Here is a 56,150-nt window from a genome sequence, read left to right on the forward strand (position 1 = left end):
TAAATCATTTTCCTCAGAATGCTATGATTTTGCCTGTAGGATCTAACCCCCTGCGTTCATTCATTTATATAGAGACATAAATGTTCACCCTTTCATTCATATGTCATAATGAGTCATAATCCTTTCCCCCTTTCACTCACACATCATCCAGTGACATTCATCATCTCAGACACACAACATTCACACAACTGGACAATTTTTGTGTCTCCAATGCACCTCCTGCATGTATTTGGATTGTGGGAGGAACCCGAGGAACCCCATGCAGCCACAGGGAGAACATTGAGACTCCACACAGGAAGGCCTCCTGTGGGAATCCAACCAGGGACCTTCTTGCTGGGAGGTGATATCCAATGGCCTTTAAAATACTTTACTATCCCAATGAATGGAGCATGCAGATATAGTATATATACTGTTACTCATTGTTGCATTACAGTAATATAGCGCTAAATATCCATCTGTAGTATCAGTCAGCTGCTGGGACTGCCTTTCTTAACTAGGGTGTGATATTGAATCATGTGCGTGTGTGAGAGTGTTACATCACACACACACACACACACACACACACACATACACACACAAACACCACGGCAACATCCTGCATGCTGTTGAATACAAACTGTACATTTATATATTTAGATGTTTTGTTTTCACACTTGATACCAAGCTCCACGGGCTCCACGAGCTTCAGAGACAAACATCTGAAGTGTAGGGCAAACACGTAAAATACTTCATTTTCCAAACCGGGGGCGGAATTAGAACGCCGTCCTAATTTTTCTCACTAAGTACACTAAATGCTGCTTCATAATTTGTCTAATTTGCCTTTCGCAAGGCATCGGGTTGTACTCGCATCAGTACTGCAGAAAAAATACCAAGCAATCTGTGTAATATAGTGCAACACAAAAACAAATGAAATATGAACTTTAAAAAATAAATGCATTGAAATTATTCAAAATTCAGTGTTTATCTGTTCCTGTTACACAGTAATACACGGCTTATAACACAGGATCTGCTAAAATGTAACGCGGTTTTGTAAGGCGCCAATTATTTGTGGGTGAGATGCATTTGTTTTCTCGCCGAATCAACGATGGAACCCCTTTGGGGTTTTAGATTTTGGTAGTTTTTGTTCTCAGCGGTGAATAAAGGTGATGCGTTACGGACTGTAACACTTATCAATGGGGGATTTTTAACACTTAGATAATGGAGAGAGAGTTTTTTTTTCTTTTGCTTAGAGAAAGGTGAGGAAGAGCAGTTGTCCCCCAGGCCATCTGTGTGTGTGTGTGTGTGTGTGTGTGTGTGTGTGTGCGTGTGTGTGTGTGTGTGTGTGTGTGTGTGTAAGGGAGAGGGAGACCTCTCAGTAGGGGGGTCAAAAGTGGAAGGTCGCGACCCTGCTGACCCTGTGGGAGTGGACATCATCAATCAACTGGGGGCTGGACAGGGTAGCAGGAGGGGGACAATCAAACACACACACACGCACACTCACACACACACACACACACACACACACACCTAAATACAGCAACACATGCAGTTTTTAGAGAAAGCCATTTTGCAAACAATTAAAGCAATAAAATAAAGCAAGTCAAATTACATGCACTCTTCACACAAATTAGTGCATGCACATTGTGTGTGTGTGTGTGTTTGCATGTGTGTGTTTCTTGCTTGGTGACGCACACGTGTCCTCGTCCCTGTAACAGATGCTATCGCACAATTGAACATACAGTCGGACAGATGGAAAGAAAGGGAATAAATCCGAGGCACTTTGTTCTCGGCGGCACAGCGCATTTCATCCTGTTTCCAGTTTCCTCTAATCTCTTTGCGATTGTAAATAAGTGTGCACGCACACACACACACACACACACACACACACACACACACACACACACAGACACACACTATCAGGGTTATCAGCCAGTGCTTGCAGAGCGACAGGGCATGCTTTTTCTCTCCCAACATTCCCCCTCCTCCCCCTCCAGCCCTGTCCTGTTGATCAATGAGGAAGTTCTTGGGCCTCGACTATTAATCAGAGCCTATCGGCTATCTGTCCGCCGAGCCAACCAATCACTGCCCTCCGACAGCTGGGCCATGAAAAATGCGGCCTGGTGGGACAGGGAGGTTGGGAACGGGGTCCTGGAGGAGAGGAGGGCGGCGAATGAGCACTCCATCTGATCTGACTCGGGTCACGGCTGCACTTTATGCACTTTACGGTGGATTCTTCGCGTCGCACACACACACACACACACACACACAGATTAACACGCAGCTGAGTGCACAGGTGCATGAAGAAAAAAAATGGTGTTTGCCTCCACCCGGCAGCAGAAAGGAAGGAGTCAGTGCATGTTTATGGAATCCTGCCCCCCCCTGTGTCCACCCGCTGGGGCCTGTTGATCTGCTGTCCAATAATGAGGCCTGCGCTGACGCTTCAGAGCTTCATCAACACGCCGTCATCCCTCTTCTGCATAATCACCACACTCACGCTCATCCATTCACATCTTATTGCCATGATTAGATTATATCTAATGCTATTACACCCGCCTCCCCCCCCCCTTACACTCCACCTCTGCCTCCCCTCGCTCCCCGATCATGGATTTCTTGCAGATCTTATTAGTGTGTGATGCGGGCCAGGTCGCCCACTTTGGATTTATGAACCCCCCAGACTTCTCTCCTTTAATCTCCCCGTCCTCCTCCGCTCCCTTCCCGCATCTGTCCATCCATCATTCCCAGGGTTGGCTGGGCGGAAGAGTATTAATCCCTCCATCCCATCTCTCACCGCTCTGGACAGATGAGGAGGAGGAGGCGGAGGCGGCGGAGGAGGTAGTGGGGGTGAGGATGGGAGATGGGAGGAGTAGAGGGTCGACGACTTCAGATTAGTTTTCATAATATTTCTGTAACATCACCTGGGAGCGAGGAGGGGGATGCATGCAGATTTACTCCATCAAAGGTCAGCGCCGTTTCAACAGGTAGCAAGGCGAGGAGAGGCCGGCGTGCAACCACCAACACCACCGGGATGTGACGGGACAAGTGTGCTGCAAGGTGAGGGGATGAATGTGTGAGCGTGTGTGTGTGTGTGTGTGGGGGGAGGCTACGTTTACGCGCCTACGTTCTGCAAGGAATTCAGCGCGCGGCGTGGAATCAAATGAATCCTACTCAGAAACACAGAGGAATGAAGAGAATGTGAAATAAACCTCTGGCCAGCCGGTCCCGGGTGAAACCGACTACCCCCCCCCCCCCAGCCCCATCCAAGCCTTTGCACTGACAGGTAGATTAAGGGGCGTGATAGATGCCCCTCTCCGTATCTCCCTCTCTCCATCTCCTTCCCCTCCCTCCGCCCTTTCCCTCCCCTCCATCCATCATGGCGGCTGGTGTAATTGCGGCTGCGTGGGGCTGGCAGAGGGAGCCTCCATCCATCTCCTTAACAACAAACAGTCAGGAGGACGGATGGCGCTGTGCTCCTCACTTAATCTCCATCTATACTGGGGAGGGCGGAGGTGTAGGGGGGGGTTAGAGGGGATGGAGGAGAAGAAAATAACAGGAGAAATTCAGTGTTGTCTGGCTGTAAACAAAAAAGGGGGGATGGCGGTAGTTGGAACTGGAGGGAAAGATGGCGGAGGCGAGGGCCGGGCGTTTTTCGGCGCGAAGAGATAGAAAGCGGTAAGAGTTACTTGGGGGGGTTCGAGGAAGGAGGGGGTTTGAGAAAACGGGGCGCAGGAGCAGGTCCATGAGGGTGGATTTTCTGGGCGAGCGTGCCAGTGGAGGGAGGGAGGGAAAATTTATGTCCATGCAACCAGATGACCCAGAAACTGGAGAGGCTCAGACTCATAAAAATCCACTCTGTACCCCCCTCCACCCTCACAACTGCCCCCCCAGTTTTACCCCTCTGTTGTTTTCCCCCTGCCTCCCCGTCTCCCTTTACTTCCCCTTAAACCCGCCGTCGTGCCAAGCGGGGCGGTGGAGGGTCAGCGCGCTATGATGTTCTGGACGGTTGAGTGAGGTTCCTCAGAGGTCACAGCAGCCATATTTTCTTTATGGCGGAGTCACCGGAGTCAACAAGCCCCTGGGGCGAGAGGCCCTCCGGGGGCTGAGGCCAGCAGGCCGCCGGGGGCCGAAGCCAACGGGCCGCGGCTGAGCTTTCGTTCGCCCCGTCAAAAGAGCTGGTAACGTCCTGAGCGCAGCTCCGACGCGCCGCCTCCGTTTTTTTCCCGGGAAAAAACACACATGTGCAATGTAGAAGGATAAACGACACATGCATGGGCAAGCACCCGCGCGAAAACACACACACAGAACCTCACTCTCCTCTTGTTGCTTCCTGTTTTCTAGCCACGGGATCGACCTGCAGCTCTGGAGAGGATGATCTTGACACTGACTCACTTGCATGCAACTGAAAAAAAACAAAAAAAACAACCTTAGACACATGGTGCTGTGCACGACGGTGGTCCATTGTCACGATCACGTTTGCATGCTTGTGCAACTCCAGAAAGTCACCGGGTCTCGACGGGCGGCGAGGAGCCAGCACTAGAGCCAAGACAGGAAGTCACAAGTGGTTGCAGCAAGTGCAGGGCTGGAGGGGGGTTCGAACACACATACACATGCACACATGCACACACACAACCGAAAAAACAAAAAAAACAGCGCTCCCAACTACTTTGAACTAAGCTGAGAGTTATCACTCAAACAGGGGGTGCATTTGGCGCTATCGATCACCCGCCAACATGGCTGCTGCAGGTCACTGGGGGGAGGGGTCCACCAACTAAAAAAATTGTATAAGTAGTAATTTTGCCTCAAAAATGTGCTTCAAAATTTAAAGAGTACTGATCAATTTACCGTGTTATTATTTTCCATCTTTATCTCATCAATGTTATATTTGGTTATTTGATATACATGGCACACTTCCACATAAATCACAGGAAAATGACAAATTATATAACTAACTACATGAAAATATAGTATTTGAAGTAAAAGAACTGCAAGAAATACAAGCACAAATGCCAAAATCAGTGTACTTGGTACTACTTTTTCAACTTTTCAGCACAAACTTCACAACAAATGTGGCCTTAACACTTGACTCCATTAACATATAAAGGTGTTTCTGCACCCCCGCCTCTAAAGCCCGGTGTGCGTGTGTGGACGTCACGTGACCGCGCACCGTTTCCGGTTTGGATTCTCGTGAGAAAAAAAATCGGGATTAATACCAAATAATCCAAGGGATGATACAGAACAGGGGGGGGGGGGGGGCGCTGTGATCACCCCCGCGGGAAACTCTCCACCCGCAGCCTCCCCCCGCGGGGTTGAAAGACCCCCGGCCGTAGAAGCTGTGCTTCAGCGGCCCCTCGGTCGCAGCCCACGCCGCCCAGGGCGCCTCGCGGGCCGGCCCGCTGCGCCCCGCCACGCCGCCGCTCATTGAAGTGCGGCCGCCTGTTGGCCCCGCTCAGCGGGGCCCGGTGGGGGCGGCGGGCGGCCCCTCGGGGATTATTATGGTACTGAGGTGTCATTTACAACACAAGACCGAGGAGAAAAAGACCCCCAGCACACACACACACACACACACACACACACACACACACCTTTCTTCTCTTCCTTCGTTAAAATGCAACAGAATGGTTTTGTTTTTCTGTTTTCTTTTTTCTTTTTAATTAACAAAAGGAGGGTCAAAGTGAGGGAGGTGAGGGGTGGAGGGGTATTTGGTTGGGGGGGGGGTGTTGTATTTTAGGGAGCATCAAAAGGTGTGACCCCCTAATGAAGAAAAGCAAAGAAGGGACAATGAAAAGGTTAATTTCACGTCATCACGCACGCTCCTGACTTATTTATGACCCGCAACTTCGTCGCGCTGAAAATGAAAAGCCTCCCAATTAGCCTTCAGAATAAAAGCTTTCCGTTACACACTTAATTTGATTATTTACATAGATATGTACATATATATATAAAATATAAAATTGCAATAGATAAAAATGTATATACTGTATGTGTCTGCGGATATATGTGAATGTGTGTAAATGTATGTATTTACATTCATAAATGTAAATGCATGTACATACATTCATACATTTATACACATATGTGCATGTCTATGTGTGCTAAATTATATATTACATTTATAATTAACTACATATATATATTTAGTATATACACATACATACAAACATAAACAAATTAATACAAACATGTATGCATATATAACTACACATGTACAGGGATATAAACACACAAACACAAATACCCATATACACACATACATAAAAAATACATACATACCAATATACATGCACACACACACACATAAATACATACATACATACATATCCACACAAACACACATATATACATACAAACATGTATGTATATATAACAAAACATGAATGCATTTGTGTATGTAGCCTCTACATACAAACACACCCCCATACATACACAAGCACACATTATATATATACATTATGTATGTAACATCATTGTATGCACATATATAAATTTCCCAAGTTGGGAAAATCAAAGGAATATTCTATTCTAGTTTATTCTACAAACTATTACACAAACATATAACCATACACATAACCACACATATATGCATTTGCGTATATCGCCTATATATACTTTAACACACACACACACAAATACCCACATACATATATACACACATATATACATACACACACATATGCACACACACATAAATACCTACGTACATACATATGTATATGTATATATAAATATAAAATTTAGTCTGAGAGTTTAAAACCCAAATGTTTTGTTTTATTTTATAGGCTAACTAGGATCCATTTTTACACACACACACACACACACACACACTCACACACACGCACACACACATACATATATATATATATACAGTATATGTATATATGTATATATATGTATATACATATATATATACACACACACACACACACATATATATATACACACATGTACACACACCTGCACATAAATATGACCCATTTAAGCGTCTTAAGCGTCTTTGTGTACCTTGAAAAGCGCTATACAAATCGTATGTATTATTATCATTATTATATGTACATACATACACACACATACATATAATGGATATAATTCAATTTCAAGAGACTCTTATTTTGAAGGCTTATTGGGAGGCTTTTATTTTGTTATATACCTATCATTAGTCTGAACCCAAAGCTTTTATTTTGAAGGCTAATTACGAGGCATTTAGTTTTTATATATGAAATATATATAAATGCAAAACACAAACACACACACACACGCATTCATATTTAGATATTTTTTGAAATTCAAGTGATGGGCGATCGGAGGCGGGAACGTAGGGGTGATGGAGGAGCGATAGCAGCACGGAGAAGCGAGATAAAGGGAACGAAGGAAGAAGAAGAGGAGGAGGAAGAGGAGGATTCTTCTTCGGTGGCGTTTGTGTGATAAGGAGGAGGAGGAGTAACGGAGGAAGGGGAGGAGGAGGAGGGATGGAGGGAGGGGGCAAGAGACCCCGTCGCGTTTTGACCCTCCGAAACCTCCCCACACACCGCCACCATCACCGCTCCTCCTTCTCCTCCTCCTCTTCCTCCTCTCGGGGCTGAAAACACCATCGCTCATTCCCACCGGTGACATTTTCCAGCCCGTCGCCGCACGGACAGCGAGCAAGAGGAGCCAAAAAGGACGGTGCAGACGCCCTCGACCCTCCTCCTCTTCCTCATCCTCCTCTTCTTCTTCTTCTTCTTCTTCTTCCTCCTCCTCTTCCTCCCACGGCAACCAGCATCCCGAGTCGGCCGGAGAGGCGCACCAGGCGGGCGGGAGGCGAGGCGCTGCAGGCGGACGCCGCTTCTCTACATTCCCCCCCTCCTCCTCCTGGATTGGGGAAAAAAAAAAAACCCAAAACCGGACGGGACCTGGAGGGGAGGAAGAGGAGGGGGGAGGAAGAGGAGGCTCGGACGGGACCGGAGACGACTGACGCTTCGGTGGGAGATTTTAATCCTTAAAAAAAAAAAAACACAAAAACAAACCGTGCCGACAGTGTTATTAGCATGTAATAGCAGCCGGGTTGTGTAATAGCGCTTATTACCGCTCTGCTTTTTTTTTTTTTTTTTTTGCTAAAACAAATAGAAACATCACGCGTGGAGAGCAACGTGGCGTGAAGGCGACGTCTCCAATCTCTAATTTCTAATCCCGTTATGCTGTGATAGACGGGGAGGGGGGGGGGGAGCTCCCACGGCCACGGAGCAACCCGTCGCTCGCGTTATTTTAATTCAATTTTTTGTTTTTCTTTTTTTTTCCACGCCGCATGTCCAACGTTTTGCACGCAGAAATGTGGAGAATAAATCCACACATCCCGTGTATTTATTTTTATTTTTTATTATTTTCCTCCCCAGGACCGGGGGAGGGGGGGCAGGGGAGCGGAGCTCGCTGGACTAGCCGAGCAGCGCATCATCATCTCCGGGGGAGCACCGGCTGTCGGGTCGCATGGAGAAGAGGGTAGGTGGTTGTTGTTATTGTTATTGTTGTTGTTGTTGATATTGTTGTGCAGCTGATGTTGTTATCGTTGTTATAAGCGGCTAAAACCCCGAATATGAACTTAAATCTGCAAACATAACCACCGAATTCTCCACGGAAAACCCCACTAGGCCCGGGAGGAAACACACAAATGGACTCTGATACACACACACACACACACCTAAACACACACAGTACTCTTGTGCACCCCCCCCCTGCAAAAAAAAACAAAAAAAAAAAAAAAAACCTACCCTCCGTTATTACACCGTTATTACACCCATTTCTCCCTGGGCGCTGCAAAGTTAAGTTATCGGATAAATATATCGATCGCGCACGCGCTGCTGCGGATACGCCGAGCTGCATATTGAAAACGTAAATATTTTGAAAAATCAGAAAAAAAAAATAAAAATAGATATTCCTATTTAGAAGTGTGACGTCAGGCTATTACAATGGTCAGGGTTTGGATAGACGCGTAGGTCATTAGGAGGAGGAAGAGGAGGAGGAGGAGGAGGACAGGCGGCTCTTCAACTCGGTAAGTAGGTCAGTTTTTTTGCTACAGTGATTCGGAGGCATGGCGGCAGAGGAGGAGGAGGTGGAGGAGAAGCAGCCGGAGACCTCAGAGTGCAAAGGAGCAATTAGAGATGTTAAAAGTGTGTGTGTGTGTGTGTGTGTGTGTGTGTGGAGGGTGGGAATCAGTGCTGTTTGGGGAAAAAATAATACACCGCAACGCCTACACACACTTTCTTTTCCCACACACATTTGGACACCAAACTTACACACACACATTTCAAACTAGTCAGTAGTAAGTAATTGGGAATAAGCTCCCGATAATGTCGAGGCCCTTGGATTCGGAATTTTAAATTACACTTTTTAATGAAAATAACAACGATAATAATGATAAATAATAATAATAATAATATGTTATGGTGTGTTGGAAATTCTCTTTTCAGCTGTGTGACCTTTGACCCTGAAAAGGCGCTGTTGTGAATAAGTAATTAAAGACAAACCAGCTGCTCGCATTCGGTCACCGGTTACTAAAAGGTTCGTTACTCGTTACCAGCAGTGTAATAAAGTTAAGGGGGGAAGTTAACGGCATATTTAAGGGGAAATGCTTCTGGCCGTTGCGATCGAACCCTTGGACCCTCCCCGATTTGAGTGTTTTGAGTCCGGCGGCCGGCCGCCCGAAGGCCCGCTCCGGCCTGACCGGCACTGGAGTGTGTGGGTCCTGATGGAAACCTGTTAAGAGGGCCTGTTTACCAGCCCTGCGACTTTAGCAAAAGAAATAAAAGGAGGCTGTGGGGGTCCGCGGGTGGGTGGGGGGGTCTGGGTGAATATTCCCGGAATTTCTCATCTCGACTCGTATGCTTTGATCCGCTGGACGCGCGGAAATCCGATAGGAGCGCAAAAAGGGAGACGCGCAATCCGATAGCGGCGATTGTGTTAATAGCCGGGGGCCTCCGTCAGGCTGGAAGGTGTCCCCGGCACCGGGGTGGGGGTGGGGGTCGTGGGGGGATCCAGCAGGTGCTTTCTCTGATCCCGGTCAGCCATATGGGACTCTGGAATAAAACAATTTGATAAGCCGTTTTTAGGACAGCGGGGTCCGGGGACCTCCAGAGGGCCAGGGTGGTGTATGAAGAGGAATAATGTGATTTCTCCATTATTAATTCCCTGAGGTCAGCGGAGAAAAGACACTAATTGCGTTTAGGGTCGGGGAGTGTGCATGTGTGTGTTTATGTATGTGTGTGTGTGTGCCTGTGCGGGGGTTCAATGGCTTTGTCCATGTACTGAAGATTCGAATCATTCGGGGGGCGTTTTCCACGGTGATGGTGGCGGCGGTGCTGCAGTAAATCATCACCCCGTGTTGGGAGACGAAAAACCTGCGCTAAGCAGACCATAACTTTTACAACCCGGGTAAAGCAAAGGTGTGCGGGCCCTCAGTGGGCGAGGAGTTACGTGTGTGTTCACGGTTGATGATGGTGTGTGTGAGTGTGTGTCGGGGTGCCAGGGAGGCGGGGAGGGGGGGGGGTAGGGTCACTGCACGGCTCCCGTCTAGTCTGAGCTTCAGGAGGGAGGAGACGAAATTAGCTGCTACAGGCATCCTGTGCATCTCCAAGGACCTCACACACACACACACACACACACCTTCTTCTCCGCCACCATTTGCAAACACACTTTTCAGGAACTACGAAAGAACTGGGGAAAAAAAACAGCTAAATCACCAGAAAAGTGTGCATCAAGGTGTGAGCACACAACACAATCAGTCCTTGAATCTGTCCACACACACACACACACACACACACACACACACACACACATACACACTCTGGGGACATACAAGCGCTGCATTGTAATAGAAAGATTTATGCCTTTCAGCATATTGATTTTTTGCTTACATTGTTTGCTTTGCTAGCAGTGATTAATAACTAGGGTTTTTTCCCAGCGTGGATTCGGTTTCATGGAAACTGCGGACACACCCGCATTCGTCTGGATTTCCATTTTATCCAAATCACTTATTTCATATCTGTACACAACCTGTGGACGATGCCCTGATGTTTTGCTGTCTCCCCTCAGTATGAAGAGCTGGTGCACTACTCAGGGTCGGAGGCCATGTCGATGGGGGTGTACGGCGACGACGTCCGGCCGCTACCGCCCTCGCAGTACGGAGCCGCCATCCCCGACTCCCTCAAACACCACAAAGACCAGATCTACGGGTGAGCGTATCTGCATACGTGTGTGTGTGTGTAACCCTAGATGCACCGCACACACACTTACACATACACACTCTCAACGGATTAGCGTGTATTTGCTTTCCAGCCTGTGACGAAGTCTACATGCGAATTAACCGCTGTAGATTTCATGAATACTATCAATTTTTTTTATGAATGGATGGTGTGTAAACAATGTGTTAATGCTCAGTGTGTGTGTGTTTGCAGTCACCCGCTGTTCCCACTGCTGGCCTTAGTTTTCGAAAAGTGCGAACTCGCCACCTGCTCGCCGCGTGACTCCGCCTCCCTGTCGGCCACATCCCACCTGCCCGGCATGACGGGCCATGGCGATGTGTGCTCCTCGGAGTCCTTCAATGACGACATTGCTGCGTTTGCCAAACAGGTGAGTGACGCCGCCATCGGCCCTCCGTCTCTCCTCCGACCCCATCGGTGATGCTTTCCCTCTGTGCGGCAGATCCGTTCGGAGAAGCCAATATTTTCCTCCAACCCTGAGCTGGACAACCTGGTATGTTGCCAAGCCGCCTCACATCACGCCACGCCAATGCACGCTTTAGCAGAATAATAAAAACATGCCTTCTCCTCCTCACACAAGATGATCCAGGCCATACAGGTTCTTCGCTTTCACCTCTTGGAGTTGGAGAAGGTAAATGGAGTCGTCTCGATTATTTTCCCAAATTTCTTTTGCGTGTTTGAACCAAGCTCCGGCTTCATCTAGCATATCAAGCTAATCTACGTTTGCACGTAAGCTCAGGTATTTCACGTGTGTCTCCTCAGGTGCACGACCTGTGCGACAACTTCTGCCACCGATACATCACCTGCCTGAAGGGCAAGATGCCCACTGACCTGGTCCTGGACGAGCGGGAGGGCGGGTCCAAGTCCGACATGGAGGACTTCACTGGCTCCTGCACCAGCCTCTCGGAGCAGGTGAGGCGGGCGGAGAAGTTCCATCGCTCACCCGCCTTCAAATAACGACCCGGAGCTCCACGACTCATTATCTTCCCTCCTCCATCTCCGTCTCCGTCTCGTTTTTCTGCAGAACGCGTCGTGGCTACGGGAGCCAGACGAATGTGCCACCACTCCCTTGGGAACGCCGGGCACCTGCGGCCTGCCTTCGCACAGCACAGCGGACAACTGCAGCGACACAGGTGCACACACACACACACACACGCACACACACACACTATATCTGTGCATTTCTGAGTGGAAACTTCTTCACACTGCAGGAATGAACGTAGGTGTGTTTAGTGAACATTTACAGTCATATCCAGACCCATTTCTGATACATAAAACCAATTAGTGTAATTAGGTGTTTCATTAATGTGTTATTGCAAGCAGAGTGGAGATATTGATGAAATAGCTTATCAGAGTAGAAGTTCCTGTTATGAAAAAAAAAAATGTAATCGGATTACCGGTCGTGATAAGTCATACGTGCTCAGTTTGATGTGGTCGTCACCCCCCTCCTGCAGGTGACGGTCTGGATGCCGGCGTGGCCTCGCCCAGCACTGGAGAGGAGGATGAGTCAGACAGAGAGAGAAGGAACAACAAGAAGAGGGGGATCTTTCCCAAAGTGGCCACAAACATTATGAGAGCATGGCTCTTCCAGCACCTGTCGGTGAGAAACGCCGCCGCTGCCGCTGCTACAGAATCGCCGGCTTGGGCTGCAACAAAAATTAACAAAAGAGGGGATTTAGTGTGAGGTGAAACACGGCAGGGAAAGAGAGAGTGTGTGTGTGTGTGTGTGTGTGTATGTGTGTGATGGAGGTCAATTAAATTAAATGAAAATCCAGGGGATTAAGTGATTATGCGAATATGCTGGCTGTTGAACGGCAGTGGAAGTGATAGAAATGGAGTGAGTAATTGTTAGCGAGGTGGTTAGATCGGTAATGAGCGACTAAATGAGGCGGGCCAAATGTTGCTCCACTCCAATTGTTACAGCGTGTGTGTGTGTGTGTGTGTATGAGGTGAAGACCAGAGCGCAGATGTGCGTCAGATGCGAGGTCATCAGTATTCACCCCTGGATTTCGGCTCCGCTCTGGATTTCAGAGCTCCGGGTCGAACCTCAGTTGAGGCTGATGTTTCATGGAGGCTGTGGAAACACTGCGAGTGTGTGTGTGTGTGTGTGTGTGTGTGTGTGTGTGTGTGTGTGTGTGTGTGTGTGTGCGTTTTGAAGCCTTTGAAAAGCCTTGAGAACCTGAAGGGCTGTCTGTGTAGCTTGTGGAGTTTAAAAAGCTACTATTCTCCCTCCTCGGGCATGTTAGCACGTTAGCATGTTAGCTCACTAACAGAACCTGCGGATTAGTGGCGGCATCAGATCTGGTTAAGAAAAGACAGACTTTATGCAGAAACTCTTAAACAGAGGAGATGGCACTGTTTGTCCCCCTCCAGCACCCATACCCGTCTGAGGAGCAGAAGAAACAGCTGTCACAGGACACGGGCCTCACCATCCTGCAAGTCAACAACTGGTCAGTCAGCAAACGGCACTTTGAACCTTCTCGGGAACCTTATGAACATCATAGGAACATCTTGGGAACATCTGGGGAACATCTTGGGACCACCTTAGGAACGTATGAGATGCAGGTCAGGAACATCTAAGGAACACCTTGGGAACCATAGGCACAACCACAAAGTCAACAGGAATACTCAGAGAACACCATAGGAACACACCAGAAATACCCTGGGAACACGTTAGGAACATCTTCGGAACATCACAGGAAGTCATCATCCTACAAAGTCCGAGGAACACCATAGGAATACTTCAGGAACACCCTGCAAGGTAATCAGGAACACCCGAGGAGCATCCTAGGAACACCTTAGAAACCTAAGGACCATCTGAGGAATACTCAAAGAACTACTAAGGAACACATTAGGAACATCCTTGAGCTGGTGAGCTGGTGCTGTGAGTTTCCACAGGCAGAGAAGATCCAGCAGCTCCAAGCTCATAGAAAACAGAAGAGCAGATCAATAATCAGAGTATTTACTGCACCCAAAGTCACCATTAACTTTGAGGGCTCATGCACACACACACACACAGACACACACCTAGCATGTAGTCACGTGGTTGATTTGTTAACATCATGAATTACATGTTTGAATTATATTTTTATCTTCGCTACACACACACAAACACATGCTCACAGACACGCAAACGTACGCGTGCGGTGACCTGATCGATGGGGATCAATCAATTATGGCGTCCGATCGATCCCTCGGCCCTGAAAGGGTTAAAGTGCTTGTAAAAGGGAAAAGGTTAACAGGCTGCAGTCAGTCTGAGCATTAACGTTCCCTCCCCTCTCTTTCACTTCCTCCTCCCTCGTCTCTCCCACCCTCCACCCATCCCTCTCTTTCTCTCCACTCCCTCTTTCCCTTTCTCCCTATCGTTCTCTCTCTCCATCACGCCCCCCCTTCCTCCCTCTTTCCCGTTCACCCCCCTTCCTCCCTCCATTTTTCTCCCAACCCCATTTCTTTCCCTCTTTCCCTCCTCATCCCCCATTCCCTTTCTTCCTAACTCTCCATCCCACTTTCCCTCCCCCTTCCTCCATTCTCTCCCACCCCCAGGTTCATAAACGCCCGTAGAAGAATCGTGCAGCCAATGATCGATCAGTCCAATCGCTCAGGTGAGTACTGTCCTCCCCCTTTCCTCCCCTCTTGGTCGCCACCGCTGATCTAACCGTGTCCCTGTTGCTGTTGTTCAGGTCAGGGTGGCCCCTACAGTCCGGAGGGCGCGGCCCTTGGGGGCTACGGGCTGGACAGCCAGACCCACCTGGGCCTCCGCACCGCAGGTAAAAACCGCTGCGCGCCGCCGCACTCCTCTGGTTCTACTGCAGAAGCTTCAGCCGTCCCCATCCTCCTCTTCCCCCTCCTCCTCCAGGTCTCCAGGGGATGTCCTCCCTGCAGGGCGACTACCCCGGCGCCCTGCTGTCCCAGCCGGGCTACCCTCCCCACCCGGGCCCCTCCCTCCACCCATACCCGGGCCCGCACCCCCACGCCGCCATGCTGCTCCACCCACCGCCACACGCCATCCCGGCAGAACCGCTGCTCGCGCAGGGACTGGACATACATGCACACTAGCTGAGGGAGGATGCGTGTTCATGTGTGTGTGTGTGTGTGTGTGTGTGTTGGTTTGAGCGCGTGCATGTCTGGCCGAGTGTGATGATTCATACGTTACACTATTTAAAGAGAAAAAAAACAAAACGCATTTGCTCTGAAGGTTTACATTCCCCCGTAAAGAAGAAGGACCTTAATGTAGCTGTTACACACACACACACATACACACACACACAAACATACATACACACACATACACATGCACAGAGCCAGATCCCACAGGTTTAAGCCATACCTCTCTCTTGAGTAGAAGTGCTTCCTCCTCTCCAAAATGTCTCCGCTGTGTCCTGTGGGTGAGACACATGCTTTAAGAACTACGTTTCCCATCATGCCTGCTGCACTACAATGCTGCACCGCCAAAAAACAAACAAAAACAACTGGACAAGTATTTAACCACGGCGTTACCGGCTGTACTCGCCGACCTCTGACCCCCCCCACCCCCTCATGTTCCTGTCTTCCTGCACACGTGACTGACACACACACACACACACACACACACTTTATTTAAAGGTGATTTTTTTTTTTCTTATTCTATTTTTATATTTATGTGTGCCACCACATGCTAAAAATGTTAGCGCTCTTCCTCGGCATGAAGCTAAAACACTATGAATGACTTCCGGTCTGCCTCGCTCCTTCGCACCACTGACCTCCTTGATACCGACGGGTGTCCGCTACCTTGGGGATTTTACACACACACACACACATACACACACGCAAAGTTCTGTAAGCATTTTCCAGTCGATGTTTGTCCGCGGCGGCATCGCGAGGGGAGCCACAGCCAAAGGACTCTTCTCCACTCCCCCTTCGCTCCGCTGCGCTCAGACCTTCCTGAATGATGGATGGAAATAATACAGTTATGGTCAAATAATTAAAAATGTTTTTGTTTTTTTGTAACACGTGTCGACGGGTCATCTGTGTATTTGTGTGTGTGTCCGTCTGAATCTCTTGTCGCAGGAGGCCATTGTTTTCCCCCTCACTTACACTTTTGTGTGTGTCTGGTTAAAACGATTACCATGGTAACAAGCTGAGAGACAGACGGTGACATATAGCGAAAGAAAAAAATGGGAGATTTGCGAGTTCCTCTGTCATGGTTCTTCATTCTGACACGTTCTCCATTACCCTGGCGGTCATGGAGAACGCGGAGAACGCGACTCCTTCATGGGAGTTCAAACTCATGGTGAACTCCGGTCCAAGCCAAATACGCCCATCGGGGTTTGAAAATGAATAAATAAAAATTTTCTCTAATCACAAGTCGCATCTGCCTCCCGGCCCCGTTGCTGTGGAGGCCATTTTATTCTCAACTAGCGCTTTTAGTTCTAGCAGAGGGTGAGAAAAACCACCTGTTCTGCAGAAAAGGAAAAGGATGAGTGTGGGAGATTAGCATCTTGAGAAGGGGTGGGAGGGGGAGTCATTGGGGGGCAGCGGCAGGTCTGTGTGTGTGTGTGTGTGTGTGTGTGTGTGTGTGTGTGTGTTTTGGGCAGGTATAGCAACACAAAGCTAATCTGGTGATTGCAATCATCTCCTCCATTCTTCACGACTCCCCCTCCTCAGCTTGTTCACCACCCAAATAAACATCCATAACAAAACCTGAACCTCCACCCCCCCACCCCCCCGAGCCTCACCCTGCCCCCCAGTTCAGCCCGAAGCTGGGAGGTGGTAGTGGTGGTGGGGGGTGGGGGTCAGGGGCCGCAGTTCAAACGGGGGTTAACAGGAAATGGCCGTTCTCCACGGCGCTCAGGTCTCGACCCCGGCGTCCCCTCCGCTCCTCATTTCTCTTTGTCCCTCACCCCCCCAACCCCAGCTCCCACCCCCCCCTTTCACCTCCTCTCACACAACAGAGCACTTTTGTTCGCTTGCCGATGATGTAACGGGCCTCTGGCTTTAAAATTAGAAAATGCAACGTTCCCTGGAGATCCTGGTCAGGGTCGGGAGGGGTTCTTCGAATTCCAAAATCCAGACATAAATCCCGGTTTATTTCTATGGCGCTAGAATAAAACTCTGCATTTGAGTATTTTCCCCTCAATTTTAGCCACGACCTTTGACCCTGATGTTGCGGTACCGATCAGAATTGGCAAAGGAAAGAGAAGAAACCACCGCCATTTTTATTTTACCCGTTCGGTGAGGTAAATAAAATCGAAAGGGTCGACTTTGGAACGAAACCAAACATGGTGGCGAGACCCTGCCCTGCAGACACTGTTTTTTAAAATTAGAAATCACAGTCTAGCTTTTCCACCAGATATCGCCACGACCGCGCTGTCTTCCCCATTACGGCACACACTCCCCGCCGGGTCATTTCCTTGCCGACTCCCAAAGCTTTGGGTCGGCCGAGCAGCTGCATCCTTCACACACCAGCGCCGGATTCTCCGCAACATGGCGCCGCGTAAAAATCAACCTTTATGTTGATAATTCACGTGAATGTGTGTGGAATATGTTATGTCGTGTGTGTGTGTCACCGTGCAAGATTCTTTTTGCATGAATTTGTGTTATAGTGATAACCGGGTCCAGTTGTGCGTAGTGACGGCGTGCGTCGTCGTCCAGCGTCAGACACACTTGTCCATATTTCCCAGAGTGTGTAATTTTGGGGTTCTTATTACCTCTCTGTCATTTCCTGCCACCCGCCAGTTTTTTGATGCAAAATGAATACCTGTGTGTGATGTGTTTCAAAAAAAATGGTCGTGCGTTAGCATAAATATGCAGTGTGTGTGAGAAAGCATGTGTGCGTGAGGAGGGGCGACTCCGTCGGTCATTAATCATTCAATTACACACCTGTCAGAGTTCAGACAAGTGGGAGGGGAGTGGAGAGGGTTGAGGGAGGGAGGATGGGGGGTAAATAAGCGAGTGGGAGGTGAAGAGAAAGAGAAAGGAAGAGGGGGATGACAGAAAAGAGGATGAGGAAGGTTGGAGAGAGGGATAGGTTTTATTGCAGGGTGAGTGAAATGTGCGTGACGGGGGAAAGCTGCTGGGGCGGGAGGCCGGAGTCGGACGGACAGAGAGACAATGAGAGAGAGTGAGAAAACAAGAGAGGGAGTGATAGAAAGAGCAGCCTGACTTTCCACGGCCTCTGACCGGATTCAGCCCGATTCATTAAACCCCAAACCTGGCCAGAGTGATTATCGGAGAGCTGCCGCAGCGGCTGATTTGCCGCCGCCCGACGACATTATCATTTATTTAGGGCCGTTTTTCTTTCCCGGCGAGTGACTTTGAATTTATTATTCACACCCCCTCCCCTTCTCACATTAGCAAAACACTACATTACAAAGTGAAACATCATCATTTTCTTTTCTTTTTTTCAGGGGTGAGGGAGATTATATGGGGTGGGGGGGGGGTCTAAACGTAAAATAAATAGATTTATATGAAATTATATGAAATTATTGTATTTTTTTCTAAAATGGGATTTTTTTTTATTCATCCAAAATGGAAAACAAACATTTGTAATGATTTTCTTGTGTTGCTTCTGCTAATACAGTACTGTATATGTTAGGTGTTTGCGCGCACACACACACACACACACACACACACACACACACACACACACACACACATATGCAAGCGCTTTCCTGTGTGTATATGTGTGAGTGTATGTGTGCACACGTCTGTGTTTGTGAGCGTGCACTACTTCTCTCCATGATGATTTTGCTGCAGTACCTCGAATGCCTCAGGGCACAGCCATCTGTGGCCCCCCCTCCCTAATTTCACACACACACACACACACACACACACACACACACACACACACACACACACACACACACAGTGTACTTCAGTGCCGTCATCACCGCCATATATCTAATTTATGGCTATGGTGAGTGCGTTACATACACTCATGTATGCATAATATATCACATATGAAAGGGGGTGAGGGTGGGGTGAGTTTTGGGGGTGACACCTCTCTCTGGACAGAAAATGCCCCCGCCCCCCACTTCCTTAAATTTTACCCAGTCTATGTGTCTGACAGATAGAAGTGTATTTTCAACGCGTGCTGCTTCCTCACCAAACGCAACTAAACTGATAAAGTGAGGCAAGTATATATATATGTGTGTGTGTGTGTGTGTGTGTGTGTGTGTGTGTGTGTGCGCGCACGAGCAGGCCCAGCTGTTTCCGAGCTTGACATCGACATGCAGGCAGAATGCCAGATGTCTCATTAGGCAAATTTGATTGGCTCAGGCATTAACAATGCAGCAATGAGACGGTTCCATATGCGTATACATGTATACGGTGTGTGTGTGTGTGTGTGTGTGTGTACATTAACATAAGGCCCCCCGTATGATTATTTACATGTGTCCGCAGCCAATGTATATGCATTCATTTAAGTGTTATAAAAACACACTGTTGATGATACTAAGATACCAAACACATTCATTACATGTGACATTGAAATATTATAGTAAAACTAGAGGTTTCAAAGCACGAGCGCCGGCGGCAAAGAACCGGACGAGCCCTCAGGGTACGAGACATGGAGCCTGTTTTTCTCTGCTATTACTCTTGGCGGTTCACAGGGCGGTGACCGGCGGGAAAAATGACAATGAAACAGATGATTGATACTTTGGCGATACTATATTAGGGCGACAATGTATCACATTACCCCGGTGATGTCACCACGTGGTTGCTGTCGACCACATAGTTCGTGGTATTTACCCTTTCAATTTCAAATCATTAACTTACCAGCTGTGAAACAGCCTCCCGAAACAGAGGAGGATATTAGCGTGTGGCTACCTCTGCTGCGGCTAAGGAGCTGGACTATCACACACTTCACTGACAGAGTTAATGCATTATATGATGTTACTGCACTATGGAGCCAGTCTGCGTTATTTTAACATAACATCCAGGTAGGATTCAAAATGGATCACAAGCAGTAGCAGCGGCGAGGTAAACCCTCTCAAGTACCGACCGCTATCACGCTATCACTCGTGCTCACTGTTGAAAATGAGCAGTGCGCCCGTCCTGCCTCTAGATGTCACTCAATTAAACAAAAGATGTCATGAGGGCAAGAGATGAGTGGCATGGTAGTCTGGGAGAATGTTGAACCATTGTTGAACCACCACCGATTTAAGGTGGTGGTTCAAAACCTGACTAGAGTTAGAGGCCGTTGGGACGCAAGCTGCCGGTAATGGATTTGTGCAATGCTCAGAAGTTAGCTTCAGAGCCCCTTCTGTTCATCAGGGAAAACAAAGTATTTTGCAACTGATGATGAACAACAGAGTTCAGTGCTATGTTGCACCTGCTCACGCCACCACGGCTGGCCAATCCCAGCTGACGCTGGTGCTCAAGGCGGGGTTAAATCATGACGGGTCACTGACGAAGGAACAAGGAGAGAACCCGAACCTTTGGAAATCCAACCATGAACGTCCTTGCTGTGAGCTGGGAGTGCAGACCGCCGCAACAGCATGAATGTGTGAAATTTAGGAAGGAGCTAAGACGCTCAAAAAAAAAGGTATGTCCATCCAATAATGGCACCACATTGCTAGGTCAGGCAGGACCTTGCTCCAAATACACCATAATCGACATCTACTCACACACACCTGTGAGAAAAGCACACGCTGCAAACCTTGACCTCCTGATATCTGGAGAAAAAGACATTGCGGTTAAGTCTATATTTTCTTTAATTTGTTTTCAAGTAAAAGTTTATGTCGCAGAGTTCATCAATACCATCTATACCACCAACATCTATACCATTCGTGTCCTCAAAGCTTATTTACTTGGATTTACTGCATCGGACAACACGTCCCAGCCTTCAACTGCAAAACGAGGTCCTAAAATGCAGGGAATACCCTTCCCAAAAAAACAATTACCTGGAGGAGTGTAGTCTCTGCAGGGGTATCATCCATTCATGACACTTACCTGCAAACTGCATAGGACCGAGGAGTAAAGCAGAACAACACTGACCCCTGGTGGTCAAAATAGGGAACGACCCTCTTTTGATTTACATGTCTTTTACCCTTTATTTCGCACTATAATTTCTCCCCATAGTTTACATAAATGAATATTCATAAGGTGACCACAAAAGATCTCACAAATATATTAAGCTCTTTGTTGTGTAGTATATCAGCTACACACACACACACACACACACACACACGCACACACAAACTTATTTTCCTTCAAGCTGTTCCCTGTTCACTACAGCAAATCATCTGCCTCCATCCAACCTTCTCCTCTGGATCCTCTTCTCTCACGACTCATGTCCCCGTTCATTCATTCATTCATTCATTCATTCATTCATGAGGCCCATATGGAAGCTCCAGAAGTCCTTCATTCAAGACACTTCACCATCTTCAAAACACATCGGCTGTAAAGTATTTCATGTCATGTCCTCTCCGCTTCTTCCTGGCGTCCTCCAAACCCCTCATCACCTTCGCCCACCGTTGTCGACCTGCTCACCCCGACAGTATCTCCCTCCGCCTGCTTCTGCTGCTGCAGCAGCTCACCGCCTCCCTCTTGGTGCCCGCTCTCCACCTCTGCGGCCCAGGCGGTGCCCTTGTGGCCGACCGTCCCGTGGCCGGTTCGCCGGATGGTCCGCCGGTGTGCGCTGATGCGGCTCTGGACGCCGTGCAGTGTGCGCCTGCGGTGCCACTGGTTGATGGTGTGCTGAGCCTCCACGCTGAGCTGGCGAGCGGCCACGCGCGGCTGAAAGCTGCTGATGTAGTAGAGCGAGGCGTAGAGGGTCGTGAGGTAGTAGCCACCTGTTGAACATGAACGGGAAGCTTGGCTATCAATCAAAAAAACATGAAACCGTGCATCAACCAGGCTGTGTGTGTGTGTACTAACATCGAACCATGGTTTCCCCCACGTTATGACATCAGACCTTCAGGAGGAGAAGGCCTGCCCTTCTACCCTCGAACAGCATAATGCTAGTTTTGCCAAATGGCCAGTCTTGAGTCACCTTCTCCCTTCAGCTGCGTGGGGTCCAGAAGCTCCATCATGTAGTCGGTGTCCACCTGCAGGTTGACCACGTCGCTCCGCAGCAGCACCCAGGTCAGGCAGGGCAGGAAGTCGTCCGCCCCGAACACCTCGACTGGGGGAGGAGAAGATGAGTCGCTCAAGAGTTCCACGGTGTGTGTGTGTGTGTCTGTGTGTGTGTGTGTCACCTGAGCTTGAATTGGCACTCATGCTGTGGTAGATGCTCTTGCACACTTTAAGTAGGATCTGGACCTTCTTGTTGGGCGAGTAGGCCTCGTGCATGGAGGTCCACCTCTGCTGGATGCGCTCCAGGACGACGGCGTCGGGTACGCCAACCCCCTCGGACCCCCCGAGGCTGCCCACGCCGCTCTCCTCCAGTACACGCTGGTTGGCCTGCAGCCGCTTGAGGCTGCCGTCGCTGCTGCGGGAGGCGTGGATGCAGGAGTACAGGTAGTTGGACAGTGGCTTCAGAGCTACCTTGTGTAGAGAGACCTCCAGCAGCATGTCTGTGGGATGTGGGAGACCACCAGATATTTGGGTGGGAAGGTGTGAGAGGACTGCTTACAAAGATGTGGTAGATCGGCAAATATCGATACCAGCTCGGTATCAGATCGATACCAGTGTGAGAAGAGCCAAGAGGATTTTGTTTCACTCAACAAAATCTATGCCCTGCACAGGCAACTTCTTCCTTTAATACTTTTACACTTTAATATATTTTCATCAGTTTTTTTTTTTTTTTTTTTTAAGTATATTAAAGTGTTCCATCTTTGGATTGGATTCCCTGAACACACACTGTGCTTAAAAAAAATATTTTAAATGTTTTTTAATATTTGTTGTTGAATAAACAACTTATTTAGGGGAAAAAATCCCCCCAAATTTTGTGTTTTGGTTTCTGAACAGTATGATTTTGCCACATTTGTATTATTTGTGAATAAAACAAACTTCATTGTATAAATACTGCTCAAAAAAATAAAGGGAACACTTGAACAACACACTGTAACTCCAAGTCAATCACACTTCTGTGAAATCATAGTGTCCACTCAGGAAGCAACACAGATTCATTTTGACTTGTTTTAAGGACATTACATCAAAGTTGGATCAGCCTGGAGTGTGTTTTTACACTTTAATTTTTTTGATTTCCATTGATCATTTTTGTGTGATTTTGTTGTCAGCACATTCAACTGTGTAAAGAGCAAAGTATTTCATAAGAATATTTAATTCATTTAAGTATTTTCCATTTACCTATAAACTTTGTCCTAATTCTGGCCTCGCTTTTAACTATCTTAATAATAAAAAGGGAAACAGTCGAGATTTAGCAATTTGATGCGACATCCGCCTTGATTATTGGAACATTCCAGTACAGGTCATGCTGGATACCAAAATACTCAGCATTCCCGGCTGACTCACCGAGCTCGCCATCGCTCATGTCGGCGAAACCGTCCAGCAATACCAGGACTTCCGGCTGGTCAAGCAGCGTCTCCCTAAGTGCCGTGAGCGAGGAGCGCACCTCCTGCAGGAACTCTGTCCCAGCCGCCGCCCTGCCAAGGCTGCTTCTCCTCTTCAGCACCGCCTCGCTGAATTTCCTCACGGCCTCCGAAAACGCCCCTCCCTTGCGCTCGCTCAGCTCCAGCACACGATTGGCCAGCTTCTTCTTGGGGCACACCAGCCCACCCAGGGCCTGACCCACCGTCGACAGGCGGTACTTGACCTTGTTTGCCAGGCCTTGCGCCGAAGGGTGGTGCGGCGCGGGGCTGGACGGCCTGCTGTCCTGCTCCTCGTCAACGCTGCTGATGGACAGCGAGTCCAGCTCGGCCGACGGGTGCAGGGAGGAGGCGCGCCTGGGCGGCGGCAGCCACACTCCGTCCTCGATCCAGGAAACCCGGTGAGGAGACTGGGGCGCCGAGCTGCCGAGCTGCTGCCCCTCCGGAGCCAGGGCGCCCAGACAGATGGGGGCGGACAGGGAGGACGGGGACAGGCTCTCGCTGCTGCTTCTGTCTGTGGAGGAGGAGGAGGAGGAGGAGAGGGAGTCTTGGCTGGGGTTCCTCAGAATCACTCCCTTCAGAAGAGCGGATGAGGTGTTTGGGGCATCGGCCGAACGGGCTCTGATGAGACCTGGAGAGCAGGGATGAAACGAAGAAACATGGAGACAGTGTCAGCTCAACCTGGCTCTTGAGGTACTTTCCTACTATACACCTGTAATTTCTAAAACCATTTCCTCCACAAGTTGTTTCTTTTTATATTTTATTGGATATATCGCACACAATCTGTTTATTTGTGTCTTCATCCTTTCCTTGCATATTCTATTATTGGTATTGGCACACTTTTCTACCCAATAATTCTGCTGTGTCAATTGACTAAACTCCATCTTATCTTACTTATGCTAAGCTACGCTGATTCCCCGTGACACATCTTCAGACGTTTTCCCTCAAACAACGATCCTGACCTGCGCTCTCCACTTTGTCCGCCAGCGACTCCTGGTCCAATGATGTGGCTCGCTTCGACATCAGCCCCGCCCCCGCCCAAGCGCGGGTGGAGCTCAGACGGGGTTCCCGCCTGTAGCTTGGCGGATCAGATGCCCGGGAGGCCAGAAAATCATCGCCATGCTCGTGGACATAGAGCGGGTTGATGACGCAGAGCGCCCCGCTGCTGGAGGTCAGCTACGCACAGGAGACGACGGAGGAAGAGTTAGCGGTGACGCACTATTATCGAAAGCTACAACGCACGGCTCCACTTGGGGTTTCTGCTGTGATGTTGCAAAAACACAACAGCACAAATCTTAGTTAAGAAACCGCCACGCCTCCCCACGCCGCAAATGGTGGCGAGACCACATGCAAAAGGACATTAGCCGCTGTTATGCAACGCATTTCTTATGACTGGAAGTGTTGAGGAGGAGGGAATAAGGGCGAAAAGAAACCTAGCATCCTCCGTGGGTTCTGCGTTACTGCCTGCCTTGAGTCAGTTGTTCCATGTGAAACGGCTTTCGGTCGCTGTCAGACATTGACAGCAGACTCAGCTTTTAAGATCAACGTTCAATGGAAAGTCTTTGGGGAACTACACATTTCAGCGCGACGACTTCAGACAGAGCAGTTCTAAGAAGTATCCAGCTTCAGTTCTGTTCCAGAAACTACCCTCCTTCTCCTCCAGGGGAACGGTTTAGTTTTATATTCCGGCAAAAGGGAGCGGTGTAACGCCAGCAGCAACGTGCACCTTAAGCCACACACTCAAAAACAAACCACTTAAGAAGACGAAGACAACACGGAAAACATGTTGGTAGAAACTGCCAGAGCATTCATGGATAATAACCGTGGACTATCAGATGGTTGGAGTGTTTTTACCTTCTCCCTGCACTGCTTCACCGTGTGAAGAACCCAGTTAGCCGTTAGCTAATATTGCACTTATTTTTAGCCAAAATGTTGATGTTCCTCTGTGTGTAAGGGAAGCCCCTGGAAGGCGTAGCAGGCCAAGCCATTTCTGACCGCTTCTGTCCATTTCGTTGCAAGACGACAGCCGACCAGTGACCACATTAGGTTTTAAAATGGAGCCGTCCACAAGAGGTGTCTGGTATTTTGCATGGCTTAGGGGTTCCACTAGTTAGCAAGCACCTGTGAGGTCCTGTGGAACTATAAGAAGAACCTCAGTGTAGGAGCTAAGGTTCTAGGAGCTGAAGGTCTCTGGCTCCTTTGCTGTCCCAATGCACGGAGAAAAAAGCCTTAAAAGGTTCTAGGAACCAAGCATACACCCACACAAACACACACCTGAATGGAGCACATCACAGTGCTGGGCTCCATCTGAGCCGCCTCATTGGTCTGCTGATCTGACGACGGGGAGAGCCATGTTTCTGTTTCAGAGGAGATAAAGCTGAATAGAAGAAGTTTTTGGTTTTCTTGTCAGAGATGCTTCAGGTGAGCGGGCACTCACCGGGCTGCAGCTGAGACAGACACTGATCTTTGCTGCTCACGCTGAAAATCCAGTGAGGGATGGACAGGGGAAGAGCCAGCACATCTCTGCCGCAGAGACCACAGGGTTATCAGGGGTTAGAAAGCCATCAGGGATAAATAAAGTTGTTCTTATTCTTATTCTTATAATCCCGTATGTATAGTCTGGCACTGGCATAGGCACACACACACAAACACACACACACACACTTGTTCTTACCTGGTCAAGGAGTAGAAGAACACCAGCTCCTTCAAGTCAGAGAAAGTGAGACAAGACTCCGACAGCTGGAAGTCTGAGACAAAAGGAGGAGACAGCAACGCGCTATGGTTTAAGAAGATATGAAAAATATGTAAAAATAAAAACAGGGAAGGTCAAACCCGGCCTCTACTGTCGCGAATTCTGATTCTAGTAACTGACCGCATATTGGGAACTTGTCGAAGATGTGGGAACCACCGAAGAAGAAGTCGGGCAGGTTTCCTTGCACTAAAACTTGCGGAACAGCTCTCGGTGCACATGACAGATACAGGAAGTGGTGGCGCCGGCCACTTCCACGTTACAGGCCGGCCCCAGAATATTTATAATGTAACTTTTCATACACGCGCAGAACAGACTGTACCTGTGCCTTTGCACTGGATGCTGTAGTCCAGCACCTCGGAGCCCTCAGGCCCTGCAGACACACACAGCCAGGCGGCCTGCGACGTCACAGCGTCCCGCACTACCAGGAAACTCTGGAGGGAGAAATGGCATGACTCATATCAGTAACAGAACTGTTATTATTAATCGTGGGGGTGCTGTTTGCCCCCACACCACCCACCCCCGTGGCTCCATGGCAACCAGGCAGGTACTTGATGACAGCTTAGACTATCATCAAGACTGTTAAGGTTGCGCCCGCAGCAGCCAAGATTTAATTTGTTTCCCGTCGTGTCTGACAAAAGAAACAAGGCAAAACAATAACACCGCTGTACATCGCCACAGCACGGAGTGAGCTGTGTGCTTGTTCACGCCGCAGCACAGGAAGTGGGTTGAAAAGTGTCTGCGAGGGGGAACATAAGACACTCTTGCTGCAAAATGACAAGAACTTTGAATCCACACGCACACATACACACACACACACAAACGCACACACACATGTGCACGCACGCAGCGCAGCCCAGGGGTTAAGAAATGTCACGGAGCGTTGCGCAGGTTCCTGCACCGGATAATTGGGAAAGTTTCCACAGCTGCAAACATTCAGGAAGAGACAAACAAATGATCGTCAAAAAGTTTCTCAGCGACTCTGAATTTCAGATAAATATCATCATATATTCAAATTGGAAACTAGAAATGTTAAATCTACCTTCTCTTTCCTCTTTTTCTTTCTTTCTTTCTGTCCTCCGCCACAGGTTTTTGCCACAGTGCGTGTGCTCTCTGTCGTAAGGTTTCCACACACACTTCTTTTTTTAAAATTTCCCTGTCACTTCTGCATTCAGGGCTAGGTATGCTATGAGATATGAGATTAAAAAAAAAAGGAACCAATCTCTTTGACATCAGAGCTGAGTCAACCCAAGCTTTCAAAGTAGTGGGTTCGCCAGGTATGAGCTCACGTCCAGTTTGGCGGGGAGGCATTTCGAGAAACCCAGAGAAACATCTCTTCCTATGCAGATGATGGTGTGGATTGACTGCTGTGATATCAGGTTTTTCAGACGGTGCCGGCTCACCCCAGCAGGCGTTCCTTTCAGAGCGTCGTGGGCTGCTTCGCGGTCCCACGGCGCCGACGGGCTCCAGGCTTCCTGGCAGCACCTCAGCTTCTCCATCGGTGTCAGCTTCGTCCTGCTCCGCCGCCATGGGATGGCCGTGGTGCTGTTGACAGCACCACGGACGGGCCTGGGTGCGAAGCGCAGGCGCTTTCACTTTACGCCGGAGGGGCGAGGGGAAAACCGGATGCCTCAGCGGGCTCAGAAGCAGGGTTGAAGGTTTAACCGCAACTCGGTGAAGCAGTCAAACACAAGGAGATACGAAAAAAAACTGCCAGAACTTACATGTGTTCGCCTGCTTTGCCCGGATCTTCCCTCCAAGTCCCCTGGATGTCAAACTCAGACCTTCACCAGGGGCCAAATAAGAAGCCCCCCCTCCTGCATCACTGAAATATGCACTGCCTTTCAATTTCTCAGCCACTAGTGGCAGCGTGGCCTCCTCCACCTGTGGTTTCACTCACGCCTAATAGACATCCGCTTAGATGATCCTCTATCTTGACCCTGAGAGGGATTCCTCCTCTGCAACCCTGCGGTTAAACGGTTTCCGAGCTTTAACCGAATGCCAGGAAGATGCTGTCACACATCCTCTTCCGAGAGGGACACCTTCTCTTTGGGGAAGACAGGAGGCAACCCTGACCGAGCAGCGTGGAAAACTGCGTTGGTTTTTTTTTTTGTTTTTTTTTAAATTAGAAGCCTCGCAATGATGTCATCTTTTTCTTAACGTATGTACAGGAAGGTTTGGCGGCTTCTGTTTCTCAGGAACTGAAGCAAGAGGTGTTGGTTAAGTGGCCAGCACCGCTGTGCTGAGGGGGCTGGCAATCTTCTCAACACATGCAGCCACTTTCTTTAAATTCTAGTTACACCATTTCCTGGAAATACCTGGCTAGTGAGTCAGGCGCCAGGGGGAGCCGTCAGAGACACAACCAACAAGAACTTCCACGTTTGGCCCTCAGATTGTCACTCCTTCAACGAGTACAAGGATATCTGGACTGAGATGCTCTCCTGAGGTGGGATTTAAAATCTGACAACTATGTTTTAGCAGGTGTTCTTTACTGAGAACATGGAGAGAAGGCAGGTAGGAGAACATGGAGAGAGCGCAGGTAGGAGAACTTGGAGGTAACCCAGGGTGTGGAATATGGAGAACTTGCACAGAATTTCGAGAAAGTGGGAGAACACAGAGAGAGAAACTGGAGAGTACCCAGGTAGGAGAACCTGGAGAGAAACCACACAGCAGAGAGCCCAGTGTTCCACCACTAGAACATACTATATTGTCCTAAGATTACAATACATGTTACTCGGCTGTTTCTGCAGTATTTGCCCTACATCTGGATGACGCACTCCACCAAACAAAGAGAATGAATGCACTGGGTGTTATAACGCCGTCGTTTATTGCAGGATTCTTCCTCTGCAAATACTGAAGCTCCTCCAAACACTTGCCTGCCCACCATAGCGTCCAGCCCATTTTCCCTGACGTAAAAACGACCCGCTAAATAGAAGAACTGGAAGATGACATTGGAACCATTAATCCATTAAAATGACAAAGTTCAGCGGAGTTCCTGTCTGCTACTTGCCAACGTCCACCTCCACCAGCTCCACATTCGCAAATCTGATAAACTCCACAGGATCGGGTATTAAAATCTTCTTGTGCATATTGAGGTGTGAGGAACAAAAAGAAGGGATGTTAATGCCGTTAAAGTGCAAATGGGGGAAATAAACAAAAATGGTGGGATGTCAAAGGTCCCGTGTTTTTTTTTTTGTTTTCTTTTCTTTCTGGAACCCGAGTGTTGATGTCCAGGACGGGTTCTGTCTCGCTGACAGCCACCGCTGCAAACTGAAGCTCCACCATCTCGTTTGGCTTTCAGGGGGTCATCGGCCTTTCGCCCCAACTGAGGCGTCAGCTACTCCTCCTTTTTCTGCTGTGGCGGCGCCACCACCGAAGGGCCGGCTTTGGCTGCGGCACTGTGGCCCTCGCCGGACTTTGCCGCTTCCTGGCTATCAATCCTGGCGTGTTCACGCTTCACCAGCTCCTCGAGTTCTGCCTGGAGACGAAGACGGACAATCGTTACCTTCCTGACAATAACGAGACAGAAGTGAAACTCACTCATTCATTCATTATCTGCGAGTGAATTATCTACGGAGGAGCTGGAGCCTATCCCGGCTGTGATTGGGCAAAAGGCGGGGATCACCCTGGACCAATCACAGGGCTACATATATAGAGCTCTCACCAGCTCATTCATTCAGAAAACCATTCACCCTGTCATTCGGATGTCACAGAGAGATTTACATCTGTGGTACAGCAGGACAGTTACCTTCCACCCCAGCAGGTCGGCAAGAGCCAGGCAGCCGTCGTCACAGGCGCTGATGTGAGCGACGTCTCTGAAGGGAGGAGGGCAGAAGCCAGACCTTGGGTATTAATATACACACTACAATATATCAAGGTTTATATATCTATTAATTCTGTGACGAGCTGCAGGGTTTTAATAATCCTCTGTAGATTCATCTATGCACCCCAAGGATGAAATGCTGCCATTAACTACTTTGTAAACAAATAATAGTGATTAAATAAACACAATAAACTATGCATCAGGTTCAGTTTCTTTGCGGTCATCTGGCGCCCTCCGCTGGGAAATACTTGCACAAACATGAAGAAATATATCATTTCGGCAATGTCTTTGAAATTAATTAATTTCAATTCTTCTAAGCTAAATACGGTGTTCAGCACAACGAAACAGCACTTCAGGTTCTCTGAAGTCAGACTGGATTTACGATCCGACAGAAGGACTTGAATAAATTATTTTTGTATATTTCGTTGACGTAGTACCCATGTCCAATGTGCATATTTTTATTTACTTATTTTGCTGCTAATGGCTGTCTATCACACTTCAAAAATTTCACTGTGTTCCATTCTCATCAGAGTGGAATGAAAATAACAAAAATCCTTGACTCCCCGAATAAAATAAGGCAGCGGTCGCATCGCAACATCACCTGTACGCCTTGTCTGAGTCAAAGTCCATCCCGCCTCCGAAGCCGAGGAGTCCTAACACGGGGTCGGCCTGCATAGACACACAGACGCAATCCTGCATTTGTCAAAAGGAAAACTGGAAACAGACAAGTTGAGTTTGTAAGTACAAGTCACCTGCCCTGCCTTCTCCATGTTGATGAGCAGCCGGGGGCAGCTCTTTGAAACCCTGATGAAAAAGAGAATACGGGATCGGAGTGTGAAGAAAAATGATGATCCTCCGCAATATTCACATGCTGGGAATATGAAATCTCATCTGAGGTACCTGCCGACTAAACTTGCAAAGGGTTGGACCTGCAGGGATGTCCCCATGACGATGAGAAGGTCGCACCGAGGAAAGTCCTGGATATAAGAAGCAAAAAGGTGTGCAAGGAGTGATGGAATGCAAAGACCTCGTGTCACACGCACATACTTGGGCATTTGCTCACCATCTTCATTGAAGTGAAGAACCGCACCGGTAGATTCTCTCCAAAGAAGACGATATCTGGGGAAAAAGGTGGGGAGGAACGCAACGGATAGGATGATGATGACTGCGTGACACTGACGGCAAGGAGATTGTGTATGGCCCTTTAGAGGAGCACATAAGGAAAGACTTCAAGACAGACTGACCTGGTTTTACCAAACTGCTGCACTTGTCACATCTGGGAATGTCATCTGAAAAGATCTTTTCTGGAGGGCAGAGGGAGAAGTTCAGGAGTAGATATAGAATATCCAAGGTGCGTTATCATTCAACAAGACAACACCTTTCATCCAGTCCAGGTTGTACTCCTTCTTGCAACAGAAGCTGACGCAGTGGGAGGTGAAGAATGTGCCGTGGGCCTCGATGAGATCGTCGCCCTCCAGTCCGGCCACGCGCTCCAGGGTGTCGATGTTCTGAATTGATGGAAACACGTGAGCGTCAATGCAGGGAAAAAACGTGGGTGGGCTGACATGCGGGGTGCAAAGCGGCGGTGCGCTCCCTGCCTGTGTGTAGCATCGTCTCAGCAGCCCCTTGTCCTTTAGCAGCTTCATGAAGTAATGACAGATCGTCGGCTGGACGCCAATCAGAGGAGAAATTTTCAATCAAAGCTCTCTTATAAGTCAATGTGCTGATTACATTTCCAGCACTTTCACATTTCCATTTACCTTGAACTGTCCTGGGTAAAGCTCTCTAGCTAAGGCGAAGAAGGGCTCTGGATGTTTCTAAGATAGAAGATATAGATGAGGTGACGCCAGGTGACATAAATATACAGTAGATCATAATGCATTGGGAGGGTAAGCAGCAGATTTTAAAAGAATAATGCAGCTTTTTAGACAGCAATATTGCTGCCAATTCACCGTAGGATCAACTGATCTGTTAAACCATTCTCGTTCTGGCTTTTTGAAAAATTATTTTTCAGCAAAACATGACGTACATATTGGAACTCAAATATTTAAATGTATTTAAAATTAGGAGTGTGCCATCATTCTAGCTTCTCGCTATGAGCCTTCCACAAACCTTGAAGTAATCAATCTGGAATATGGCTTCTGGGTAGGGCAGGTTGTATTTCTGCAGGTTGGCATAGAGGCCAGTTCCGGGAGAGCGGAAATCAGGGATACCAGCCGCTGCAGAGGTTGAGCATTAAAGGATTATTAAAGAAAGCTTTAAAACAAGTTGAAGTAAAATGAGTGTCCATGTCTGAGACGCGCTTCCTTTCAGTCAAACCAAAAATGGTGATACTCACATGTGGATATACCCGCTCCCACCATGCAGAGGATGTTTTTACCTGTGGGAATAAGGGGACCCTGTCACCCAGAGAATACCCACGGCACAGACTTGTGCTGATATCTGTCCGTTACACTCATAAGATGAGGCCTAAAAGCTAAACAAAAACTCACATTTGCCACTGGTTATGTATCGGGCCACCCCTTCCAGGGTCAGCTCATCCAGAACCTTTTCTGCCGAGCCGAGACCAAGGGTGCTGGAGAACAGGTTGCGCAGGAAGTCCACTGGCAGGACAATGGAAGATAATACAGTGTTATTTTGACATTCTGTTCAAGGAGTAGCTCACCTGACAGGTGTTTTGGTTCCCACACAGAGGAATATGATGGGTAGAGATAAGACAAGATAAAAGTTTCTTAATCGTGAAGGATGGTTTTGAGTCAGATGGAAAAAAATTGAAAAATGAGGTATAATATTGCTCATGGCAGTGAAAATATTGCACATCGTATAAAGACATGACATAATAATTAAATACATTGCACATGATATTGACCTTGGTACTGAGACTAATATTGCACATGTCAATAAAAAAATTAACCAATGATGTTGAAAGTGGTATTGCACATGGTTTAAGAATAAGAAAGTAATATTGTAAATGATCGATGAATTTAAATAACCTAAACGTACATGTGAGAATGAATATTAGATCACCCATTTTTAGAAAACCATATCAACAATGTAAACTTTACAAGGCTTTACATGTTAGTGTTCATAGAAGGGGAGGAAATGATGAAAAGGTTTGACATCTCAAACTGGACCATAAGCACCATGAGTGACAATCAAATCAACCATCGAAACTCGGTTTAACCACACGTTCAATACACTATTGTACACGAATGATTGCAGGAAGTCAGCAATACGAAGCAGATTGCAAGGTGTGTTTTCACTTACTCTCAGAGTTTCCTGCAGCCTCGTCCTCACTGCTATCGGATTGTTCCTATGATGGAAACAGTCAGGATGAGGTTTTAACAACAACATACAGTCTCACATGATCATCCATAGAAGATGTTCGCTCACCTGCTGTGTCAGACAGTAAGCGAAAGACAGTTTCGGATTTCATCTTAAAAATCTGGCAGCCAGTTGGGTTACACTCACCTCTGGATAAGGTGAAACCACCCCCTCTTCTTCTTCCTCTCTCTTGGGGAGATCTGTAAATCGCAAACAAACAAACAAACAAACATAAAAGACCCGTCAGTTTACTCCTGGAAACGAGTCTGTCCACCGAAGCCCTTCTGGGCGAGCTAGCTCGCTAAAACGGTCAAATTACCACTAAAGAATTCATATACCCCTCATTTTACCTGAAGCATCAGACATTTAACCTCCTAAAGAGACCTGTCGACCACAAGGGTCCGAGTGACAGTAAATTAAAACCTGATAATCTTACGAAAAAAAAACCCCTAGTGGCAGTAACTTCGACGCCTGCTAATCCTATGCTAGCCCGTGTTATTGTCCGCCAGAAAAGCTGTCCGTGTTTCCTGTGACCCAGTCCACCAACAATGATTGGTTCCTAGCAGGGTGGCTGCGTGTAAATCCCACAACTTGAAACCACACTCTAAAAATACTCAACATTTATACTGACAAACACGTCAAACTGACAAACCTGTTTCAGACCGGTTTCCTCCTCAGCTGCCCGACACAGGATCTCACTCTGCAACCATCCAAAGGCTCACAGTGGATTATGGGATCTAGTTTTACTACATAAGCTTCCCTCCTGACAATGTCAGAGATGCACCTTCATAATATTCACAACTTGATTAATCAGATTTGAATTAGTTATGATCATCAACTCTTTATTCACATCTTGTCAGAAAATGATATCACCATACACGCAAACAAAATGCAATTTGCTTGAAAATGATGCATAGTATGTACATGTTGATTGATAATTCAAACACTGTGTAATCTGTTAATTCCAGGGCTTGGATATACTGTACATTTTGGCAGAAAAACACAGAAAAACATACCTAACTAGCAACCAACCAGAGATACTTTATTACTTATCCATTAATCATTCACCTATTGTTGTTGCATATTGAAGGAGTTTGTGCAAACGTCAGGTGTAAATTCTAGCTACTTGTCTGTGCTCTACCTCCTCTAAGTGGAGAAAAATTGGGCTGATTGGAACTGCAACAATAACAAGACATTTCAGGACAGCTCCATCTTCATAGCCCTCTTTTTGCTTCACCATGATCTGAGGGGAGAGATTTCTCTCCCTCACTTGGTTCTTCAGATTTCTGTCCTACTGCTGCATGAGCTCCTTCTCTCTGTCCTCCTGCCTCAGGCTGTAGTCATAGCCCGTTGCAGTGATCTGGCAGCGAGGTAGCATCTCCTCCAACAGGATAATCGCCAAGCCAGGATTTCCGATCCCCGAGAGGGACGACACGTCCAGACGTCGCAGTCCCCTACAACACATGGGCATTACACAAAACTGAGACCTGTATCAAAGCAGGATTAATGAGGCAGTGTTTATAAAATTCAATTACTTGAGATTCCTCAGGGCAGCCAGGCCGCCTGTGGTGATGCGGGAACAGTGAGAGATATCCAGCTCCTCCAGAGAGTCCTGGAACATATGGAGTCTTGCCAGAAACCAGTCGTCGACTTCAGAACAGCCTCGTAAGGACAAGGTCCGCAAAGAATGCTGTCCCTCTAAGGAAGGACGAGGAAGATCAGAAACACTGCGCCTACAATCTCAATTTAACTGAGATGAAAATATAACATCTGACAGAGTGTGGCATGGTGAAAAGAGGGTCACAGCAGATGAGAGGGGTTATAACGGAAGGGACAACATCGGGAGAGAAGTAAAACCAGGACTGGACCTCAGTACCAAGATTCGCCAATCCTTCATAATTGATGACAGTGTAACTCATGTCTACTTCCTCCAGAGGCGTGTCTTTGTGATTCAAGAAGTCCCAGCTGAACTTGCCCTTCTCGTCTGCGCGGAACCAGTTCGAATGGCCAACATACCTGATGGTGTTGAGCACACAAAAACACTAAAACTCACACATGTGACATGAGGTCAATACACAGGCTACATTATTAAACTTAACACCTTTACAACTTTATATTAAACTTTACACACACATACATACATATACATATATATATATACATATACATATATTTATTAAACACAGTCCTTCAACTGTCTGGTTGCGAACTGGAAGTGTGTTCTCTTCCCCTAGAGCAACGCTGTACCTGCATTACTAAGATATTTGTTCTGCGCAAAAATTAAGTGAGTATCAGACAGGGTCAGCTCATAATGTAACAATATGGATCAAATTAGATATTTGCTTTGACAATTTTACCTGCCATTTGCACTAAAATGTATAAAAAAATACAATTTGATATACAGTATTTATCAATCACCGTTATTATTGCCTGCTTATGAAGCCAGTAAAAATATGAATAAACTTATAAAATGACAACATCATGTAATATGCACTTGCCTGTATTACAGTATAAGCGACTACTTCAAAACCTTGTGAAACTACTTTTTAAAACTGAAAATAAGAGAAAAAGATCTCAGATCATAAATTAAAATTCATTAAAATATCAAGAACACAATCTAAATCTCTACTAACAGGCATCACAACACAAAGCCCATGAACTGTTTTAGGCAGCAGCTGCTGAGTATAGAAGTGCTTTAAACCTGAAATATATATTCCAGGTGATTCAAAAGCTTAAAAGAGATCCGCACGGAAGATGACATTTATATAACTTTAAAATCTATGCATTCACGCAACAAACAGCAGAGTGGAAAAACAACAAGGCGCTTACCGAAATCCTCCCCTCAGGCTCAAGATGAAATATGACGTTGCTATGTTGGGACCATGAAATCTCTGTGTGTAGCTGTACAAACTGAAAGACAGGAAGCAATTTTGTTGGACACTTGAAAAAAAAAATTATCCTAGATTACTATAATGCATAATGTGATACACCCGACTGATTGTCGATATTTATAGCTTATAAGGCAACGTAAACATGCATAACCGTTTCTAGTTTCTACTGGAGACAAGTCTTTTGAATTAGGACAATCATTATTTTGTTACATTATCAATCCTCAGAAATCTCACGGCTTTGCTGCAGTGTACAATAACATGAAAAGAGTTTATGCAGAATTTTAATTCACCTTATTGTTTTCAAATGACCATCACATCTGTGGCACATCTAGGAAAAGCTCTGGTCACTCAGACTTGCAAGTCACACTGTCGCCAGACACCGAGCAACAATGATCAACCGAAGACGTACTTACGCGTTCTTCTTCTGAATCCGTCTGCTCCTCAGTTTTGTCCTCAAGCTGAGAAACATCTCCACGTCATAGAAGCGGTCGGTGAGGTAGCGGAGCAGCCTGGTGTGTAGCGGCGGCGGGCTCGCAGGGCTGGAGCTCCACGGTCGCCTAGCAACAAGGCAGCGAGCCGACCGCTGGCAGCACCTGAGGAGGGGCTGAGCGGGGAGGCAGGCAAGCAGTCAGCCGGCTGTCAAGTCGATTGCCGAAATTACTTTTAAAATATGTCAAGTCACGCGATATCACCTAAATCACGTCTACCGCCACGGCGAAGTCGATACTGTTGCCTGTACTATTGATTTGGAGCGCAGTCCTTGTGTGTTAAAAGAAAACAAACATACCTACTTAGCCTAGCCTGCCTAGCAAGCAGAACAAGAACTGTGAATCCAGAAAACAAGTGTCGCCTGTCGTTAGGCTGACGTTAGCTTCCCGACCAATGTTCGCTTAAAGATAACTCACGCTCTCATACACCCAGCTGGGTACGCAATTTTCATAAGGGATGTATAATTGTCGTAAAAACGAAGCAAAAAATACTCCCAATCTGTGGAAATCTGAAGGGTAACTCACCGCCAAGGGGGCCGACATAACTGCGCCGGTCGACGGGGACTCGCGAGGGACAAACGCGGCCCTTTCGCTTGGAGCGGAATCTCATGGTGGTTATTCCACATGTCGCCGCTAGGGGGCGCTGCGCCACATAAGCACATGCCAGTGCCTGCGTACGCGCGCTCCGACGTCAAGGTCTCCCATCACGGATGCGCGCACGCGTACGTGCACGCGCGATGTCTCTTTCGGAGACTACCACGATGTAGGTTGTTTGCGCGTTACACATATAATAATCACCCACTATCATTGTAATAAATACCAACTATATCTGCCTTTGCAGAACAATGACAATGAACAATGAACAATGTTTTTCTCTGACAAAAACAACTGCTATGTCGCTTGTGATGTTACTCCATTTTCTGTCCTTCCAGCTGCCATTAGATGTATACCTTCACCCATCTGTTAGATTATGCTTAACACCAAAGCGCCATTTTCCCGCAGAGGCCAACCTGTTACTTCTGCTTTAACAATACTTTGGGGAGAGAGAGACAACACCTTTTGGTAACAGCATCCCATCTCACCTCGTCAGGCAGATGTGTTACTGAAAAAGCAAACACACTAACACCTCAGCTATTCCCGTTCCTTAACACACACACACACACATATACACAGACTCACATGCTCCCCAGGCTCCCACAGTCATGGCAAGAGAGGATGAACACATACCTGCTAGCAGAGGCAATTTGCGCCGACATCCCAGCTTGCACCTTTGTCCATCTGCAGATGTGTGAGACGATTTGAGGACAACACCTGTGGACGGCGTGGTAGACGGAGGGCCTTAAATGGATGCCGTGTTGATTTATATTCTGGATGTGCTCTTGGCTCCGCAGGGAGTGACAAAGGGGCAACACAGAGACAAAGGTCTGTGAGCCAGGGCAAATCACTTCAGTAATGAGTTACTGAAATGAACATATGAACCAGAGAATTAAACAAGTGGACGACTGGATGAGAGAAATGATTAGGGGACGAGTTGTGGGCCAGAATTTTAATCATTTATCTGGCAGAAAAAGATGCAAAGTTTTTTTCTCTTCTGTTCAAATGCCACAACTCCTATTTAGAGGTGTAATGATGATGTGTGTTCATGCATTTTACCATTCCTGCATGCAGTAAGATTAATGATCATCGCTCCGGATCTGTCGGAGCATGAAAAATGTAATATACTCCATGGAGAACTGCTCTGGGACGTCTCTACAGCAATCGATTGTTGTCATTGTCAGAGAAGATCCATCCAAATTTTTAATCAATTCCCATGAATTGCTAATTTGGGTAGATTATAAACATTTGTCCTAGAAAGTCACCTCACTTTATCATTTATAGGATTTCTGTACAAATTGTTTTGATATGTTCAAATATCAAAACATGGATATGTCAATAGTTTTGTGTATTCGCGTGAACCTTTTATTGCTCTTCAACGTGCTTTAAAAGAGGCACCAAGCAAAGTCATCTTTTTTTTTTGACCCAGAAAGTCTAATTGCTTAACTGCAATATCTTCATCTCTCATTCCAGTTACAGTATTTGTGGAGAGCAAGGAGTGCTACATCACACAAGATAAGGTCGGCCCAAGTCATTCACACTAATTAACCAGCCACTTAGCCGAAATGTCATTGCAAATAAGTTTGATTGTCCAGCGTGGGGATCTTCTGCCTTTGTCTCGTGCGAAGCTGGATTTAATATGCGGCACTTCGGACCCACAGTCCAGTGCACATCTCATATCCAGGCAGCATTAGGGCTGCGCTGAATAGAAGGCTTAAACAATTAGCAACAGGTCATTTTGGTGCGCTCTTGTCAGATGCTCACAACAATAGCCATTTGATTCGTCTTAAGCAGAGAGAGCAGCTCTGGCAGACCTAATGGCTGCTCCCACGTGGCCGCCCACTTTTTACTGTGAGTTGCGGCAAGTCGTGGCCCTGTGGGAGAGCCATTAGCCACTGGTTGTCTCTCTCACTCTTTCGCTTGCTCCCTCTCTCTATCTCACCCCCTCCCTTTTGAGACCTAGTAACAGCAGACACACACACACACACACACACACAGACACACGCACATACCCAAACACATAAAAAAACGCTGCATTCTGAAGACCGTTAGCGGCTGTCAGGGTTGTTTTGTTTTAACCAGCTCCCATAAGCCCGGCGGAATCTGTAAATCTCTACAGTCTTGGCAGGAAAGCCATTAGCAAGCGGCTGTGCTGGGGCAGTTGTTTAATGCTCACACTGAGGCACGGGGACAGTCACTGGGAGGGCAACTGGAGGGCAGCAGCCGACAAAAGAAGCAAACTAAAAAATGACTGAGTCAATGTTCATAGGGCTTTTTTTTAATGGATGGTAATTTAAATCGGTGAAGTGAAACTGGAAAATTGTGACAGGTTTTCTGATGCTTTACAGTGCAGCCATTTATTTGTACGTGCATGCACACAAACGTGTGTGTCCTCAGTAACGAAGCGCACATTCCAAGAGTGGATTATTAATGGGATGTTTCCTCTTATCTTTTGTACATTCCCTCATTATTCAAACACCTTTGTGTACCACAAGGGTGCTGCCCAGAATCATCATCTCGTTATCTCTGTTCTCCACACATCTGTACTAATTTCTATTGACCGTATTCTTCACCACGGTGATGAACATCGTGCCCGCCAAGCCCATGTGTATACACGCCGCACAATTACAGAGCGCTGCGATTGTCTCAGTGGAAAGGGGGTTGTCAGTCACAATAACACATGAGCCAAAGATGGGGACAGAGTGGTAATGGACAGTAAAACAGGAAATCATAGCTTCCCACTGCGATCATCAGGTATCGCAGCTACATGGCGAAGAGTCACGCACATGCAGACTCAGTGTGTCGGTAATTGTGTGCGTATGTGTGTGTGTGTGTGTGTGTGTGTGTGTGTGTGTGACCCTGTGGAAGCAGCTCCAGAGAGCATGTGGAGCATTAAATAACCAGAACAAGGTTAGGGCTGTGTTTTCCTATGAGATTTTAACCCAGAATTATTAGTTACCGCTTGCCGCTTGGATCCCTTTGAACATACTGATGTACACCCCCCCCCCCCCCATCAAGACTAATTAAACACCACATAAAGTGTGTGGTTCATATTAGATTTACAGAATTAATGTGAATTAATTCCAGTTTATAAATCCCGCTCACAAGAGTTCTCTGAATCTTTTCCTTCCTCTGGTGTCGCTCCTTGTAAGACAGTGAGTGTACACCCTGTATGAGTATTCCCTTTAGGTAGAAGGGAGTTTTCAAAGTGTCAGCTACATAGCAGGAGATGAATAATGCAAAGGAAATAAAGGGCTTTTTTCTGCACCGCAGCTACATGATATGATACATCGCATGCAAGCTGTAAACTGATGCTGACCTCAAATCTTCTGCTTGACTTGAGGTCTCCGGGAGACTTCTGCGTGACTCCTTGCAAAGGCTCTGAAATCCCATACAGGCTAAATAGTGTGCGTTATGGCTTGTTTTAATTAGAGGCTTATACACGCCTGTTTGGTGGGATAGGAAAGCAATAGGCCTTGGGGGGCTTTTATAAAAATCCATAACCCACTATTTCAATACAGCTATGTAAAGCCCCCTCATTCACCTTTGTCAGAGAAGAATTAATGTCCTCTACATTAGGGGCCACTAGCAGATGGGGCTGAAAATAGGTTGATCTATTATACATTTTGCTAATTTCACAGCCTTTCAAGATTTTTAAATCTAATCACCTTCTATTCTCATTGTACTCCACCCCCATTATTCAACTTCCACACTTACTTTGTTGCACCTCACACCCAGAGCCATCTTCTTACCACTTCATCTGTTTTACAGTCTCCTTCTGAAATGCACAAACTCAGCTCATTCATTATCTTACACATTCCCATCCCTCCGTAATCCCCTCAGTTTGCCTTTGTCAGCACAACTCCAGACGACGCGATGGTGTTCATGAGCCAACGCACAGAGCACACACATGCTGTACTGTGTGTGCTAAGAGGAAAAAAAATAAAAAAGAAATGAGACTGACAGAGGAGACAGGGGATTCAAAGTGGCATCCAGATCGAGCTGCAAATCATGAATAACTTATAACATGATCTTATTCTGGCGGATGGTTCTCGGGTGCATCAATCTCCGCCCTGTCTTTTCACACCGCCATGGCTTCATTAGGGCGATAATGGACTCATGCTGCATGTCAACCAGGCAATATGTGTTTCCATTCAAGCTGTGATTAAATAACCTCTGGAGGCGGCCGGATTCAAGCCGAAGAGTATTTGCTCCCTCTAATCTGATCCAGCCTCTCACTGTTGGCAGGTAATAAACTGGATGCCACTGTGGTCTCTCTTGCTGGGTCCCGAGCAGCGGATGAGTCCTATTTATTACCTAAAAACGTTATACTCCTTGAATTGCATTGAGCGAGCTGATTTCCTGTCAACGTGCAAATATTTCACAGCCAAGCAACAGATCACAGTTCATCCGTGGCGTGATGGTTTTTAACAGCATGTTTGTGCTACATCACTCCTCATTCATACATTATTTTTGGACACAATGTAGGGAAATGTCTGTTATTTAAACATAATGTAACTGATCAATAACACCTCCAGCTGTTGGGCCTCAATACAACAAGAGCAGCCCCAGAGTTTCCACTTACAGTGATTTGGTATTATAAAACCTGCATTTGCCCCCCCCGAATATTTAATTTATATCACAGTGTTAACCAGAGTCTCCCATCGCTCCAAATGTATTAATAATGAGATGAAAGCAGTTCGAGTAACACATGCGTAACAGGTGTCACACAGGAATCCCCACCAGTGCCCTAAATCATGTACATCGTACTACATCCTCAGTACTAACACTATCGTTCACTGCACTTTGCCAGCGCTGTCTCTGACCTTCAGCTGAAAAACATTTGTATTTCACATTCCAATACTTCTGAAATATGACACAAAAATAAATATTTTGGATGTGATGTGCATATAAACTAACGGTGAGTATCGCCATGGGGACCTTTACTTGCTGTATCTGATGTAAGATGAGTAGCGGGTTGGAGCCCCACCTCATGAAATATAGCCACTGTGGCTAATCTCACATCCAACACAATGATCTCAAACCCAGTATCAATCAAATAGCGGGTCCTAACCTCATCTGTCGGCCTGTCCATCACCATTGTGAACAAGAAGGGGCTCAGAGCTGATCCCTGATGGAGTCCCACCTCCACCTTGAACTTCTCTGTTACCCCTACAGCACACCATGCCAGTGTCTCACAGCGAGCATACATGTCCTGCACCAATCTAACATACTTCTCTGCCACTCCAGACTTCCTCATACAATACCAGCTTGTGTCCATTCTTCAGGCATCTTCTCACTCTCTAAGATCCTGTTGAATAATCTAGTCAGAAAATCTACCGCTGCCTCTCCTAGACACTTCCACACCTCCACAGGACCAACTGCTTTTACACTCTTCATCCTCTTTCATGCCTTCCTCATTTCACTTTTACTAATTTGTGCTTCTTAGTGGTCTAACAGAGTCACCTACAAGAATCACTGAAAGAATGACGACAGGAAAACATTGCAATTTCATAATAAGAGTAAGAAAAAGACCTGTTCAGTTTCCAAATTCTGATTTAATAAGCTGTATCTAATTTTACAGTAGATCTTTGCAGCTTTGGAGGCATCTGAATGGATCCATGTCATCTGTCACCGGGGAGATTGTGAACATTACGTAATGGTCCAAATCTCTGTTTGCTCCTCTAACACCCACCCCCACCCCCTCACCTAAACCGCGACCCTTTGGTCATTCACGTGATAAACTGATTAGACAGACGACCTCCTGTCGCAGACAGTCAGACAGCAGGACATCCGGTGAAGCCGAGCCAAAACCGATAAACTGATTCACACCACGGTCTAGCCCGAGCAAGTCTGAGAATTGTTTGTAGATTATCCTACTTTCCCCAAAATAATTTTCATATGGAGAGTTAAAGTGTTCTTGGAGATCAGATTGAAGTGGTTATTTTGAGTAACCACGTGCATGTGTTGCTATGATAGGTGAAAATGGCAGTGGCCCAAAATCTCAGCACTCATCCCCCCCCCAAACACTTGCAGGTAAAAACACAAAAATAGTTACTGTGACTCTCCAGCAGTCATTTTAGAGGCTGGTCTCCTCATGATAAAAAGCTCAGAGGCAACTTCACATTGATATCACACCAAGTAGCTCAGTTGACAGTGAATCCTGTCTAATAAACACAAGATCCCTCATTAGAGAATTATAGAGCCACAGGAGATGATGTGCTACTTGGAGTTGCACAAAATACAGTTTGCACAGGCATTTGAATGTGCGGGTGTGCACACACACGCACACGCACACACTGCATGCAACCGTAGCTGCTATAGTACTCATTCAGTTGCAAATTAATCTGGCAGTTACCATCTGCAGCTGTTCAAAAACGCGTGACCCATAAGTGACTGATTCCCCTCACTACCTCCCATCAGCTATCAGGCAAGAGTGGCATCGGCTCCATGGCAAGCTGTTACAAAGCTGCTTGATCTTTACTCACGGAACTGACGAGGAGGAGGTGACGTCAGTAGCTCCCCCTAATACGAACCTGCGGTTCAGTCCTGTGGTTACAGAAATGGGACATGAGTTGCCAACAAAACCTCTACTGCTTCACACTCAGGTGTCGCAGCTGGAGGCGCCACTTAATATCATCAATCAGCGTTAAAGGAAACGCATTAGCCGTGTTTTCTTTTACTGCTGCAGCTTCGTCACTGCCGCCTGTTTAAATCTTGACGCACTGTGATGTGATGAAACCATGACTGTGAGCATATTGTCATTGAGCAATTAGAAGTAACCAAGCAAAGTCAGGCCAGTCAGCGCCTTGACGCAGCCAAGGCCTCCCCAGATTGCGTCCCTTCTTTTTGTCAAGTTCTTGAGCCACTGGTCAAGAGATTTATTTCAGATGTGATGCAAAACGCCTCCAGTTTCAAACCAACTATCATCTCCACTGTACAATTTTAAATTGAAATATGTAATAATTTTACATTGAATAAAGAGCAATTCATGTTGAATTGACAAAATGACAAAAAACTGTCAACTTTGAAGTAGCATTTTGCTACTGGGTCAACAAGAATGTTCAAACAATCTGGGGACTATAAGACAGCGTTTTTTTTTTTTATAGTGTTAATGGAGATCTGAAAGGTGTTGAAACACGTGGACACACGCGTTTGGCTGTGACGCTCACTGTTCGATTCTAAAATTCATTACAACCACTTTAATTAAACGCTTCAAATCGGCCAAGCAGTATCTAAAAATAAGATAGAAAAAGATAGGTAAAGTCTCTGTTTATCATATTTAGCCTTTCTCCTGAATCCACTTCACTGAGCTTAAAAATAGGCGGTCTATTTTTGATGTGACTTTCGAGGACCCTTTCAAGCAGATGGAAGAGAAGCTGGAAGTCTCGAGCCGCAGGATTTCAGAACTTAGAAATAGAAAGACTCAAGTGTTCCTTCAAGTGGATATGAACCATATTTTAGTGCGTGTGTGTATGTGTGTGAATCTGAGTTGAGTGCAAATAATCAAGTGTGGGGAGAGAGTGAAAATATTGGCTGGTAGACAAACAGTTTATTTTTACACATGAAGAAGTGTCGTGTCACTTTGTGAGTCACCATTCCTCAGCGGCTTCTGCATGACATTCGCTCGAGACAAAATATGTTTAGTTATGGTTTTAAAAATCATATCACACGCATTGTGACACCGTAGGCAACCCTTCATCGCGGTGGACTAATGCAAACTGACCACAGCACAAACAAAGTCAGTCCTTGTATGTTAGCAAACACAGCAGGACTGCAATATCTGCCTCTTTGTCCTTCATACCTTTATCTCAGCCTCCTATTGGCGTCCCTACCTCCTCTTCCTCAGCTAATTCATTTCCTCTGACATACCCATAATGTCTTCAATTTCCTCTCTCACCCTTCACCCATCCATCCATGCAGCTCACCCAGGCATTTGCTTCATGCACCACTTCAACTGTCTCCCATGTGCTCCTGTTAGCAGTGTAGCTTCTCTTGAAAGTCAGTTTGTTATGTTCTCCAGAGTTCCACTTCTATCATTACATGAAAATGAAGGAACCGTTTTCGTGCTTGCTTCTCCATCTCTTTTTGCTCTTTCTTTCTCTCCCTCCCCTTCAGCTCCCTCTCCCTTGTTGCTCCAGCCATGCGTGCCATCAAAGCCCACTTCATCATGTTGAAGCATGGAGGTTGAAAGCTAATTAACAAGGCTCATACTTATCATGCACTCAGGATGATTTGCAAGTCATGCCATCACCAGCCAGGAGCAGGCCGGCAGATGGAGGAAGTTTATACAGCATCCACCGGAACTCACCTCCAGCTGTCCTTCCCGCCCTATCTGTCGATGAAAGTTATGTTCCTTCCTTGCTTTCCTCTTCTTCCACCCGTCCTGGTTTGCATAAACACATAAAGCATAAAAGTTTTTACAAATGATCCTGGATGAAGGTTTTTGCTTTTTTTATTGAGTTGTTCCACTCCTGGAGTTCATGCCTTTAATTTACCCTTTCTTGTCTAGATGCCTCCTCTCCTGCAAAGATGTACAGTTTGCTTGTCTTGGGAGGAGGGGGGGAAAACTCACTCTATATATTTCCTGATTTTTCAAGGCTATTGAATACCCTTTCACAATCCAGTTTAGCACTTTGATCCCCTTGGGTGTGCGTTGGATCCCTGGAATACCAACCATGCTGAATATAATAAAAGTGAGCTTACTGGGGTCACAAAGGCAATACATTGGAGATTAACTCCGCTTACGATTTGGCTCTTCATGCATCCTTTGAAGCCAGTCTAGGAGCCCAAATCCTCTCAATCTTTCTGCCATTCAGATTGTCTGTTAAGCAAAAGAAGATGTAAAGGATCTCATTCGGGCCAATTTGTCACCTTAAATTTGAATGTTCCTCCTTTGCTACATAAAAATTCCCTTATATGGAGCCGGAGGGTTACAATTTGCCAAATATAAGCTATGCATACTGATCCCTTCAAGCCAGAGTCATTTGTCAGGAGGACTCCTGTATCTTTCTGGATAGAAGAGGCAGTAACTGATGTTTCCCAAAAAAGGCAAACAATAACTGACATGTAACTCACAAAAGAGAAAAGGTATGACCTTCAGTTCAACCTCCAAATCTCTTCAAATAGTGACCTTTTAAACAGTCTCTTGAATGTAACTGATAATTTTTAATTAGTCCTTAAATATTCATTATATCTTGTTATTTTAATAATGACAAGTCATATTATTTTAATAAAAATTCCACCATACACTCTGCATAAATATGCTTTATTTAACTCCCCAGGGTTAACTTCAGATGAGAAAAATAAAGTGTCCAGAGGGCAACACTTGAGTTTGAAACCCAAGATAGTTTATGCCTCCGGGCACACAAACGCTATATGGACTTGGCATTTTCCAAGGAGGAATGAAAGCGGAATAATCTTATGCATATTAAATAAGATTGCTATCAAATTTATTGCTGAATCTCCAGTCACAGATTAACATTAAATCATAATCCAGTCACAAACACATACAGAATCCTGATGTAATAACTGATTAAGAGCTGATTTAGGTTCCAGCAGCTCTAAAGATATTCACATCACTGCTACATACCTATATCATAGAATTTTATGGTTGTAAAACACAGTAAATACATATGAAATATATTTAGACGTCTCTCTGGTTGCCTTGTGAGCATTTAAGTGGTTTTACATGAAGAAATACGGTGCAATAAACTCACTCACAACCAAGTGCGGCGTTGGCATTGAAAATACCGTTTGCTAGCATAACATAAAAACAATGCCACAAACAATATTAAAATCAATATTGTTATAATGTTAGTTAGCCTCTTCGGCGTCCTCTGTTTGAGTTGTTATTATTGCACTGCATTTTCTGAAATAGCGCAGTTAGATTCCATATAAACTCTCTTATATTTATATCAGAAGGTAACAAATAATTATGAACAAATGGATAATTGACTGCTTTATTCTCATCGATTCTCAACATGCAACAGCGGCAGACTGACATGCTATATCATATCACGATTCCCAAGAGGTAAAAGTGGAGCAGATGGATACACCTTGTTTGTGCATTTCTGTTCAACTTTTCCAGCAGTATAACTAATAATCCAAACATAAGCATTGCTTCACTCATCCCACAGGTAATTAACTCAATCCTCATACAATATGTCAGTGTGTCTTTTCCTGCCAGAAAAGGCCACAGAGCGACTTCAAAAAGAAAGCGCCGGAATCCTGAGTAACATCGGTGCCATTAATAATGCATGGTCGAGGGGAATCTGAAGTCTAAATGTGATGTAAATATGTAAAATATTAATTAGAAAACATTATGAATGGTAAATGCAAAGCTAAACGTGACTGAATGAGAATTATCACGAGGCACACACACACAAACGGGGGACAGCACGCTCATGTGTGCAGCCGAGCATTTACTGTCACATCCCGGGTCACACACACACACCATCTGTTGGACGAGAGGCCACATGCTAAAGGTGTTCACCTGACCGTGGAGTCTGTGGTGCTCCACTGTCCTTGCTGAGGGGCCGGTGGTGTGTCGTCAGTGATTCAGAAGAGGCTGGAGGGCGGCGTTAACAAACCTCTTCTTTGTGCAACACAGGCTGAGTATCTTTCATATTTAAAAAAAAAAACATATTCTCTGGTTAATGACATCCCTGTCCAGTTTTGATGCGACTTACAAAGAGATCCTTTATTTGCCCCGAGGATTTGACAAGCATTTGGAGATGAATATGCATTGCATTTGAACTGCAGCTGACAGACTGAGCGCGGCCTCAGCCCTCTGCATAGACTCATTCCACCTTCATCTCGGCACACGGAGCAAACCTACACCGAGCTCATTAATAGTTGTGCCTCTTCTCCCTCACGTTTTTTTTTTTCCCCGCCAAAGAGGCAGCTGACTCATCTGTCCATCTGTCTGCATATTCAGCCCGTCATCCCCGAAGGGGGAGAATTATTGATGGCGTTTTTGGCTTCATGACTACGTCCAAAGTCAGATGACCAAGAGCTGAATGTTACAGAGAAAATGAGAATGAATTCTGAATGAACAGGGACAATTCAATCGTTTCTGAAATTGCATGATTGCAAACCTGGGTGGAAAACTCTCATGAGTGGGGATCACCGGGAACAATCGGGCACATCCAAGCAGCACAAAAATGCATTACATTAAATCCATAAATCTGTTCAAATTTGGGGTATTTTTATTGCGTGCAAGCACAAAATACTGATGACAAGCCGCCGCCGCTATTTTATTGTTTGCTATTTTATTGTTTGCTATTTTATTGTTTGCTATTTTATTGAATTTATTATGTGTCCCTGAAGGTTTGGCTAAACAAATGTAATTCCAGCTGAAGCGCATTGAGCTCACACTGTGTGTAATGAAAGCAGCCGTAGCCTCCACTTGTGTGCAAAACCAACAAGAAAAATACAAAAAACCCATATCAGTAAAGCATCCAACTTTTTCGGTGTGCTTCGCATCGAGGAATAATCCTTTTTCTGGCACGGGGAGCACCGGCGGTTTCCAACACTTCCTTCTCTTTGTGTTAGTTCCACGTAAACAAAGTGGCTGGGGCCCCGGTGTGCCGTTAAAGTGACGGATTGGCGCTCGAAAGCTGCGGCGATGATCTCTAGTGGTTGGGGATTATGTAAGGAGAGTGTTCTCGGACGGGCGCTCTGTGTGGTTTCACAAGTGACGAAGAGGAGGGTGAAGAATAGTTAGGCCACGGCGACAATCCTAGCACGTGTTCTACAACGCTTTTTACATATATTTATTCATGTATATTTATATATAAGTCTATCTATCTATCTGTTTGTGTTGGTGGACCTGCTGCTGTCTTTCTGAAAGCTCTCAGACAGTGTCCAGCGGCGTTCTGCAAAGCTCCTGTCTAATGTCCGCTGTCCCCCTTTTCCTGGGTATTATATAAGGAAACTCTGGGGCCCCATCTATGATTTCATCTCGGGACTTTGCTGTGAGGCAAACGGCGAAAAAAGCTGAAGAAAAAGACTCATCAAGACGTCTATCAGTCATACGATAGCATCTCTGGGCGCAACGCGTTGAGGGAAGAGATGACGCTGCTAAACCCCTATTCTTAATCTGACAGTCATGGCAGTTAATTAATCCAGTGGCATGGGATTGCCATGATATAAAAACCATTTAGATTCAGATTAAGATTCACATTCCCTTGCGTCCTGCTGTCGGGATGAAAATGGCAGAACGTTAGATGAGAGCTGCTGTGACAGCGCAGCCAACGCAAGATGTAGCCCCTGACAGACACGCTGGATTATTTATCATGTTTTTTTTTTTTTTCTTTCAAGTGGAGGAGGAGACGGGCGTAAAAAGAGACACAAAAGGATTTCAAACAGCCACCCTGTGCGCAAATACTGCGGGAAACAGCACGAGAAGGTAGTCGTGTTCTACTTCAAGGCCTGCTGGAGACATTTAGAACCAGGACGCTCTAAAGGGCATGTCAGGTTGAATATGCCATATTTGTGCATTTCATCACAATCTGCCGTTTGCCATAAATATAAACCTCACATGGACGTGAAGGTCACACATGTAGATGTGAGATGGAAAAAAAAAAAGCACCAATGAGAACCTGTGAATGAAAATATCAACCAGAATTTGGACCATGCAAGGAAAACTCATTCTGTTTACAATTGGGTTCCTGCGCGGAGGAACGCGGAAGTCCTGCAGCCTGTGGGAGCATGATGATGGTTTCTATCTTCTTTTCGATACTCCATCCATCCAGCCTCTGCACAGAGTGAAGAGAGACTCCTCACAGAAAGGCCTCGGTCAGAGTCGAACCAGGGATGTTCTTGGCGTGAATCAGAAGCGCGAGTCACTGCACCACCATGGTCCCCTTATCCCCTTTTCCCTTTCGTCGGAGCCACTCCCCAGGTGACAACGGGCGGGGGGGGGTTTAATCGAGACAGGTTTACTGTCAATCACAGGGTCACATACGGAGACATCGAACCATCCACTCTATCATTCAGACATACGGAGTATTAATGAAATCTTCTGAGTGTTTTTGGACGGTGGGAGGAGGATGGAGAACCTACAGAGTTCATAAATAAGATAACTGATAAGGTGAGGTGTCATCTTTACAACAATGAACCTACCACATGCAACGGCTTCATGTCTGTATTTTTTTTTTAACACGCAGCTGCGACGCATCCATCTTGACACGCTTTGTGTTTGCACCTTCAGCTCCTGACTTGCGTGTTGCGTCGCTCCAGCCGTTTGCTAAGATGGATGCTGCACTGGTACGCAGGGAACAGAGGCGGTGGCCCGGCAGCGCCCCGGAAAACCGCCTGGACCCCGTATCCTGCCGCTGACGACAAGCAGCCAGCAGACCCGTGTGTGCGTACAAGGTTTTCTTTGGAGCTGGTCATGAATAGATAATGATAAAGCAAATTAAACATTGACAGATTTGAAAAGTGTGGCGTGCAGACAACGTGACACGTGCGTTGGCGTGTCTGTGCCTAAAACCCACCTCGTGCATGGTAATGTGTGTGTTTGTGTGTGTGCGCATTAGTGCTGGCGGTCAAGGAGGGACGACTGGTATTTGATTGGCGCGTGCCACCGAGATCTGCTCCTTCCTCTCAGAGTACGCATCACTTCCTCTCACCCTGCCCAGAGCTACTGCCTCGCCATTTCACAATCACTCTCACCCCTCCTCTTCAACCCTCACCTCTGTATTTTGACTCCATCTCTCATCTTCTAACCATCCTCTCCCTTTTGTCTTAACTTGAATCTCCAGCTCCGCCATGATCTCTCCACCCGCCCTCAGGTCCGTCAGACTCCTTATTCTCCGGCCGTTCTCTTACCCTCCCTCCGCCTACGAGCTTCCCCCATTCCTCCATCCGTCTCTCTTCATCTCAACTTTCAGGAGGCCACTTTAGTTTCAACAACTTGACTGGCAGTCCATTATCTTCAGTGAAGGGCCTCTTCCGATTTCATCCCCTCTTTCTCTCACTTCATCCTCACCCAATATTCTACCTCTCTCTCTCTCTCCTTCTCCTGCTCTGTATTCCAGTGTGAAGCACCCCCCCCTCCTCCTCTTCCTCCTCCTCAGCTGCTCTCCCTGAAGACAGAGGCGAGGCAGCCAGGCAGAACGGCCAGCCTGTTCCCATGTTCTCCAGCTCCGCAGCTGCAGCGGCCCCTTCCTCACCCGCTCCATCACCCTCCTCCGTCACCACCTTTTCTCTCTGCGTCTCACTCTTTTGTTTTCTCTTTCCTCCAATTTTTTTTTCCATTAATATCTCTGACTGTTAATCCTCCTCCTCCTCCCATTGCCTGTGGGCTTTTTAAACCACGGACTGCAAATCTCATCCATCTCTTCCCAACCCGCTGAAGCATCGCCAGAGGACATCCCAGTTTTTCCTTCTTCAAATCTCCTCTCCATATCCCTCCCTTCTTCTCTGCAGTCTTTCTCTGCTCCCTCTTGACGGGATATCAAACCAACTCTCCGCCGCTCGGCTTGTTTACTAGCCTCGGCATTTGTTTACTTCCTGGTCCCCCACCCCCCCGGGCTCATGTTTATGGAAATGGCTGCCTTGCCCCTTTACTTCGCCCGGAGCACTGTCACATCACTCGCAGACACACTGTGAGGGGGGGTTCGTGCGCAGAGAGGAAAAAACTCAACTCAACTCAACTCAACCAACACGGGAATAAACTCTCCGTCTGAGCAAAAACTGACCGCTTTTGCATTTTTCTTCTGTCTGTTTCTTTGGATTCAGAAGGCTGCTGGTTTGAACCACATACATGCATGCATCCCCATGTCATGCGTTAGCTTTTAGCCCACGTAGTGCTGCCACAAACCCGCGTTCCCTGAGTAAATTAACCCACGAACCATTTCACTTTCAACAGCATCACAAAGACACATATGTGAAGTACATTCATAATTAATTACATTATATACATATATATATATATATATATATTATCCATATCTTATGCACATTATCCATATCTTATGCACATAAAATATATATATATATATATGTGTGTGTGTGTGTGTGTGTGTGTGTGCATAACATATGGATAATTTATACATGAATATCATAATTGCTTAAGATATGTGTTAATGCAACAATAGGATGCAGGTTCTGGAAATTAGATTTATGCATTGGTTTAATTTATCTGTCACCCATTTTGCAAGGTCAAAACTGAAATACCCGAGTTCACCCTTCTCTTGCGGGTTTCCATTTACATTTGACACCTGCACCTGAGGCCTCCACGTTTGCCCGCGGTCCAGAAACATCAGGATATATGCTTGAAATCTTTCGGACCAAGGACGTGGACATTTGGTTGGATAACTAAAAGATAGTAGAGGAAGTATAAATGTGATGTACATATACTCAACCCAGTGTGCAACCCAGATGATCACATATATGTGAAATATTATTTGGTGAGTTGTTTATTATATTTTATTGTTACCCAAATCTCAATCCCTAATGGCAACCGGGGGTTCTGGAGCCTATCCCAGCTGGGACTGAGGAGAGGTTCACCCCGGATCCATCACAGGCCGTGTAAAGAAATATTCACCCTCTCATTCACTCATCATACATGAACATACAACCATTCACTCACTCATTCACACATCATATAGACTTACAGCCGCTCATCCTCTCATTTACATGTTGTATAGACATATAACCATTCACTCATTCATTCATATGTAATTCTAGACATTTAATCATTCATCCATTGATTTACATGTCCATATAGAGACAACCATTCACTTTTCATTCACGTCATATAGAATTACAACCCTTCACTCACTCATTCACACATTTATATAGACATACATACAACCGTAAACTCATTCATTCAAATAGACACAACCATTTGCCCTCTCATTCACATATCTGGACAATTCAGGGTCTCCCCTGCATGTGTTTGGACTGTGGGTGGAACCTGAAGAACCCGGAAGAACCCCCACACAGACACGGTGGAGACTCTACACAGGAATCCGTGTGGGAATCCAACCAGGGAACTTCTGGATGTGAGGTGGCGATGCTAACCACTGTACGTCGTATCACACTCAACAGCGGCAAAAGATTGAGCAAATAACATATATTTTCCTGAGGCAAGTTTGGTTCAGCTTCGCCACTGCGGCAGCTGCAAGATGCGTTTGAGGTCCTTCTCACCAATCATGAGAGGAGATCAGCATCTCTCGTCAGCCATGAGCTGCAGACGCTTTAAACAATGAACCCAGGCCCGTGAACACCAAGAGGCCGCGGTGATAAACGACTATTGATTCCCTGGGGACGAGTGCGTGTTTTGGGTAATAACCGCAGTGCCTGCAGGTGCTGAGATGGATGATGATGAGACACAGAACAGTCCAGGTGACGAAGGCCACAGCGCTGAAGCTACGGGTGATAAAGATGGGAACTGCTGCACGAGTGCACGTGTGCCTTTGCATGCAATGAGTACTGAAGGTGATGGCAAAGTTAGGGATGAGAAGACAAGGTAGATGAGGAGATGATGATGGTGAATATGAATCCCATTTGTGTGTGTGTGTTTGTGTGTTTGTGTGTGTGTGTGTGTGTGTGTGTGTGCGCGCACGTTTTCAGGAAGTGACGCTCAGCAGCCAGCCATCTGTCGGCAGATTAATCCTGCCTGTGCTTAGAGATATTACGGGCTGGCTTATTGCTGTGGCAACAAGCCTTCAATCCCAGTCCAGCACAGCCACCATGTGACCTTGCGGGGGGTAGGGAGGGGTGGTGACACACACACACACACACACACACACACACACACACACACAGTCATGCATGTACAACAGTAGTTCACGAGCAGACACACAATGCTGCCTGTGCGACGGGGTTAAAAGAGAAACACACACACACACATCAAAACATGCTCCCCTCCGCGTTCAGAGGTTTTAATCCGGCTGAAAGGTTCCGGCGTCACCTATCAGGAATGTCATCACGCCGAGCAGCTGGGCCGAAGCTGCACAGCAATATTCCAGTCGCATGTGAACTTGGAACAACGTGCACGGGGGGGGGAACCACCGATAAATCCCATCGGTCGCACGTCCGCCCACTCGCACCCCACGCACACAAACTCATACTCTTTCACAAATCAGCAGCACACCACCAGCCTGGGCTCGATGTAACATTCAAGGTTTTATTCAGTCTTGACATACAAGTACACCAGTCAGAAATATACAGTGATCCCTCCCCGCAGCTCGTCAGGTACGGCAACAGCCTAGCAGTGCGCAGGTTTTTCGCACCGTCCTGTTTTCGGGCCCCGCGTTTTTGCACACCCACGTAGACGTCTCATTGGGATTGGATGGCCTATGCGCTGCCAAATATTGGCTAAACAAGATGCAGCCCCCCCTCCCCCCACCCACCCACCCCTCGCCTGCCTGGAAAACCTTTTTTACAGACACCCATCATGATGTGAAGGTGACCCGGTGTGAGTTCATGACGTGCTTGCGGGGAGCTAAAAGCTAAACCCATCGTTTTCTAAGCAGTTCATTAGTCCAACTTGTTCCTAATTGAACCATTTAAAACCCTAATCAACTTTCTGAATTTGGGAAATTACAGAACGTCAGAGGCCCCGCCGTGACGCACGAGGCGACTTTGGAGAAAAAAAAAACGTGGTGGGCGTTTGTCATTCCCACGCCGGCCAATGTTACCTCTCAGTTAATTAGATCAATAATCAGATTAATCGAGGGTTTATACCATGGCGGGCTAGTGAAAGAAAGATCTTTTTGATGTCAGCAGCTTTCAAAATGAGGACGGGGCGTGGAATTTGATTGAAAAGTGAAGCTGAACATCAGGATGGGGCGTCGAAACCGGGATTCTCGGGAGAAATGGGAACACGGATGAGCGGCAAATCGCAAGTGCACAACGTCAACTTTCCACCTGCATATTTTTAACTATGGCTTTTTCACTCGTAATAAATAAGAAGCCCTTGGATGCATCCGAGGCGGGCTGGACTCACTAAAGGGCCCTCGCCACTCAGGGCCGGCTACGTGATTACTGAGATAATCTAAGGTTCTTTTGGCAGCAGCGTGAAGAGTGAAGCGGTGGTTCGGCGGGTCGATGGGCGACGCGGCGGCAGCATGGCACGCCACTTTCCTGAGGACTCTTGTTACTTCCTGTTGCACTAGTGCGAAGTTAGCGCAGCGTTTTGTGGAAATGGGCGAGCCCGGTTTTCCATTAACAGTCGGGGGGTGGACGGCGTAGTCTAAAATCTGTAGCAGGAATAAGGACTGGATGAGGAGTATCGGGGTGAGTGGGGAGCGTGTTATCATATCTCGCTCTGCCTCCCGAGTTTAAAAAAGCATCCTGTTTGCTCTAAAATTACACAATTCTTTTTTTCCTTGCTCTTTTTCATTAGAAAAGATGGTTTGTTAAAACACCAGCGTTTGCTACTTTTCCTGAGGCTGGAATCGGCGCAGTGTAGCTTAAAAAAGAAATTAAATTGTGTCCAGAAAGGAGCTTCGCTGAGGATTTATATTTTAAAAAATGGCGAATTCAATTAGAAATTGTGCTGGGGTCAAAACCCTGGAATGTTCAGACGTGTGTGTGTGTGTGTGTGTGTGTGTGGGTGTGTACCCTGTATTTCGCATTGGGTTTGGCTAAA

At 46.7% G+C, this 56,150-nt stretch overlaps 4 protein-coding genes across 7 annotated transcripts; 1 reads left to right on the plus strand and 3 right to left on the minus strand.

Moving 5' to 3' along the window:
* The first annotated feature begins 7,435 nt into the window (after positions 1-7,435).
* meis3 (myeloid ecotropic viral integration site 3) lies at positions 7,436-16,186 on the plus strand. Of its 2 annotated transcripts, XM_086143564.1 has the most exons (13): positions 7,436-7,931; positions 8,343-8,445; positions 11,035-11,174; positions 11,397-11,571; positions 11,644-11,694; positions 11,782-11,832; positions 11,964-12,113; positions 12,226-12,334; positions 12,656-12,801; positions 13,575-13,651; positions 14,745-14,803; positions 14,882-14,968; positions 15,058-16,186. In XM_086143564.1, the coding sequence occupies exons 2-13, from the start codon at positions 8,434-8,436 to the stop codon at positions 15,255-15,257; spliced, it is 1,257 nt and encodes a 418-aa protein (XP_085999690.1). In that variant the 5' UTR covers positions 7,436-7,931; positions 8,343-8,433; the 3' UTR covers positions 15,258-16,186. The 2 variants fall into 2 exon arrangements, with proteins under 2 accessions (XP_085999690.1, XP_085999691.1); XM_086143565.1 differs by lacking the exons at positions 7,436-7,931; positions 8,343-8,445 and adding an exon at positions 8,908-8,995.
* Positions 16,187-21,206: 5,020 nt separating this feature from the next.
* rinl (Ras and Rab interactor-like) lies at positions 21,207-28,589 on the minus strand. Of its 2 annotated transcripts, XM_086178817.1 has the most exons (12): positions 28,321-28,589; positions 28,145-28,237; positions 27,824-27,989; positions 26,743-26,854; positions 26,346-26,418; positions 26,109-26,194; positions 25,946-26,028; positions 24,634-24,847; positions 23,598-24,302; positions 22,379-22,696; positions 22,174-22,305; positions 21,207-21,973 (listed from the first exon to the last, which is right to left on the minus strand). In XM_086178817.1, coding segments are annotated over exons 2-12 (2,268 nt in total). In that variant the 5' UTR covers positions 28,147-28,237; positions 28,321-28,589; the 3' UTR covers positions 21,207-21,596. The 2 variants fall into 2 exon arrangements, with proteins under 2 accessions (XP_086034943.1, XP_086034934.1); XM_086178808.1 differs by having other exon boundaries at positions 28,145-28,589.
* Positions 28,590-29,224: 635 nt separating this feature from the next.
* sirt2 (sirtuin 2 (silent mating type information regulation 2, homolog) 2 (S. cerevisiae)) lies at positions 29,225-34,243 on the minus strand. 2 transcript variants are annotated; one of them, XM_086143567.1, is made up of 16 exons: positions 34,220-34,243; positions 33,715-33,767; positions 33,511-33,556; positions 32,736-32,846; positions 32,582-32,623; positions 32,356-32,462; positions 32,004-32,060; positions 31,842-31,910; positions 31,622-31,751; positions 31,488-31,547; positions 31,307-31,362; positions 31,144-31,220; positions 30,996-31,047; positions 30,845-30,912; positions 30,169-30,235; positions 29,225-29,898 (listed from the first exon to the last, which is right to left on the minus strand). In XM_086143567.1, coding segments are annotated over exons 3-16 (1,038 nt in total). In that variant the 5' UTR covers positions 33,512-33,556; positions 33,715-33,767; positions 34,220-34,243; the 3' UTR covers positions 29,225-29,757. The 2 variants fall into 2 exon arrangements, with proteins under 2 accessions (XP_085999693.1, XP_085999692.1); XM_086143566.1 differs by lacking the exon at positions 34,220-34,243 and adding an exon at positions 33,918-34,057.
* A 145-nt stretch (positions 34,244-34,388) lies between these two features.
* On the minus strand, positions 34,389-37,545 carry dmac2 (distal membrane arm assembly component 2). The gene is made up of 6 exons (XM_086178827.1): positions 37,472-37,545; positions 36,872-37,062; positions 36,397-36,477; positions 35,444-35,583; positions 35,103-35,265; positions 34,389-35,021 (listed from the first exon to the last, which is right to left on the minus strand). Exons 1-6 carry the CDS (start codon positions 37,487-37,489, stop codon positions 34,859-34,861), a joined length of 756 nt encoding a protein of 251 aa, XP_086034953.1. The 5' UTR covers positions 37,490-37,545; the 3' UTR covers positions 34,389-34,858.
* Positions 37,546-56,150: the final 18,605 nt, after the last annotated feature.

The sequence above is a fragment of the Fistularia commersonii genome, chromosome 3 (assembly GCF_037954325.1).
Source record: "Fistularia commersonii isolate RoL2024-O1a breed Wild chromosome 3, RoL_Fcom_v1.0, whole genome shotgun sequence".
NCBI classification, from domain to species: Eukaryota; Metazoa; Chordata; class Actinopteri; order Syngnathiformes; family Fistulariidae; genus Fistularia; species Fistularia commersonii.

Bases quoted from the DNA above. Each gene is read 5' to 3' on its own strand.
- meis3 (XM_086143564.1), top strand. The intron at 11,175-11,396 runs GTGAGCGTATCT...GTGTGTTTGCAG, and splicing joins CACAAAGACCAGATCTACGG to TCACCCGCTGTTCCCACTGC. The intron at 12,802-13,574 runs GTGAGAAACGCC...GTCCCCCTCCAG, and splicing joins GGCTCTTCCAGCACCTGTCG to CACCCATACCCGTCTGAGGA.
- rinl (XM_086178817.1), bottom strand. The intron at 26,855-27,823 runs GTGAGCCGGCAC...TTCTCCCTCCAG, and splicing joins TGAAAGGAACGCCTGCTGGG to AGTTTCCTGGTAGTGCGGGA. The intron at 26,029-26,108 runs GTGAGTGCCCGC...CCTCTGAAACAG, and splicing joins TCTGTCTCAGCTGCAGCCCG to AAACATGGCTCTCCCCGTCG.
- sirt2 (XM_086143566.1), bottom strand. The intron at 32,624-32,735 runs GTGAGTTTTTGT...TTATTCCCACAG, and splicing joins ATACATAACCAGTGGCAAAT to GTAAAAACATCCTCTGCATG. The intron at 31,752-31,841 runs GCAGGGAGCGCA...CCATCAATTCAG, and splicing joins TGAGACGATGCTACACACAG to AACATCGACACCCTGGAGCG.
- dmac2 (XM_086178827.1), bottom strand. The intron at 36,478-36,871 runs GTAAGTACGTCT...CCTGTCTTTCAG, and splicing joins CGGATTCAGAAGAAGAACGC to TTTGTACAGCTACACACAGA. The intron at 35,022-35,102 runs GTAATTGAATTT...CATGTGTTGTAG, and splicing joins GCTGCCCTGAGGAATCTCAA to GGGACTGCGACGTCTGGACG.